This window comes from Octopus sinensis, linkage group LG4, assembly GCF_006345805.1.
Source record: "Octopus sinensis linkage group LG4, ASM634580v1, whole genome shotgun sequence".
Taxonomy (NCBI): Eukaryota; Metazoa; Mollusca; class Cephalopoda; order Octopoda; family Octopodidae; genus Octopus; species Octopus sinensis.
Window position 1 is genome coordinate 145,748,426 of NC_043000.1, and position 72,089 is coordinate 145,820,514.

At 35.5% G+C, this 72,089-nt stretch overlaps 1 long non-coding RNA gene across 1 annotated transcript; it reads right to left on the reverse strand.

Annotated features, from left to right (window-relative positions):
- Positions 1-27,764: 27,764 nt before the first annotated feature.
- On the reverse strand, positions 27,765-46,468 carry LOC118763293. The gene is made up of 3 exons (XR_004999044.1): positions 46,458-46,468; positions 30,573-30,582; positions 27,765-27,852 (listed from the first exon to the last, which is right to left on the reverse strand). It is a non-coding gene; the product is annotated as an uncharacterized LOC118763293 (long non-coding RNA).
- Between the last annotated feature and the right edge of the window lie 25,621 nt (positions 46,469-72,089).

Below are 72,089 nucleotides of genomic sequence, written 5' to 3' on the forward strand. Positions count from 1 at the left end.
TAATCCTTTTAGTCTTTCCCAGTAGCTTATATGCTGCATAAAGGCTATCTTCGTGTAGCTTCGTTGGATTGCCTCAAGCTCTACAATTAATTTTACACAGGTCGCTGACTATAGCTGGGATCAATGATCAACGTCTCTTCGGATAAGTGTGATCCAGAGAACCATCATGGTCTCCTGAGTTCTCGTTCTAAGCGTTCTAAGAATCCATCTGATCAGCCGCCTGCATTCCATTGCCAACTTAGCAACATGCACATGGAAGGATGTATCATTACTGTGTCTCTGGGATTACAATCTATCCAGGCCCAGTGTATTTAATTGGTATTGCATGCTGATAGCACAAGGCTTGAAACTTTTCAGCATTAAACTGTATGCTATTCTGCTCAGCCCACTTGTATATTTCATCCAACTCCAATACTCTTTTACTCTTTTACTTGTTTCAGTCATTTGACTGCGGCCATGCTGGAGCACCGCCTTTAGTCGAGCAAATCGACCCCGGGACTTATTCTTTGTAAGCCCAGTACTTATTCTATCGGTCTCTTTTGCCGAACAGCTAGGTGACGGGGACGTAAACACACCAGCATCGGTTGTCAAGCAATGCTAGGGGGACAAACACAGACACACAAACACACACACACACACATATATATATATATATATATATATAATATATATATATATATATATATATATACGACAGGCTTCTTTCAGTTTCCGTCTACCAAATCCACTCACAAGGCACTGGTTGGCCCGGGGCTATAGCAGAAGACACTTGCCCAAGATGCCACACAGTGGGACTGAACCCGGAACCATGTGGTCGGTTAGCAAGCTACTTACAACACAGCCACTCCTGCGTTCTGTATCATGTATATATAAAGTAGTTGTATTTAAAGCGATGTATGTAAATTTATGTATGGATCGATAAATAAACAGAGGAAGAGAATGAGAAAGACCTACAAGCAAAAGTGAGGCAATGACACTTGCACAAGGATGACCAAACTTGCGGAGATAATTTCTGTTCAACAAAGTCATTCATCAGAAAACTGAAAATAGTATTTCAAATGTAGTCGTGATATCTAACTTATTAATGGAAGCACTCCGTCGGTTACGACGATGAGGGTTCCGATTGATCCGAATCAACGGAACAGCCTGCTCGTGAAATTAACGTGTAAGTGGCTGAGCACTCCACAGACACGTGTACCCTTAACGTAGTTCTCGGGGATATTCAGCGTGACACAGAGAGTGACAAGGCCGGCCCTTTGAAATACAGGTACAACAGAAAGAGGAAGTAAGAGTGAGAGAAAGTTGTGGTGAAAGAGTACAGCAGGGATCACCACCATCCCCTGCCGGAGCCTCGTGGAGCTTTAGGTGTTTTCGCTCAATAAACACTCACAACGCCCGGTCTGGGAATCGAAACTAACTTATTAATATGCATCCTGTAATTGCTTACTCATCAGATGCTCATCAATTGTTATGAAGCTGCAAGTTCATATACTTCTAATACTTCCTTCAGCTTCTGCCAATGCACCCACACTCAGTTCATGCATGTGTGGATAGTTAAATTCTTATACTTATTCACATATGCTTGGCTCGTTTTACATTGAATTAAGACGGAGACTGGGTTTAGCTTGTTTCATATTCTTGATATTTTGCGAACTGCGTCCTCTAATATGATTACGTAATTCCAGAAACAGAGCTCAGAAACAGTTGTCGGACTTGAAATACCATACCTTCTGCTCTTATTTTTCTGTGGCTTTGTACACTGTAACAATCGGCTCTGTAAATATAAAATTATCTGTATATTTATAGATGAATGCTCATTATGTGAATATCTTCAGTCATTGTCTCGCCATATGAATATTTATGTATATTTTATATATACATATATACATATATGCATACATACATGCGTTCATATATATACATGCAGTCATATATACTTGCATACATACATACGTACATACATACATATATACATACATACACACATGCATATATATATGTATGTATATATATATATATATGTGTGTGTGTGTGTGTGTGTGTGTGAGTGTGTGCATATATGCATGTGTGTATGATTGTATGCGTATATGCATGCATGTATATCTTAGATTGAGGAAGATAGGTAAATAGTTAGATATGTTTCTTTATTAGCCACACAGGGCTGCACACAGATAGAACAAATTACAAGGTAGAGCTTTTGTTTTGAAGGTAAAAAAAAAATTTTTTTTTAAATAAAAAAAGAAAAAAAAAGAAAGGGGGATCGATCAAAAGGGATCGTAAAAAGAGAGAAAGAGGACAAAAAAGGGGGGGTTAAAAAAAGGGGAGGACACGTGAGGTTTACCCGTGGAAAGAAAAGCCTACGGAAAAGACCACGGTAACCTCGGTCAATGAAGTCACATGTTATATTTCTTTTTTTTTTTTATTTTGCAAATAAGCAACTCTCTGTATTAATTTTTACGGTTCATAGAATCATAGTCAAGGTGGCTTCGTCATTCATACGTGCCATCCGTGCTACATTCACCCATCTTTTTTTAAAACATTCACTAGACAAAACTTGCCTCTCTACTCTCACTTTTTTCTTCAAGTGATACTTGAAGAAGTTGATGAGAGATTGACCAGAGAGGAAAGTGTTTGTCTCTAATCCTTTCAGACGCGTCCACCAGATACATTCTTTCGCCATAGCCACAAGTATGATAAAAAACAGCTCTTCCTTCCCTGTTGAAGGAAGGAGGCGTGACGATATTAACGATAGACTCGGCTGATAAACCGATACGTTCCACACGTGACAGCAGTCGTTCGACATAAGCCCACAGGTGGGAAATTGCTGGACACTGCACGATTGCGTGCAGAGCGGTTTCGTCGCTCTGCCCGCATCTCGGGCAGGTCGTCCCCGTGTTTCTCGAGCCATGCCTATAGAGCTTATCCCGAACGGGTAGCGCTTCTCGGTAGCACCGCCAGGCCAGGGATCTCTGGAAGTTGTCCATAGGTCCAGGGCCGAAAGTCGTTTGAAACAGGCGGGTCAGGTATTCCTCGTCGACGCCCAGGTTTTCCCCGAGCTCGTCGTCGTACCTCCCCTCCACTAATCCCCTATAGAATGCTTTGGTTGTGTTGAAGTCACTCAAGGTCGACCCGGGACGGCAGAGTTGTTGAGAGCAAAGCGACACTCGCGGTGCCATTCGCCCTTCCCGACCTCTTTTTGATCCACGACTGTAGTTCGGTCATGGAGACGAGTTGCGGGAATGCGTGCCTCACAAACGGCGACCACACCTGTTCACCGTCGTCTACATAGAGCCGGAGATGTCGCAGTCTCAGCGCGTGTCTGCGCATCATCAACCACGGCATGCCCAGCCCTCCTTTTAACGGGTGTTGACAGCAAATGGATCGCCTGACATCGGGACGCATCCTTTCCACAAGAAGCGGAAGAGGATGCGTTCTAGTTTGGTGATGGTAGGGTCGGGACAAGTACGACGGTCAGGCGGTAGTAGATGATGGACGCGATGTACGCGTTCACCACCTCCGCCCGACTTTTAGGGACAGTTTCCTCTCGGCCCATTGCTGGGCGAGAGTGACCACCCTACTCGTTATCTCGTTCCAGTTCTTCTCCATTTGGAGGTCTGGAACGAACCAGACCCCGAGCAACTCAACCGGGCCGTCTGTCCAGCGTCCCAGACGGAGGTACTGGTGGACGGCATGGGCTTGCTTCTCAGGTGCCGAGCGCAAGCCCACTGACTTTTCCGGTTGTTTGCTCCTGTCACCGCCGACCCGCTCGATGTGCTCGTGGCTTGACACTATGACGGTGACGTCGTCCGCGTATGCAGACACGCTCGTCCCGCATCCTAATTCTCGCGGGATGCCCCTCAGAGTCGCCAGCTTCCGCGCAGTAGTGGCTCAAGTGTCAATACGTATAGAAGCGCCGAGAGGGGGGCATCCCTGACGGACCGAACGTGCAATGTCGAAGGGTCTCGATAGATGTCCATTTACGCGAATTACCGAACGGATGCCCTCTGTACAAGGCAGCTATCCAGCCGCGGAAGACGGGACCGAACCAGCCGCTCTCAGGACTGCCTCCAAGTATCGATGGTCTACCCTATCAAAGGCTTTCGATTGATCCAAGTTGATCGTTAACTACCCTGTCTATGATGTAACGCATCAGATGGAGGTTGTCATGGATGCTCCGGCCCGGCACGGCGCACGTTTGTGAGTTGTCGACCAGTTTCTCCATGACAAGCGCCAACCTCTTGGCTAACACCTTTGTCAAGGTTTTCAGGTCTGCATTGAGCAGAGTGATTGGCCTAAAGTTATCTATAATGTTTCCCTTGTTTGGATCTTTCTTCAGCAGAGTTACAGCTCCTCGACTCACAAAACCGGGTATGCTCCCGTTTTGCTGCCAGTTGCAGTATACCGCTGCCAAGACGTCTCCAAACAAGTCTGGCATACAATAGTAAAATTCGTAGGGTAGACCATCCAAACCCGGTGATTTGTCCCTCGAGCATTCTGCCATCGCTTCCCGCACTTCCGCCGCCGTGATGGCACCTTCGCAGCACCCTGCCTTTCTTGTCGAGAGTCGTGGCAGGCTATGTAGGTAGGCACTGAAGTCTACCCTACGTTCTTGCCCTCCACTCGTCCCGAACAGTCGGGCAAAATGCTGCTGAAAGGCCTCACACATTTTACTTGGCTCGAGCAATTCGCGCCCCTGTTCATCTACCAGTGACCGAATGGTGGCTTTGTTGCCCTGTTGCGCCTCTGCCACCCGGGCCTCTCTCGCGGCTCCAACACCTTCGTTCCTTAGAGCACGCATCCTAGCTCTGGACAGCACATCCTTCGTGTTTGGCGTTGAAGTGTTGGTCGAGGGCCAACCTCGCCGCCAAAACGTCGGATGCGATGCCGCTTCTAATTGCCTCTTCTAGCTTCTTAACTAGCTCACCCTCTACTCTATTTCTATCTATGGCTAGTGCTTTGCTGTACCTAATCGCTTCTGCTTTTACTGCTCTCTTGAGGGCAAACCACCATTTGTTGTTGATGATGGCTCCCGTCAAAGCCCTCTTTACTAGTGTGCTAATCCGGTCTCTGAAAACTTGTCTGGACGGGAATGATGCGTTCAGTTTCCAGTACCCAGGACCCTGTCTATGTGCCTTATCTAAGTCTAGCGTACACGTCACCAATTTGTGATCCGTGTAGCTGACTGTGTGGAATTGTGGACATCCTAAGTTATCCTTGTCTACTGTCCTACACAGTATCCTATCTAGATACGATCTCGACGACCCACTGCGGTTGCTCCATGTCCACGTTGGTGCATTTGGGTGGTCGAGTCGGGTCGTACCTGTCAGACAGTTGGAATCGTCTGAGCAGGTCTCTGAGGCATTTGCATCCCCTTCTGTTTCTGTCTATACCCACGTAGTCTACATGCGTGTCCAAGGTAGCATTCCAATCCCCCACTAAGAGTAAAGGACGAGACGTTCCCAAGAATACTTCTAGACGTCGAAAGAAATCCGCCCGACCTGTTAAGGGCGGTGCGTAGACTGATACGAGTCGAAAAGCGCACCCATTGCTGTCGCCAACATCAAGAACGATCAGTCTACCCTCCGGGTCTACGAATATCGTCTTGACTTCGAGATCCAGGCTCTTGTGAAAAAGTACGCGGTGCCACTACCGCCCATCCTCGGCAGACAGGGAGCGAAATAAATGTAAAACTGTCCGCCAAACATTGGACTTTAGGGCCCGTGGCTCGTGGAGTCTGGTCTCACTTATGGCTATGATTCCCAATCATGTGACTTGATGTCATTTAGGAGGTATCCTTGTTTCCAAGGAGACCCCAAGCCACGCGCATTCACACAACCAATCTTGACCATGATTCTATTGGGGTGTGTGCTTTAAAACACACAAATGAAAGTACAGAGAGTTACTTACTTGTGTCGAAAGTTTTGGCTTCCTCGTTCTTTGATGTGTCTTCGAGGAGGTTTTTATATAGTTTTTGGGACAGATATTTCTGGAAACCCCCTACAGCATTTGGGAGAGGGCTTTGAGTTTGTGGTGTTGTGTTTGTGTGATGTGTAGTATTTTGATGTGTTTGGGTGGTGTAGTGCGTGGATGATTGCTATTTTTAAAGTCATCTTCACAAATGTTTGTGTATCCTGTGATGTACTCCATTAGTTTGGAGTATTTTGTGTCTATCGCTGATAGCATTGTTTTGTGGTGTTGGTGCTTGTTTTGTTGTGTATGGAGTTTTCAGGGTTCATGTATCTCCCTGCTTTGGTTGCGATTTCTTGTTTGGTTTTTCTTGATCTTTTTCTTTTACCCCCTGTGGCTATTTGCCATTCTGTCGAACTTTCATCGTTAGATGAAAAGTCTGACGAATCAGCAGGGGGCAAGGGTAAAGCGTCTGGGGTGTGTTTGTGCGGTTGTAGATATTGTTGTGGTGCGCGGAGAGGGTGTTGCTGGGGGGGTTTGTTGTGGTTATTGTCTCTCCTACATCCTTGGTGCTTGTCTTCTTCGTTGTTATTTGGTGTTGGAATTGGTTTATTTGTTGTTGGTGGTGATGATTCTGTTCTTGGCGCTGGTGTTGGTGTTGTTTGGTTGGGTGGCTTGTTCTTTGTTGTTTTTCCTGCATTTCCGCATACAGCGTCTTGACTAGCTGTCCATATTGTGGTGTGGGCAATAATCCTGGCTTTTGTGATTTTTCCTGTGGCTGTTGTTGTTGTTGTAATTTTGCGGCAGATTTGCACTCCTTTTTGAGGTGTGCCTCACTGCCACATGTATAGCATCGTGGCCTTCTGCCCTCGACTACTACGTATAACTTGCGGTCATCCTCAAGATGTACGTGGGTGGGGATTTTATTTATGTCCTCTTGACTTATGTGGAAGAGGAACTCTATTCTCTTTCCCAGCCAGTCCTTGTTTTCCGAAACACCGATATCTAGGATGTTTAAGTCCTCCATTTCGGATGTTAAGGCGGATGTAATCCACAGTGTGGTAGTCACTTGGGGGACACCACTGATAATGACTTTCGTTACCTTCTGGCCGAGGTAACTCGGTGTCAACGTTAGTTCATCAGAATGAAGGGTTATCGTTGAGAAATTCTTCGCCAACTCTTCACTCTGAAAAACCACCTGTACGTGTGCGAACTTGTTCGCCCAAGTCACACAATCCTTGTATCCCCAGATGGGGCGTAAGCACTTTTCGACTTTGTCTGTGCTTGTCTTTTCTGGACTTTTAGTTTTTTTATTTGTGATTTTATATACAATTGTCTTTTTTTTCTCCTCATTCAGTATGTGTTGAGGTATGTGTAAGAGTATTTTTCCGTTTTCATTTGTAATAAGGTTTCTGCAATCTTTAATCTGTTGTGTAGTAAACGAAACTTTTGTTACCTTTTCTTTTATCGCCTCGGCGAAGTTTGTTGTTGTTTTTGTTATTGTTGTTACTGCCGGTGGTGTTGGTGTTGATGGCAGGGGTGTGGGTTGTAGGTTTGTGGTTGTGATTATGCAACTAGCAAGGGGTGGAAAATTGCCTGCGTAATTTAGTCCTGCATTAGCGCAAATTCGACATTTCGTTTGCTGTCGTCGTTATTTTTTCACTTGTTGGTGATGGAGTGAGCAGTGGTTGAAGGGAATTGTTGTTGTCGTCATCGTTGTTGTTGCTGTTGTTGTTGTTGTTATTGTCGTTCTTGGTGACGACGGTGGTGTTAGTAGTATTAGTAGCATTGACGGCACGGTCTTTGGTGGCGGTGATGGTGGTGTTGGTATTGTTATTGGTGGTGATGTCTTTAGTAGGGATAGCAGTTTTAGTAGCAGATTCTGCCATGGTGTTGTTGTCGGTGCTGGTGGTGGTGGACTCACTGATGGTGTTGACGGTGCTTGGCCTTGCGACCTTTGTTTTGTATTTGTTGCTGTTGTCGATGTTGATGGTGGTGGAGTTGTCAGGTACAGCGTATGCTAACAGAGCATCCTGTTTTTCTGCCTCTGCGTCACGCTTGACTTGCACCTCAGCCTCGTGGTGACCAGTGGCCATTTTGGAAATAAAATGGCTAAATGAAACCACGAAGGCTATGAGAATTTTTTCTTTTAAACTTTGCCCACAAGGGGCAAAATTTTGTGTAGATATTTATCAAAGGTTTACAGTGGATGTTGTTGCACAACTTTTAAACTCAAAATATTTGTCAATATACACTTTTGAACGTACAAAAATACCAACTTACGTGGAGCCCATTTGACTTGCGTCTGTCTGTCCAGATAGATAGATAGCTAGATAGATAGATGATAGATAGATAGATAGATAGATATAGATAGATAGATAGATAGATAGATAGATAGATAGATAGATAGATAGATAGAAAGAAAGAAAGAAGAAAGATAGATAGATAGATAGATAGATCGATAGATAGATAGATAAGATAGATAGATAGATAGATAGATAGATAGATAGATAGATAGATAGAGATAGATAGATAGATACGGAGGTTGATATCCCTCTATGGGGAGACACAATGCGTTTGCGTTATTACCTGGGTGAATGCTAAGATTCTGAACAGATATATGCACGACGGCAATTTTAAATATCGTTCCTTGTCCTATCCCTTAAATTGTTTGATATTCTATAGGAAAATGTATAATGTCTCTGAATCAGCGGCACACGAATATATTGAGATAGAGAAAGGCTTCATGTTACCATTATCTTAACGGTATCACTATACGTACGCATGAAATTGTTTTTGTATTCATACATGATGCATGCTGTCACAAGGACAAAATCGGTGTCAGTATCGGCAAAAATATGTTTTCTTCGAATTTAAAGAGATAAACTTCAAAAAGGAAATGAAAAATCGGTCTGCATGATTGCGAGTTCTCTGGAGACATGTATAATCGTTTGCAAGAATCTTTGAGTGTGTATTTACAATAGCACCATAGGCATCCCTTCATTCACTCATACGAAGAAACAGAGAAGTCACCAATCCACACACTTTTCTTCATAGCGGTAATACTCGTACTTCATTTGTACTTGGTTAATTGGAAATGTTCTACAAGTTTTCAAAGCTTATGTTAAGTTAATTCTATTGCAGAAGTAAATTAAGTTTCTTTATTAGCCACACAGGGCTGCACACAGATGGGGCAAATTAGAAGGTAGAGCTTTTCTTTTGGGGGAGGAAAAAAATAAACGTGGCGTAGGTTTTCGATCAAAAGGGATCGTAAAAGGGAAAAAAGGAAAAGAAACAAAAGAAAAGAAAAAATAAAAAAGAAGAAAAAGAGGAAAAAAGGGGGAGAGTAAATAAGAAACGATCAATAGGGATCGTGTATCACAGTGTCATGATGTACGGTGTAAAGGGGAAGCAGAAGTAAATTAATGTCTGCTAGATTGTTTGCACACGCTTAGTAGACTGCAATATCTTCCAGAAACACAAAGAAGTTTATTCTTCTTCTCAAAGGAATATACTTTGTATGCATTTCATCTGGTGTGGTTTCGTCATCGCTGGTTAAATTTTCTTTTTCAATCTAACACTTGTCACTTTTCAGACTAACATTGCTCTTCTTACTTCCTGAAGAGATATATTCTGTTAATAATTGATCATTGCATAATAATCTGTGATTACACATTGCAATTTCGATTAACAAATTTTAATAAAACAAATTTTCACATATGTCATGAATCAAATTTTTAGATGTATAGATTGTCGTTTTGCATAAATATCGAGAACTCCTGAATAACTTTGCCGAATGAACTTTGCCAAATTGTATAGTGAGCTCTTACATTGTATTGTTTTCAATATTCTCTTTTAATCATCAAATGTATGAAGGTGTTACATTTTTGTTACAGGAATGATACATACTTTTCTAAGTACGTATTATACTTGTATAAAATACAGAAGATCTATTATGCAACAATCTCTCCTAACCAAGCAGTTTTGGGAAAAAGAAAATATATCCTGAATTTTGCAAACACTAAATCTCCTGTTTTTCTAAGAGTCAATTGTTAAGAATATATAATTAAAGCTTCAGGATATATCACGTGTGTTTCTAATTCTTTGCAGGAATTGGATTCAATGGAAGATGGTATGCAATGTGTATGAATAAATTTATAATTTTATGCAATGAGATTTATGCATCTGTAAACACAAATTCCGTTTCAGGTCCACCATATATGTGAGTGGTTTTGTGTGAGACTATGCTTGTGTACTACGAGTTGTAGTAGTAGTAGTAGTAGTAGTAGTAGTAAAATTATGAAGAAGAAGAGGGGAGAAGGAAGAGGAGGAGAGTGATGAAAGGTAATTAGAGAAGGAGGAGGAGGAATTGGAGGAGAAGGAGTAGCAGCATTTATAGTAGTAGTAGTAGTAGTAGTAGTAGTAGTAGTAGTAGTAGAGTAGTAGTAGTAGTAGTAGTAGTAGTAGTAACAATTATCTAGTAAGTTATAACTGAGAATTTGAACATTTATTGTGAATTTGTGGTGTTACAACTTACTATATGTTGTTAGATAAAATTCGTTGGCAAAGATTTCAGTGTTGAGGCTGGTTGAGCAGAAATGACAGGTGACGAGTGTATTTTTTGGAAGTTTATATCTCGTAAATGTTCAGTAAATCTGTTGGTCAGACGGTGGTCAGAATGATCAACGTATAATGCGTCGCAAAGGGTATATCTAAGAAGCGATATAGCCAGCATTCCAACAACACTCTGACCATCTGGATGTTGGCATCTACAATGCCGAAGAGGTCCACTTGCTTGACCCACGAATTCTGCTATAAAAGAGGTACGAGAAATACGTTAGGAATCACGGGGTAGCCTCCGTGACTACGTTTGTAGCTGAGTAGGCCTGTCTTTGAGAAGCAGAAATGATCACGATGGTGGGACCACATAGACTGTTTCGTGTCCTTCACCAGGGAGAGAATTCACATCCTCTATATATTTTCCAGCACGTTTCAATACATTATCTACAACCCAGTTGATCTCGAATATTTCAATACCAATAGCAATCAGAATCTTTCGCTTCTCCCGTTCTGATACAACAACATCCCAAGTTTTAGTGTTTCAGCATTGATCTTTCTGCAATGTATCTAGAGTGTTTTATGGCCTACATTTGGGACGTGTTCTTTGCTACAGCACTTCTTTTCGCATACAAGTGTCCTCGAAACTAAGAAGATGACCAAAACTTTTAAGGTGGTCTTTGACAATCATGGGCTTGATTGAACTAGCTTCATTTGCACAAGCTGCATTACTCTCGTATCAGGTACATGAGATTTCTAGATCTTTAGAATTCTATGCATACATTGCTGATACACACACACACATTGCTTATTTGGTTTAACATTATAAATTTCGTATTACACATTGCATTTCTGTGTATTCTTGATATGCTTGTCATTGCGAAGCATGTATTTTAATAACCTTTTAATAAACATGCATGTATGTATGTAAGTATTAGTTGTAAGAGGGATTAAAATTTCCAGGTAAATTATATTTTTTTACAACTAGATTTTGATACTTTAAGTAAAAGTAATTCCGACTGTGATAATACCGTTAAAATAACACATATTAATAATATTAATAAAATAGTGATAATAATCCTGCCTGAACACCTAATCCTGAGAAGAGAATTAGTACAAATTCTTTTAACCATGGATACCTCATACAAATGAATACGTGCCTTTGTCATTTCATAAACAAAATTATCTGTCCTTTAGGATAAGGATGTTTAAGGAAGAATACAGGGTTTCAATGTAAGTTCATAAGAAGGGATCCTACATATTATTGCATAGGTTCGACTAATACAATTTGGAAATTTAGATTCCATAATCATTCATATTCATTTAAATATACAATAAAATGTAATTCAACGAACCTTAGTAAATTCATTTGCGATTTAAAAGATAGGAATATTATGTACGATTTAAAGTGATCCAATATTAGTTACCCATCATCATACAATATTAGTAACTTTAAATGTGATTTTTCCTTGAGGAAATGTGTTACATTCCTACTTCTAAATTAATATTATTGAATTGTAAAGATAATTTTATATTGAAATGTTCTCACAAACATAGAAAAGCATTTAAACATTTCAATTTTAATTGATGTATTAATTGCAATTGCTTTTCTTATAATATAATATGCATAGGTTTCCTGAAAATCTTAAGCATATTCAATTCCCTGGTGGAGAAGTTCCATGTTTCTAATTGTTGTAATGTAGAATTCCTGTTTATTTTTTATTCTTTCGTTATGTAATGAAGTTATCAAAATTTAAGTACTAAAATGATCTTTCTTAGAATATTATATTACTTCTTTTTGAATGCGCTCATTCGGTACAGTTATTTTTTTTACTTTACTTTGAATTTAACTAGTTTTGAATTGCCTTGATAACGTTATGTTAATATATATTTTCAGGTATTTAAATTTGACTGGTATATTCTGTATCTAAACCAGCTGGCACAACAAAAAAGCTCATCGGTATTGTATTATGTAATCACCAATTAAAGGTGTGATCTTCTCCATTCTTTTCCTTGTTGTTATATATGTGTGTGCCTGTGTCTGTGTGCGCGAGCGTGTGTGTGTTTTATGTGGCTGTGTGTTTGTATGATTATATTTAAATTTACATCTAAATATGTTTATGCATACCTATATAAGTATATATGCATAAAACACACATGTATACACATATCCATCAACTTAGATCTCTTGTTAATGTACATAATATGCTTCGCTGCAGATGTATAACAATACCGATATCGGGCCTAACTTGCCACTTTACTAACAAAGATCTGTACGTTCGTTTAATTGTATGCACAGATTTTCTTGTTCATTTATTTTATTTGAATTAAAAGTTACTGCTGTCTCTTCCATCTTCTTCGGTTTTACTCCTTAGGTGAATGTAATTTAAATTATTATACATTTCATGGTTCATTATATGTTCAGAGACTTGATTATGCATATGCTGTAGGAAGAGCATATGTCTTTTTCATATGAAGTAAAAAGTTATTCGATCTCTTACAGTTTTTGAGAATTTCCAGGCACATTTCGTAATATTTTATTATGCTGCGTTTTAACGCAGTATATTTTTCTTTCCCTATTCCGTATGCGATGATACTATTGTTAATCTTTTTCTCAAGTTTGGTTACTGATTTATCGTCCACGTTACTACTCATAAACACTTCAGTTCACCTATAAGTATTGGTAATATAAACTTTACGTATAAAAATAGTCCTAATAAAAATGAGAAAATATATGCGTTTTTACGCTCTCTAATAGAGTATCATATATGTAACGCAATTATAATGATCTTCAAAACTTAATTCCAAAACGATTATGAAAGGGATGCTAATATCTTCGATACCCGTGCATTCTCATAGATCTAGAAAGAATATTGACCATGAAAATAAGTAATTAACCATCTGAGTTCATTTATATATATTGGCATGGTATATCTTCTCTCGGTTTCATCTTCCTCAATCACAACACATCGTTCTTCGATATTTGCATGTTGTGCGTTATACACCGCAGTACATTTTTCCTCTTGTCATTGTTATCTACTATCATTCATACATATACAACGCTGTCGAATGCCTCTTGCATAGAAATACAATCGCCGCAAACAAAATTATTTCCTTCATTGTTTTATCCAGATGTCAACCTGCAGGTTGAGCATCAAATGCCACATCTGCAGATTTGGCTTCTTTTAAAGGTTATCAGTATTAACCTTCAGCATAAATCGCAAAAATCAATAATTGTTTACCCAATTTTCTATGTTCCTAAGAATTTTTTTTTTTAATCAGGGTCATTTCCTTGTTAAGTCAAATATATATCCTACGTTGATTTAGGATTTAGTTTGGCATAGGCATTTTCCTATTCTCGGCAAGCAGATGGTTTTAATAAAATTATAGGCTTTCGGCAAAATGAAGAAATGCCGTGTCAGTAGGAATAGCCTACTGAAGGTCGCATTTGAGAATAATACACGCACGCACGCACAGACACACACACAGATATATATATAGCCTACTGACGGTCGCATTTGACAATAACACACACACGCACGCACAGACACACACATACACACACACACACACAGATATATATATATGTGTGTGTGTGTGTGTGTATGTGTGTGTATGTGCGTGCGTGTGTGTGTTATTGTCAAATGCGACCGTCAGTAGGCTGTTCCTACTGACACGGCATTTCTTCATTTTGCCGAAAGCCTATAATATATATATATGAAAGCCTATATATATATATATATATATATATATATAATATATATATATATATTATATATATATATATATATATGAATTTTTTGCGTAACGAGATAAAAAAAACCAAGGCTGTATGGATATTAGAGCATTTATAGTTAGACCTTCTATCTACAAATGCTCTAATATCCATACAACCTTGGTTTTTTATCTCATTACGCAAAAACTTCATATATACATACACTGATATAGAACCAACGTTGAACCCTTTATTTGCAATATTACCGAATCTGGAACTTAACTATGGTCTGTCTATAGCACTTATTCAGCATTACCTGACACATTTGGGTCTCAATGACACATTATCTCTCATTACCTCAACTATATATATATATATATATATATATATATATATATATATATATATATATATAATATATATATATATAGGTAAAATTATGAGAGGTTACAAAATTGGCAGAGGGTACAGACATGCACCGCTTTTGCTAAAACTAAAAGTTAAAACAACTCAAAAGTCACAAAAGCACCCTCTTAATGACTGACAATATATATATTTGATCCGTACAATATATACATAAAAGGAATATAAAATAATGCATACTTCGCTGAAATAACTTAAAATAAAAATTTCTTGTCGATTATACCTCAATTATTCTACTAGTTTATGTGCTTTATTTCCTTGCTTATATACCACACGTTTTAAAACATATCCGCGACGTATATATATATTTCCCGAAATTCGCATTTAGAGTTTGTTGAAGAAATTTAGGCAAATTAATGGGAAATAAATATTAACTTTCAACAAATATCCGCTATCTAGCTTATATTCATAACATTTTCAGAGGCCACTTAGATTGAGAACATTGATATAGAGGGAAGAATGGATACATATTTGTAATGTTTCCAGAGAATGTCTTTCAAATATTTGTGTAGACGAACTAGGAAAATTAGGGCTGAATGAAAATTTCCATTACAAGCTTATCCTATCGCATTAAATTACTTTTTACGGAATCTTCCACATAGAATATATAACGTTAAAACTCCTATGAACTAAGAATATCTTACTTTCATATTTCATGCTTTTGGAAAATAGAATTTAGTTTCTCAGCTTCCATAGTTAGATTGTAATATATATGGATGTCTGATATATTCAGAACTGATACTGGAATATCATTCAATTTTGCTGAAAACTATGTCACTGTTATCTATATTTCCTACATGTACAGTGTAATATTTCTTTATACACTACATTAGTTTCATTTCAATGAAACTTAAAATAAAAAATTATCCATCATATTTAATATGACATTGACTTAGACAATAAACATATAATCAAATTAAACTGGTTTTATCATAATTAATGAAGCAGGCCTCAAGCATCATACCTGAAATATTTATGCAGGGATGAGAACACAGCGATAGCACAATGGCCATTATTAACACGGTCTTTTGCACAGCTATCTCAATCTGAACATGTTTTAAGAATTTAAAACAAAAAACGTTAACTTGCGGATTTTGTTGCTGAAAATGTAGGTATACACTAACATAATATACAGCAAGCAAAGATCTTTTGAAATTGTTAGTACTGGCAAAATAACATTCATTCCTTTTGAATTAGATATGTACGATATTGGCGAGTGAAGCCTCATAAATACAGCATGTATCAGCATATTTGAAAAAATACATAAGAACTGCCTACTGAAAATAATATCTCAGCAAAATTTATTTTGTTGAATTCATTTTTTATTTCCCTAAATATAATGAAAATTTATTGCTAATTGAAAATAAGTGAGGAATATTCAGAGATTATTACGTCAGGTCAACACGTAAAATAAACCAGGAGTAGAAAACAATGTTTGGTTCAATAGTTCCTCCGAAGTGATTAATTGAAAAGACATGTTAATTTCGATTAAATTAGAGCTTTGAATGAATCATTTATTTTACAAATCCGACTAAGTGTAATATCGTTAGAAACGGTTATATAAAGCTATTTATCTACATAAATGTAATGTTTGCTCTAAATCCAAGAATTGTTTAAAATGCTGCACAATTCTAAAGTAACACAGAAAACGATTTTACATTGGTGAATAATTCTATTACAAGTAATTTTATACCTAATTATATATGATTATGGGTATCGAAAATAATAACATCTCCGGAAATTTTGATTTTGTCAACCGCAATATATTATAAATAACTGTTTGACGGATTTGAGAGAGAAAACGAGAAAATGCAAAACAACATAAGCTACAAGAACCTGATCATTCCCCCGATAAAATCAGAGCTTCTGGGTACCAATTGAACTAGCAATGCATAGAGAATATGCAGAAGTATCTGTGATGAACTTAATAAACGATAGTGGAGAGAATTTCTTTATTTGTGTATTAAGGCTACCATTGCTTGCATGTTAAGAAAAATATTTTAATATCTTAACAATTTTACAAGCTGATCACACAGAGGAATAGTGTTCGTCTCTATTTTGTATATATATATATATATATATATACGATGTGGTATAAAATGTTCCAGGAATAGTTATATTTAATGAAAAATAATTTATTTACTTAGGTTTTAACATCATCTCCTTCGAAATAGTCACCCTGCGCAGCAATACACAGGTACCAGCGTCCCTGCCACCTTTAGAATCCGGTCTGGAAGACGTTTTCCGTAAGAGAGTCATGGACCTTCTGCAATTCGCTCTACATCTCGACAACGGTGTTAAAACGGTGACCATCGGGCTGTATTTTCATCTTAGGGAAGAGATTGGAGTTCGCAGGTGCTACATCTGGTGAAGAGAGCGGACGCAGAAACGATATCATGTTGCTTATGTTGAGAAACTCACGTGTGAGGAGGGCTAGGTGAAGAATTCAAATCTTCGCGGTCTACAGATACGATCCTTTTCACTGAATGTCCTCCCTCAAACGCTTGAAAACTTCACACTAGAACTCTCGATTGACGGTCAGTCAATGGAGGACGAATTCTCAATCCACAGTGCCACATATCTGGGAACGACGCTCGAAGCAGTTCTTCCAAATCGTTCATCGTCTTCCAGGGAAGTTCTTCTCTTTTTGAAACACCCAGGACCCTAGAAACAGTGCTTATGACAAGTGTCTTGTCACCTTAAGCTTCCCGAAACATTCTCAATAGCTCTGTAGCTCACTTCACAACTTTATCGCAAAATTCTACGTTGGCTTTCTGTTCCTGTCTACGAAAAAATTGCAGACAACAGGATACACGCAATCACAAAGATACAAATTTTACAGCTTGCGAAGTAAAGGCAGCGATGTCACGTGACAAACTTATTCATGAATGTCACCGCACTGCGCACGCAATCATGTGGTGCTGTCTTTTGGCACGCTACAGGATTAGTCCGTGAACTATTTCATACCAACTCGTGTATATATATATATATATATATATATATGCATATACACACACATACACACATATATATATATAATATATATATGTATGTATATATATGTATATATATATATATATATATATATATATATATATATATATATATATATATATATATATATATATTATATATATATATATATATATATATATATGTATGTATATATATGTATATATATATATATATATGTGTGTGTGTGTGTAGCCGCAACGTGTTAACGCGGGATCTCCTAACGACGATATAAACTTCATATAATCAATTCATGGTATCCCTTCGTTTGGATAATTTACTACTTGTGAGGTTCTGCTGGATATGAAACAGATGTGGCTTGGATTATATCTAATTTTAGGATGTTTGTTCGCATATAGTAAAACTCTTGTTGCTAACGTTTCACTATATAATTAATGTTTTTGAGATGTTCGTACTTTCATATGGAAAAAATTCACAACCTTCTGCGCCAACAATCCATTATTGTTCTTGAAAATTGTTTTTTTATAAATTCTGTGGAATGCTTGAAGCTCACATTAAAATCCTACTCCTTCATCCTTGGAACTTATCCTTGTGTGTGTGTTTGTGTATGTGTGTATATATATATATATATAATATATATATATATATATTATATATATATATATATGTGTGTGTGTGATGAACTCTGCCGTCGCTGGATGTCGTATGAAGGTTCGGCAGTTTCTTGCTAAATAACCACACAGATGCTTTGATTATTTGTGTGCACATTTGCTCACTCTCTCCTCCAAATCGTGAATACCTGTACAGGTGCAACGTGTGCCACATGTCAGATGACGAACTGATAGCAGAGCAACGTAAAATGAAGTGCTTTGCTCAAGAACACAATGTAACGCCAGGTCCAGGAATCGAAGTACGATCTCGCAATCGTGAGTGCATCACCTTAACCACTAACCCATGCTTTATCATGTGTGTGTGTGTGTGTAATCTTTTCTACTCTATGCACATGGTCCGTAGTTTTTGGTAGGGACCAGTCGATTTGATCGACCACAGTACACAACTGGTACTTAAATTGTGGTACTCAAATCATGCCCGGAAATATTAGCACACCGGCAGCGACTCCACCAGCAACAACAACTTCATTAGTCCCGGTGTAAACGAAAGATACATCAGCGTTGGTAGCGCATCCAATACACAGATTCGAAAATATGTCTTATTTTGGGATATCAGACAGGTGCAACATTACGTCGCTGTCTAACCACGTACGATGCTTAAAAGAGGTAGGAACCTCCTATATAATTAAATAGCAGCTCATTGCATTACTGGGGGTAAGCTCTCCTTGGCAGAGTGGACAGGTATCTAAAATATACTTGCTTGAACGGGGACTTTTTCAATTCCAGGAAAGAAGTATTGAGTGAATGCCCACATCTAAAGCGTTTTCTACTACAAACTTGGAATTCCACAAGCAGGTTTCACTCTAAATGAAATTAATTCGAAGCGACCAACTCAGCATTGCCTCTATATTTCTTATCTTGATTATACAGGTAGTGTCTAACACAGAAGCCAGTAGCTGAGGGCTACGCATGGTTTGGTAGCATTATATTTCTTCAGTAATCTGCAAAGATGATTGAGTAGACGTCTGTCATGAAGATACATGCCATACGTTGATTGAGGCATCCACAAATTATGGCTCACGAGATGTTTTGAATTCCACGTCTAACGAAAATTGATCTTCGATTTTTTGTTTTAGTAGGTCTTCCCTGGTGATAATCTATATATCTCCCGCTTCTCGAAAATGTTGCGCACATGCCTATGTTAATTAGTTCTAACAATAGCACACAGCTCAAGAAGCTTAGTGACTTCCTCTACCCTCAGTCGTATTTTGTCGAGACTGCGAAAGGCTTAATGTATCGCAACTGGCAATCTGACAGTACCTTCAAAATATCGCTCAGCAAAGTATTCCAAAGTCAACCATTGTGGCCTTCATCTTATACGAGGGGAGCATTAAAAAAAAGAACTTAAATAGTTTCTTGAATTTAAACAGTTTCTTACATACACTAGGTAATCTCATGTGTGATATATGTTCAAAACGTTTTATTTTTACGAAGATCAGAATTATAGATAACAAAGCAACGTGATGAAACACATCTTAGTGGCTCAGGTGAGTCAAATTCCAGTATATGTGGGTGAGTTTTGTATGTGTGAGTGTGGACATGAATATGCATCTGCGTAGAAAGTTATATAGATAGATACATTCATATATGTATACTACATACATACATACATACATACATACATACATACATACATACATACTCACATACATACATACACAGTTCTGCTTCTTCGGCAACCTTTTGCTTTTAGTTATAGTTCAGCTGTATTAAGATTATAATTTGAGAAGTTGTTAAGCCTCATTAATCACTTTACTATTCAAAGAGCAATGTACGCGCGCGCAACTACACACACACATCTACATACACACACTCTTATGTATGCATAAAATCCATATTGTCCTTTATTTGTCTGTTTCGTTCTTTGGCATCTCGTAATGGGAATATATTTCAATGCATTAAACGTGGCGTTTTGTTTCCACGAAGGAGATATAGACAGAACAAATTGTAGTGAAAAGACCAAAAAAATACCACCATTCTTTTTGAAGCAGACGTTCCATCTTTCAAGCACCAGCAAATTAATTCAAAGAGAAAATGAAAATCTCTAAAATAGCTGGAATTCACTGATTTTATGGTGTTTTTGAAAATAGTTTTAGATGTTTGCTGTGTTTTTTTATGCATATTTGTTTATAACAAAACATCAAAAGGAATTTTAATGGCCCTTCTTTTTTCACAAAAATTATTATTTGTTGTCTGATTAAAAAGAATGCAATTGCGCATAACTTAACCTTCCGTTTTCGTAACATTTCTTTTTTTTTTCTTCTGCTGTTGTAATCTTTTCTTAATGTTTCATCACCTTCTTGTAAAACTGTAATTTTCATTATTTGTTTTATGCAGCAATTGTGAACTTTATGTGCCTGTTTTCAAGATGCAAATTGAAGCATATGTGTAGATATTATCGGCACGTTTTATTCATATGTTTTGAGTATGACATAATATTTTTATCCCATTAATTATATAAAAGCAAACGTCAGTGACAAACGAAATTACATTACAACTTAAAGAATTACGAGCTCTTATTCATGTATGAGCTCTTATTGTTTCCTTTAAAGCAGACTTTTCGGTATATCTACTCAGCAACCACATCTCAAGAATGATCACCTGCCCAAGTTGTTTGTATCATTAGCATTACCCCCTGAGAATACGGTTATCTGTATCTTTATAATTATCGTCAAAATACATCTACTTGTATCAAATATATGGGGAAATATTCCAACGGGGGGGGGGCATGTACAAATTGCTATATTTGGCCACTATAGGATGAAATGATTTCATCATGACATTCGCGAAATAATTTGCTTTGTTTCTTCTATATTGCTTCTTTTTCATACCTAGATAACTCAGAGAATATACTTTCATTTACAAAATACTTGCTTGTTGATTTAGATATTTCTAAAAGAATATAACATGGTCGGAGATGACAATCTGCATAGCGTGCTGTATAAACGAACAATTTCATCAGATCAACTAGTGTGTAAAGGCTTAAATTTCAATTAATTTACGAAATAGGAGTTCAAGTTTTTAAGATCATATAAAAATATAAAGTCACTGCGCATTTTTAACTTCTTTACTTCCACACCTCAAACGTAAGATCTCTTATCTGAAGACAGAGTATCGTCTCATCCTCTGATGTAATCAACGTACAAACATTATTTTGGGACACCGAGCCCCACAAAACAGCTGTTGGATTTGTGATACATTTCTTCAAACCCTTTGATCCTCTACTTCATTTGTATTGTGTCAGTTGGACGTTTTTTTTTTATGTAAACATATATACCTTTCCTTTATGCATTTCTAGTATCTCATATATTAATAGAGTAAAACTTTCTATACTGATCCGCTTAACTTACTTATCCCTATATGTCTCTGTCTGTCTGTCTCTCTCTCCCTCTCCTTCTCTCTCTCTCTCTCTCTCTCTCTCTCTCTCTCTCTCTCTGTATATATATAAGATTCAGTTGAATTAGGTACTAAAGTTGAGGCACCTCATTAAGTCGAATAATACACACTCACCAATATTATGTAAATATCAACTTTGGCACAGGAGTACCGGCAGAACGATATTCCTGTAGAGCATGCAGATAGTTTGCAACAGGTGAGTATATAATCCGCTCTTGAGCTACTCAAACATGTACATTTTATTTAATATACAGTCCATAATATACAACGGACGTTTCTAACAACCCCTTTAATTGACTAATAGGTACATTATATCAATTATAAAGAAACCGTTTTCCTCGGATGACTATAAGAAATTTATAGTCAAGGACATTCTAAGTGATTTAACATATTTTAAATCTACCAAACAAAATATTTTCGCTGATTCTGCTACTATTTTAGTTGACAAACCAAATTTACAACAATAATGTTCCTTTAATCAGATCAGAAAAATGTAGAGGTTTGTAGGTTTTCTACTTGCCGGAATGAATAGGCGGCCTCCAGTGACCCAATTACTCCCACTTCTAATAACAGAGATAGCAGTGGCACCGTTTATGTGGGATATATCTGGGATATATCTGTCAAAGAAAGAGTTGTTTATTGTCTACTTGAAAGTTGTAAGAGAATGATTAGTGGTCAGTTCAACCTACTGAATTATCAAGGTCATTTGTGATGGAACTCATTCACAAGCTTTATCTCTACAACTAGACAATTAAGAGAGAAGTAATAGGATACCGGGAGAAAGGGGCGGAGAGGATAAAGGCAAAAAGGAAGTAAACCAACACAACCGTACCTAATTCTCGTAATTCAAAGGGAGAACAAACTTTGAATGATAATGGAATAAAGTTATGGGTGCAAAACCCTAAATCATGACTTTGAGAATCATTGAAAGGAAATAAAAATAAAACCTACTCGAAGATAGCAGAACCATCGTATTAAAATTTTACTAACCCTGCCCCCTCTATCTTTACCCTTCACGTAGGCTCTATCACTACATACCTAACACTCCTTTATTATTTACACTCTCATCTTTTTACACTCTCATATCTTTCTCTCTTTATCACCCTCACCCCTATTCCTTCTAACTAACACTCCTTTACTCTTTACACTCTTATCTCTTTACACTCTCATATCTTTCTCTATCACCCTCACCTCCACATTCCTTCAATCAATTTATCGTGAATGACCACTAACCAGTACACTTTCCCTCTCTTCATTTCTCTATTATCTCTCTCCTTGCCTTTCCTTTTTCTTTTTCCTTTTTCCTTTCTTTCTGTCTTTGATGTGACCTTACAAACACATTTCAAACTTTTAAGTCACTTCAAAAATAAGAAAACACCTCGATTCAATAACACCTTTACAAACGCTATGCTTGGAATGACCAATTTTAAATACAATTAGAACTTAATCGCAAGGTACAGGAATATTATATCTATACCATTCTGCCTAAATAATGGAACTGAATATACAATATCCATGCATATCCCACGTCTATTTTCATTCCTCCAATTTATTCTTTATTTCATATCTTACCTAGAATAACTATTGCTTAATCATCTTCTCACACTCTCCGATGAAGGGATATATAACATATCCCTGAAATAGCTGTAAGACATTCTATTTCTAAATGTCCTGAAATTTTTCACAGCCTTGGATTTTTATCTCATTCTGATAATTTTTTTTATATATACACATGCTAATATATTACCTACGCTGGACTCCTCATTCGCATTATGACCGAACCTGGAGCTTAACTATAGTCTGTCCATAGCACTTACTCAGCATAACCTGACGCCATTGGGTCTTATTGACACCATTACCTCTCATAATATATATATATATATGTATGTGTGTGTGTGTGTGTGTGTATGTATATACACACAGTGTGACATTATTTAGCTAGCTACCGACATCATAATTCCCAAAATATCGTTACGATATTGCTTTCGACATGGCAGCTTACGTACATGTGGGCACTCATACACACACACACACTCCCATAGACAAATGCAGGAACACACACACATACAAACACATAATTGTGTATTGTGTGTAAGTGTGTGTACGTGATTGCTTGCAGGCATGTGTACGCGTGTGTAGATGAATCTGTGTGTTTGTGAGTGTGCGTTGCTGTATAAATGGCTGATGAACACAACTGAGTCTAAATGAGCCTCGCCTTTCCATAAGGAAGAACCTGTTCCCATGGAGTCTCAAATTTATGTAGATTCGAAATGACAAAGAAATCTTTCACTCGTTGCTTTTTCACACATAGCGAGGTAACATTTATACTGTATACATTTGTATGGCTAGACAGCGGGATGTGGTCATGAACAGACAGATAAAATATAGTTGAAAAAGTAGATAGATAGAAATCTATATTATGTATATCAATAGTTGACTTGGACCTGGCGTAAATTTGAACTCAGAATATTATAATACGCATTATAATAAAAAAATATATATCAGTGCAATTGTGTACCACATTAATAAATAGGTTATCCGCCACCAAATTGCTAATAACTTTTGAAAAGATTGCAAGGCACTAGCAACAATAAATGAAAAAGCATATAAATGCCTAATAAAGGAACATGAATATACCTACTTTAAATGAAGACGAATTCCATGAACTTTGTATCGATTTACAATTACTAATTTGGTGCAATCCACAATTTTATTACTCACTATTAATGACCGCAAGAAATATTCATGTCCATTGTTGCATAAGAAGGAAAAATATAACTTTCTTTATGGATGAATATGGAAGTTACGATTTGGTGACTATACTCAACAATAAGTCAAAATCTTTTGTAATGTTCATAGAAATTGAATATTATAAATGTAGGACAATATGGAGTCATATATTATTTGTAAAATATTTATATCTTGCTATATATATATATATATATATATATATATGTATGTATGTATGTATCTATGTATGTATTATGGTTTTATGTATGTATATATACCAGCCGTGCGTTCGTACGCGCATACATAAGTATACAAATATGCACATATAAACATTCAAACTCACGAACTCACACACACATACATACATACATACACACATACACACACACAGCACACTATATATGCTTATATACATACAAACACCGAAGTAGAAAGAAGTAGATATATAAGTGGAAGAGTGTTCTTACTGTTGGAGTGACATGTATCTGTGTCACCGTAGGTGTTTAATATATGCGTATATATGTACATGAATACATAGATTCATATATATATACGTGTGGGTATGTGGGTGTATGTGTGTGTGCTTTCGTGCGCACGCGTGTGTGCGTGTGGGTGTATGTGTATGAATATACATATGTTTGTATATATATATATATATATATATATATATATATATACGTACGTATATATGTACATACATACACATATATGCATATTCACATGCAAACATATTTGAACTCACATATGAACATCATGTTTTTTGGTATTCATTACTAATGATGTAGGTGGAATAATAATTGCTCAATTGAGCTATAGGCTAGAACATTTTACATGAGAACATCAAAGCGTAATGTAAATGGCTTGTATAAACTATAAACCTGGAGTCATGTCCCAGAATAAATGTGACTTGTTGCCATAGTTCTATCATGTATCGGCATATATTTTATTTACCAAATGAATTAGCTAAACGAAACTAGCATAAAGTAAATTATGCAAATAACAAATGGAGGACAATAAATGGTGGTGCTGACATCAGGTAAATACGAGATAACATGGAAGAATACACAGTCGTAAATTATCAAACGTACGGTAGAATATTTATGATTGCATTTTATGCTGACCAAGATACAATGTCAGTATAATCAGAATATGATCTTCCTTCGCGCATATCTATTTGTCACTGCTGGCAATTCCCATCTAGAATTCAGGCAATCTTGTTGTCAATTTCATTTGTAGTACTAGCCCCCCGTACATTTGGAAATTGTGATAACACCATTGTAATATTTCTCGGATATGAGTCGTTTCTTTGGCATCAAACACGCAATATGTGCGTGTAGATGAATATATACGTGTTAACATATGGTAAGTTTCAACGCAAATGCGTAAAAGTCTATGATTATTTTCTTCTTTAAGCTACTTCACTTGAGATGCGGTTCACCACACCATGCCACGGAACTCTGTATCACTTTATGATTCGTAGGTTCAAAATTTAATTTTTGTGTTCCTTCCATGAACATTAATATAGTTGAGTTGTTTCCGTCCTGTATTTAGGTGTTGAAGTCTCCAAAATTTAAAATCACCTATAGCATGGTGTTTCACATCATAACAGTGAGCATGAAAACCTGTCATTTGTTAAGTAAGAATAATAGAGATGGATTTAATGCGTTCACTAATGATCTCTTGCAAATTTGATGTCATAATTTTCATCATTCAGGTCACAGTCGTCTCTGGTTGAAATTGTTAGTATCATATTTTCCCCTGTTTCCGCTTATTTCTATAGTATGTATATGTTTATGAATAATCTCGCGCACACACCTAGCCATACACTAACTAGACATGTACTTCATGTATTTTGTGGTTATTCGGCAAATTATTAGTAAAATGCTTTATTTCCAGCTTGACTTATGTTTCCGTCAGTAAAATCACAGAATAAATTTCAATATCTTTTACGTTTTTATTCTCCATTTTTCCTGACGTTGAAAAAGATAATTCCAAAACATTAAAAAGTTCTCAAAATTTTTACTCGACAAATTATGGATTAACCCACTTTCATCTCAAGTCTCATCAATCCAATGCTGATTTTTTTGAAAGTTATTTCAGGGAATACCTATCTGCAACTCCTCAATGTTGACTAAAATTTTGCGATAATATCTACGATGGCGACGAAGACAACAACAACGACGTCGATGAGGATGATGATAAGCACGGGGGTCGAGCATCATTATATATACAGTGGTTATAATGAGGTTGATTGGAAAGACGATGGTGATACATAGCTATTTGTATGTTTTATATTATCGTCTGCCTTCCTTTCAATTGCGGACTGTTGCTGATGAAAGACCTTGACGTTGTTAGACAGCAGAATCTGTGGATATCACGACAATATACTTCAATTCACGCCCACTGAATCGATTTATCTTTCACGTTTAACTGATCAAATAGTAGGGGCACCAATTTGTTGTATTTTGCCAGATACAGCTATCATTATTGTTACACTTCCACAAATTGATTTCGCTGCTTTGGATTATGTATGGACTTTGTGTATTGACGGAAGCAATTTGTAAAAAAAATATTATGGAAATACTGATTGGTATACCTAAATAACAAATACCAATTTATCGGGATCAGTAACTTTAATTATCTTGGGCAATAATTCGTTAAGCCTCACCAAGGAGAGATTCTGACATACACACGCTAGTATACTTCAAATTATGAGAATAAAATTTGCAAACGTTCGTGAAAATTATCACCACGTGGTCCAGAATCAACGCATTAATTAAAATCTGTAGTGTTCGGCCTGAGAGACACGAATAAATTTTCAAACACCCACTCTCACATTCAGTGTCTCTCTTTCTCTCTTTCTTTTATCTATCAATCTATCTATATATTCTCCACTCTCACTCACCCTCCTCTCTCTCTCTCTGTATATATACATATATATCTATATCTATCTATCTATCTATCTATATATATATATATATATATATATATATATATACATACACACACACACATATATATATATATATATATATATGTATATGTGTATGTATATGTATATATATGTATATAATATATATAAGCATATATTTAATATATGTATATATATATGTATATATATATATATATATATATATATATACATGTATGTATGTATATGTATATATATATGTTTGTGTGTGTTTGTATGTACATATGCGTATGTTTACATGGGTTGATTTATAACTGTATTGGTTCGTAAATCCACACAAAGATTATACCCATAAGAAACCGGAATTATCCAATATAATTTTATTCACTTAATTTTTAAATGATTTCACTTTCATCGCCTACAAATGTTCTCCAATTGAAGCAATGCGTCACTCCTGAAACGTCTTCCATTATTCGAAGCAACACAGGAACTCTTGCAAAGTGATGCCTTTTAACGCCTCCGACATTTTTTCTTCACCTATTCCATATCTGCAATTTCTGTATCACCAGCTTTCGTCACCAGTGATGATCTTCGTACAGTTGGCCGGATCAACTGATCTTCCATATCAGTGCATGTGTTAAGTCGTGACTTGTTTTTTTTTTATTTTCCGTGAGCAAACGTGGTACACATCTTGCTGCAACTCTTTTCATTCGCAATTCCTCGCTGAAAATTCGTTGGTAGGAGTTCCACGACACACCAGTCATATCAGCAAGTTCGTCAATTATTCGGTGACGGTCTTTCAAGTTTAGTTTATGAATTTTAAAGATTTTTTCATTCGATCGGGAGGTCTACGGTTATCCTGAACGAAATTGATCCTCAAGCGACTAGTGACAATTCCGAAACCGTGGAAACCCTAGTTAACTTGTATTTTGCTCAAAGCAGCGTCCTTCTGAGCTGTTTGAAGCAGGACAACTGTTTCGGCCGCATTTTTCCCCAACAGAAAAGAGAATTTTACGGAAGCACGCTGATCTTTTTTTCCAGCCATCGCAAAATTCGACGAACAAGAGAGAAGCACCGCAAAACATAGACTCACCACGTGGAAGTACGACCACAGTCGACGACGCCGATCTGCAGAATGATGCCTGAGGATCGCATCAAGTGGCTTCTAACGGCGGAAAAGAACACTTCCATTCATTTTTCGTCACCCCCTCATATATACACATAATTGTGTATGTGTGTGTTTGTATGCAAATATATTCATACAGCTAGATACTTTATTTTTACGGGTCTACCAAGACATCTATAGTTACATTTTAAATTTATGATTTATATTTCAGAATGCCTTAATAAATAGATGATATATAGCATTCGACCTTTATCTTCCCTAAAGATTCCACCAAGCTTCCAATGATACGCGTTAATTTTCCGCTGTCAAATAAGATTTAAAAACAATAGAATTATTTAAAGTTTCAGTGCCCTGTATGCTACTGTATCACCTTCTAATTTCAATTTTGAGTGTGTTTTCATGCCAGTCATTCAGCGAGCAGTGACTCTCAAACCTACCATTATAAACACAACTTTGAGCTCTTTATCATTTTGTCAGTTAACCCGTCATGTCGTGGATAGTTTTATTTTGATTGACAAATGAAAATCTTCTACGTTCAATAATTTTGACACGAGAATGAAGAAAGGTTGCATATGAATTAGAAACTTGAAATGTATATTTATTCAGGGCAATAACGATACAAAAGAATACACGCCTATGAAAATGTCAAGCATGTGACTAATGTTGACTGCCTTCGAGCATGCATAGAATTTGTGATTAAATAAGTAGCCTAAAAACATATTTGGTTTTCGAGGAGAATGGGATGCAGTCCAAATAAATTTTGGCTCTCGCCGATAAAGATAAGCGGTACAAGCTGAATCGACAACGTATATGTCTAGAGAGACATGTACTGATATATCGGCATGGTAAAACTGTTCATAAATCGTTGAATACATCATGATGAGGATGACGATGATGATGATGATGATAATGATGATGATGATACTGATGATGATGATGATGATAAGGATGATGACAGCAACGATGTTGATGGGTGTGATGGAGGTAGTGCTGGTGTTGGTGCTGGTAGTGTCGGCTGCGGCGACGAAATTGATGAAAACAACGACGACGGTCAAGGTAATGATGATGATCATGATGACGAGGGCAAGGACGGTAGCGATTATGGTGACGGAGACGGTGATGGTAACGTGTAGGGGGAGGAGTTGAGGTTAATTGGGATTACAAAGTGTTATATTTATACTCTAATGCTTTATTTTGAATTTCAAATAATATTTTTGTATTCACCGTCTTCCATCTTGTCAACCTGCCAGCTCATCCCTATATTTTCTGAAAACACTACATTAAAATGCAACTAATTATATATCTATTGAAGAAAATCTAATATTAGAATCCATAAACTGAACCGAAATAATGTTTTATCATTTGAAAGTATTTTACCACCCGAATCCTACCATGACGTGTAGATAATAAAACCACCGTGATGGGCAAGAAGTGGGTGAGGAGAATGTGGAAATGAAGGATAGGAGGTAATAAAAAGAAAAATAGATGAATTTCACAGATTGGAGTAGTGGGAAGAGTGTTATAAATATTGAAAAAGGTGAAAGATTTTTAAAAATAGATTGAAATAACAAATTCAGATAAGCTTAATCTAAAGAAAAGGGTAAGGGATCAAAGATTTTAAATTAAACGCATAAATGAGAGAAGAGAGCGATAAGAGAGTTTACTATGAGAAATCAAGGTTTATTTTTACTTCTGTTGCTTTCAATACAATCAATAAGACGCTTCTAAAATATCTAGAATAAATGCATAGTAATGTGTAATTAATTTCCTATATCCGTAAATATTTTTCTAAAATTTTCACAGAAAGTAAAATAGAAATAAAAGATAACTATTATTATACGTTAAAACGAGGAAAATACCTTAAATGCAATAAATGAGCAAGAATACGCCTGGTCATTTGGAAAAATGTAAATTATGTGATGGAGGTCACTTAGAATGTATGCAAATATATATATTTATCAATCTGTATACGTGTATGTCTTCATACCTCAAATTCAGGTTTATAAAGATCGGGATATTATATGTTAATCATCATGGGTTTCTATTTAAGGCAAGTACACTTAATCACAGGCGTTACAACATGTGATATATTATAAAGCAATATTACATGCAAAGCAGAATGAAGAATTAAATTTAAAATGCTGTTATATTGATTGAAAGAACAATGGAATTCCTAAATATCATGAGAAGGCTCAATATAGTATTCACATATGTTAAGTCATTGGAGATTCATTCTAAACTAAATGAGTGGATGCGCATCTCTAAACCCATAAACGCCAACTTCGCAGAACAAGTTTATTTAAGGGAAGGACTTACATAGGCTCACACAAATATATGTGTGTGTATGTATATATGTTTATATACCTATATGCAAGTATATATAATATATATGTCTATGTACATATATATATATATATATATATATATATATATATATATATATATTATATATATATATTGGCCTGCTCGCTTAGCCAGCGGGGTGGCGTCATTCGAAGGCTAAAACAATGCGAACGCATAGTGACCAGCGATGTGTAACAACATCTGATGGTCTGGTCGGTCACGTAAATATATATATATATATACATTAGAAAAAAGCACCTTTTATCCATTCAAAATGAAAAATTAATTTACACCATCTAGAAAATTACATATAATGGAAATATTAAATATAAGATAAAAAATAATATACCGATGATTAAGTAATGTGCAAAATGATAAATAAAACGTATATATTTTGTATATATATATATATATATATATATATATATATATATATATATATATATATATATATATTATATATATATATATATAGTGGCTGCCCCCTCGTTATCGAGTACGGTCATTGCGCGAAGCTTAATCAATGTTGTTATTGTGCAATGCCAGTGCAAGAAGATTTTTTTAAGTGAGGAAAGGCTGTGCACTGAGTCAATCCCACTCACTAAGCAACAGCAACCATAATCCGAAAAGAAGAACAAGTCACCATCATCGGTAACCACTGAGCCGCAGGTTTTATGTAGGAGTTATCCCAGTTACCTGAGTTACGTTCTCCTAGAAGGATGCCCTAACAAAGACTAGGATTCCTTCACTACCAATGGTTTAACCGTGCGATCGGGTATTCAGTCCGATTATTTCTATGTCCCTACGCATGATACAGCCATAAGACATTTATTGGATGGCCGTTGATTCTCAAGAGTTCCTCCGCCCTTTGACGGGTTTTGTTTTTCAAAAGTGCGGCATTCGAACTCACAACCTCGTGACTCTAACCTCGACGCTCTAACCAGTCAGCCATGCGTCTTCTCTCTCTCTCTCTCTCTCTCTCCCTCTCTCTCTCTCTCTCTCTCTCCTCTCTCTCTCTCTCTATATATATATATATATATATATATATTATATATATATATATATATATATATATCTATATATATATATATATATATACATATATATATACTAGCAGAGATACCCGGCGTTTCCCGGTTACATTCAGTTGAAGAATTAGACTTTTCTGTTATATTTTTTGTAATGAACTGGAATATCTGTTTCGAATTTCATCAAAATTCAGATGAGGGTTATTTCCCTCTTTACACACCCTAAAAAATTTATAATCGTGCCACATGTATCCCATACTACTAATTTTTATGCTCATATTCCAAAATTCCACTGTTATTGAACCTGTTAAAAAGATTTTGCTCCTAAAAATTTTAGAGCTCCATGACCTGAAGGTGGTAAGCAGTCAGTTACCCTACCATAGTTGTTACTTGAAGTACCTGTTCAAGAACTATGTTATATATATATATACATATATGTGTGAGTGTGTGTGCGTATACGTATATGTATATATATATATATATATATATATATACACACATACACAAACACACACACACAAAGATAAATTTATAGAAACAACTGAGTGGGCAAACAAAAATATGAGACACTTCGAAGTGCTTTTTTATATTTTGATAAGCCTGGTACTTATTCTATCAGTTTCTTCTTGTGAAACCAGTAAGTTATGGGGATGTAAATAAACGAACTCCGGTTGTGAAGCAGTGGTGAGGAAGAAACACGAAGACACACACACATAGACTTACATATATACATACATATACATAAAATTGATTTCTTTCAGTTTTTGTCTACAAAATCCATTGACCAGGCTTTGGTTGGTCTGAGGCTATAGCAGAAGACACATGCCAAGTTACCACACATTGGGACTGAACTGAGGACCATGTGTTTTGGAACCAAGTTTGTTACCACACAGCCACACCTGCACTTATGTATGTGTGTGTGTATGTGTGCATGGGTGTATATGTGTATGCATATATATGTGTATACATATGTGTACATGTTACCTGTACATCTATATATATATAAGGACACAGGATAAAATGTGTCGAAGCTGTCAGGAGGCGTTCGATGCCTCCTAGGGCTATATATAACGGTGGTGTACCCCCTACTGTCACGTTCTTGTTAGATTGACAGTATATCGCTCCACCACCGTACAGCTCTCTCAAAAATTTTTTTACTCAAAAATTTTCACCAAAAATTTTACCCAAAAATTTTCACCAAAAATTTTACGAAAATTTTCACCGAAAATTTTACACAAAAATTTTCACCAAAAATTTTTTGAAAATTTTCACCCAAAACTTTACCCAAAAATTTTCACCAAAAATTTTACACAAAGATTTTCATCAAAAATTTTTCGAAAATTTTCACCGAAAACTTTACCCAAAAATTTTCACCAAAAATTTTTGGAAAATTTTGACCGAAAACTTTACCCAAAAATTTTACGAAAATTTTCACCGAAAACTTTACCCAAAAGTTTTTCGAAAATTTCACCCAAATATATTTCGAAAATTTTCCCCAAGAATTTTTCGAAAATTTTCACCAACAACTTTTCGAAAGTTTTCACCCAAAACTTTACCCAAAAATTTTCACCAAAGATTTTACCAAAAAATTTTCACCAAAATTTTTTGGAAAATTTTGACCGAAAACTTTACCCAAAAGTTATTCGAAACTTTTAACCAAAAATTTTTCGAAAACTTTACCCAAAAATTTTTCGAAAATTTTCACCAAAAATTTTACCCAAAAATTTTTCGAAAATTTTCACCAACAACTTTTCGAAAGTTTTCACCAAGACTTTACCCAAAAATTTTCACCAAAAACTTTACCCAAAAATTTTCCGAAAATTTTACTCAAAAATTTTCACCAAAAATTTTACCCAAAAATTTTCACCAAAAATTTTACGAAAATTTTCACCGAAAATTTTACCCAAAAATTTTCACCGAAAATTTTACCCAAAAATTTTCACCAAAAATTTTTTGAAAATTTTCACCGAAAACTTTACCCAAACACTTCCACCAAAAATTTTACACAAAAATTTTCACCTAAAATTTTTCGAAAATTTTCACCGAAAACTTTACCCAAAAATTTTCACCAAAAATTTTCCGAAAATTTTCACCAAAAATTTTTGGAAAATTTTCACCGAAAACTTTCCCCAAAAATTTTTCGAAAATTTTCCCCAAAAATTTTTCGAAAACTTTACCCAAAAAATTTTACGAAAATTTTCACCGAAAACTTTACCCAAAAGTTTTTCGAAAATTTCACTCAAATTTTTCGAAAATTTTCCCCAACAATTTTTCGAAAATTTTCACCAACTTTTCGAAAGTTTTCACCCAAGACTTTACCCAAAAATTTTCCGAAAATTTTACTCAAAAATTTTCACCAAAAATTTTACCCAAAAATTTTCACCAAAAATTTTACTGAAAAATTTTCGGAAAATTTTCACCGAAAATTTTACCAAAAAATTTTCACCAAAAATTTTTTGGAAAATTTTCACCGAAAATTTTTACCGAAAATTTTACCAAAAAATTTTACGAAAATTTTCACCGAAAACTTTACCAAAAATTTTCCGAAAATTTTACTCAAAAATTTTCACCAAAAATTTTACCCAAAAATTTTCACCAAAAATTTTACGAAAATTTTCACCGAAAACTTTACCCAAACACTTCCACCAAAAAATTTACACAAAAATTTTCACCAAAAATTTTTCGAAAATTTTCACCGAAAACTTTACCAAAAAATTTTCACCAAAAATTTTGCGAAAATTTTCACCGAAAACTTTACCCAAAAGTTTTTCGAAAATTTTCCCCAAAAATTTTCCCCAAAAATTTTCACCAAAAATTTTCCCCAAAAATTTTCACCAAAAACTTTACTGAAAAATTTTCGGAAAATTTTCACCGAAAACTTTACCCAAAAATTTTCACAGAAAATTTTACCCAAAAATTTTTCGAAAATTTTTACCGAAAATTTTACCAAATATTTTTTGAAAATGTTCACTGAAAATTTTCAACAGAGACTTTACCAAAAAATTTTCAGAAAATTTTACCCAAAAATCTTTTGAAAATTTTTCCGCAAAAATTTTTCAAAACTTTTCAACAAAAACGTTACCCAAATATTTTTGGAAAATTTTCACCGAAAATTTTCACCAAAAATTTTACCAAAAAATTTTCTGAAAATTTCACAGAAAATTTTACCCAAAAATTTTTCGAAAATTTTCCCCAAGAATTTTTTTAAAACTTTCACCGAAAACTTTACCGAAAAGTAAAGTTAGGCTGGATTGTAGCCACACTTCTATACAAGAGTCAGGACAAGATACAATTGATCGAAATTACAAGAGACGGGCTAGCAATTCCAGTCTGTTATATATTTTGAGTATTGCTATCACTAGCGAAATCAAGATATAACTTTGGATTTTGTATTTTATGTGTAAATGTATATATATAGATGTAGATGTAATATGTACACATATATATACACATATATACATGCACTATCACTATGACCCGGCAAAGACGGGTCTTTAATGCTAGTATATATATATATATAATAATAATAATACATCTAGACATACATGTATATACATACATGTACATCTATAGAAATACATTTATACATATACAGCTATACATATACATGTATACATATACAGCTATATATATATACATGTATATATATATATATGTATATATATATTTATTTATTTATATACATATATACATCCATATACATATAATAGAGAGATGTTTTTGTTTCACTTTTAACACGTAAGACTGAAATAGTGGAGAAGGTATGATATTGCTGTGGGCTCGCCCTAGGCAAGAAGTTAGAATTTTTTGCCCATGACAATACATGGACCCTAAGTAAAGCACGTGTAAAATTTGAATGAAATTTGCTGAGTAGTTCTCAAGTTTTAGGAAAACACACAGACAGATAGGCAGACACATTCTCAGTTTTGTATATATATATATAGGCGCAGGAGACGCTGTATGGTAAGTAGCTTGTTTACCAACCACATGGTTCCGAGTTCAGTCCAACTGCGTGGCACCTTGGGAAAGTGTCTTCTACTATAGCCTCGGGCCAACCAAAGCCTTGTGAGTGGATTTGGTAGACGGAAACTGAAAGAAGCCCGTCGTATATATGTATATATATATATATATATATATATATATATATATATATATATATATATATATATATATATGCGTGTGTGTGTTTGTGTGTCTGTGTTTGTCCCCCTAACATTGCTTGACAACCGATGCCGGTGTATTTATGTCCTTGTTACTTAGCGGTTCGGCAAAAGAGACCGATAGAATAAGTCCCGGCGTCGATTTGCTCGATTAAAGGCGGTGCTCCAGCATGGCCGCAGTCAAATGACTGAAACAACTAAATGAGAAAGAGAAAGATATATATATATATTATATATATATATATATATATATATATACATATATGCATACACACACATACATATATATTTGGAATTTACAAAAGAAACGAACAAAAGACGAAGACGGGTGTGTAAACAGCAAACAGGTTTATTAAAAATAGATATAGGGGACACAAGAATTTATTTATTCGCCCCCATATAAAAATATTCCACGATATTAGCATCATACATTAACCACCTCATAGATTCTAACATTGAGTATAATTAACGATGATTGATAATTACTGAATCAACACCATAGAACACATATACTAAATTGTATACTATACGCTAATAATAGAAATAAAGACGTTTTCTTTATTAGGCACTCAGGCCACTAACACAGACGGGACACTACAAGGATAGATACAACACCACAATGGGGACAAAAAACACAAAATGAATGAGTATGAATATTATATACTAATGAAAGATGAATGACTGCATGGGCCCCACTCCTCATGCAGTACAATTTGAACACTTGTACACACAGTCACAATCTATTGTTTTTTCTTTCTTTAATTATGTTTTTTTCCAAAACATTTTCCTTTCTTTTTTCCTTTTTTTTGACAAAAAAATACAATTAATTTTACTTTTATTCCTCTTTAACGCCTCATGCTGGTGGCAGCTCATTGAACTCCACCAGTGCTCCGGCTGGGTCAATTTTACTTCCGCACATGTCTCCCAGTTTATAATAGGTTTTTCTATCGACCACGACGGCGTTCACACTCTCTAGATACACGTCGTTTGGTAACTTTACCCTTATAACGTGCTTAAACTTTACGATTTTTTTCTCCACCTCCTCGTTCTTGAAATAGGTCACGAAATTCCATTTGTAACTCCCTCCGCTCGGCTTTCTCTTTTCGTCCTTCACTACCCTTCCTATTATAGATTCCTCTATACTCTTCTCTGAGTCTAGGACCTTCTCTTTCTCCGTCTCTACTGTAACCAGTTTCTCCGTTTCGTCCTCTTGTAGTTGAATTCCTGAGTCTTCCGTCAATTTACCTATCATCTTCATATTTGTTTCCTCCTCCTCTGACTCTTTTTCACACATCTTCTCAATTATTTTTTCCCTTTCCTTTCCCGTCTCACTTTTATCATCTTTCTTTCTCGTTACCTCTTTCTTTTCCATCTCTTCTTTCTTCTTTTTCTGATTAGTCGGTGGTGGGCTTACCCTGCCGCTCCTCCTTCTTTTTCTTTCCACTAGTGTGAATTCTTCTACCGCTGTTGTCTCATTATTCTCACCTGTTCGACATTTTCTGTAGTCTCTCTCTGTTCTTTTCTTGGGCATTTCACCTTCATGTGTCCTTTTTCGCCACATTCGTAACACACAGGTGGTTTTCCCACCACCTTCATTCTTAGTGCAAAACCGTCAGTTATCACTATATCCTCTGTTATTCTATTCAAGTCTTCCACTGTTGCCTGGATTGTTAGCTCCAACCCATTGCCCCAGTAGTCCAACATGTTCGATCTGGTGGCCTTCAGTATTCTGGCCTCGTCTTCCATGTTGTACATAATGGCTATCATTAGTCATGCTTCCTCAAACTCAGAGGGCACTTGGCCTACCCGAACTCTCACCACACGTTTGCCGCAAATGGATGGCAGAGGAATCCACTCTTCTGAGTGGATTGCCTCCGTCGCATGCCTCACCGCTTCATCTTCCGATGTGAAACGCACATCTACAGTGGCATATTTTCTGCCTCTTGCTCGGAATGTTATTACGTTTTTCATATTTTCCAGCACGTTCTCAATCTCCTCCACAGTTGCTATCTCGATTCACCCTGTGGTAACCTTCATGGTCTTGTAGGTCACCGCCTTCTTCTTAACGTTGTCCATTAGTTCCTCTGGTGGCGTCAATTTTATCTTTCCTTCTTACTTTTTCAGCAGCTTCTCACAAGTCTTCATCTTCCTGGGCTCTACCTTTATTTCAAAGGTCTCTAATGATTCCTTCGCTGTTCCTCTTCCAGTTGCGACTGCATAGCTGTGGCCGCCCTCTGGCGCTTCTCCATTTTCCTCAACGAGAAAGTTTAACAACACAAAAGTTAACGGTATAATAAACGATATTAACAACGGTTTTAACAACAGCAGTAATCAGCAATAAATTCTACTCACAAATACAACTCAACTTCAATAACTCAACTTATTAAATAAAATTATAGACATTTTAGTATGTTGTAAGCATAAATATTTAGCGTCTTATAATTTTCTTAAAGTTTGAAATTTGATTTTTTAGAATATAAAATTTTATAGCTTTTTGAAAATACGATCCAATTAGATCATTAGATCCAATGAACACTTATGCACAAACCTGTAATCAGTTTCTTTTTATAGTAGTATACAGAGTGGACTATTCCCATTGGCTATTATTTGCATGATTAACTAAAGTTAATCTTTCAATGATTTTCATTTCTTATTTAAACGTGGTAATCCTCTTGAAAAAACTTTAGGACCTCAAATAATGCTGTCACTTATTCATCGATACTCAAAAACTGAACTTTCACCAACTGAATGCTCACCATGTAGTGCCTTACTGCTTTTTGGTGGATTTTACCTCGAGAAAGGAACCCTGAGGAAGGAGGGCTGAATTTCGATTACTTCGTACAACCACTTTTCTGAAACGGCTGCAGGTTAGGAAAAGAATTTTAATTGCCTCTTTCAATTCAGGTTTTTATTTTTCATGTTTATATTCGTATTTCATTGTTATGTTTATATTGGGTTGTCCGGAAAGGTCGTTCCGATTTTTAAAGGAAAGAAAATGGCCAATAAATACTTGCCATTACATTTTTGATGAACCAAATCTGAACCATTTCGTTGCACAATACGTCTCCATCTTTCCTTTGCCTTGTAAATACCCGCTTCCCAGAATTGAGGTGGTTTCAAGGCAAATAATTCATCAAGGTATCTTTTTACGTCATCTAAGGAATTGAAATTTTCATCATTAAGACTATTCTGAAGAGACCTGAATAAGTGGAAATCCGAAGGAGCAATATCTAGGAAATAGGGAGGGTGGAGTAACACATCCCAGCCGAGCTGCAGCAATTTTTGTCTGGTTCCCAAAGCATCAAGTGCCGAAAATGAACTTTCTCATATTTTATTTTAAAGAGTTACAGAATTAACACAGGTTATAGGAACATAAACCTTCTTCCACGAAAAGATAGCTTAAACTGTGCTCTAAATGGAGGTGTAGTCAAATCCTACTTTATGGACTCAAACATGTTCTAAAATAAGTCGAAAGTTAAGCTACTATAAATCGGCACGAACTTTCCGGACAAACCAGTATTTCTATATTTTTATCATAAAGTTCTTAATATAAATATGTGAATATTCGTATGGAATAATACCTCATGTGCTACATCTGAATTTTCTTGTCTGAATGTTTTAAGACAAATATCCGAAATTTTTATGGTATACCAAATTTTATTAATACTTAGCTCATATACGGAGACAGACATGTTGTACTATATACTGCAGGTTATCTCCATTAAAATTCTCGTATTATATACATTATATATATATATATATATATAATATATATATATATATATATATATATAATATATATATATATATATATAATATACACACTGGCGAAAATAAATTTAAGATCGATGATAAAAGTTCTATTTCTTACAAAATATTCTGTTACTAGTCCTTTGCCGATATTTATATTGATCGGTCTCCGAGTATAACTTCCACGCTTGCACGCAAGCCGGTTCACTGCACTTTAGTTGCTTGCTGATGTTCGAAAAGGAAACTTTTTGCTGTAATATACGATTTTTGCTCTCGTGACTGGACTAAGGCTACGTTGTTTTCCCATTATTAATAAATTGTATAATAACATTAAATTATAACTTTATATGGTGCATTTAGGCTCGTTATGTGACCATCCATTTTGGCCAAAACAATTGCATACATATTACATGGTCTTAAACTAACTTTGCCGTTAAATTTGAAACGTTTATATTTAGCATTAGAATTCTTCAAGTTGTATAAAAATAGTTATTGTCTGCATCATTCGAATGAGAAATAAATTTTGCATAAGGTGTAAACGATAAAAATAATTTGTATGGTATAGTAACAAAATATTTTGTAAGAAATAGAACTTTTATCGTCGGTCTTAAATATATTTTCGCCAGTGTATATATCTCAGGTCATCCCATAAGTCCTGTCCAAATTTTGGATAAAGAATACAAGTGATCAAATGTTATATTTAATTCAAAGTTAATCATCAATGTACTTTCCCTGATTATCTATGACTTACTTCCATCTATTTACAAGCTTTTTAATTCCATCAATCTAAAACTCTTTTGGATCCAAAGCGAAGAACTCTGAAATGTCAGGTTCAACCTTCTCCTGGCTTGCGAAAGTTATGTCCCCGTAATAATTCTGTAAACTATGAAACAAATGGTATCCTGAAGGAGTAAGGTCGGGAGAATAAGTTGGATGAAAAACTTTTTCCAGGCCGACCTCTTCGATCTTCTGTGATGTGATCTTTGCAGTGTGGGGTTGCGCATTGTCCTGATGAAACATCACTCGTTTTCGACTCACTAAAGCGGCTCTTTTTTCCTTCAAAGCTTGGTTCAAACGCTCTAATTGCTGACAGTAGACTTGAGCATTGATTGTTGCATTAGGTGGTGACAATGTAAAGTGAATTACGCCTTTGCAATCGCACCAGATAGAGAGAAGAACTTTTTTCCCATAAAGTTCCCTTCTCGGTTGTGGTTGAGCATTTTCCCTTTTAACAAACCACTGTTTACGACGTTTAATATTTTGATAGAAAATCCATTTTTCGTCACATGTCTATCGAAAAAGGATGAAATGAGTTTGCGAGAATGGAGGGAAGAGCAGATGTCAACTCGGGATTTGCGGTTGCTTTCGGACAATACATGAGGCACCTATTTTCCAAGTTTAGGAATCTTTCCACGTTGTTGAAGATGACGATGAACTGTCGTATGGTTTGAAGTAAGCTTTAATGCCAATTCTTCAACTGATAATGACGGATCTTCTTCAAGGAAGGCCTCAAGGAGCTTATCATCAAACTCAACTGGACGTCCTGTTCGATATTCATCTTCAATTTTGCAAACGATCTCCTGCACGTTCTTTCACTCAAGCACTTTCCCATAAACTGAGTAATGTTTCGAGTCACTTCGGCTGCAGAGTTACCTTTATTAATGAAATTGGTTGTGTAGTTCCCAAGTTTTAGGGATTCACACAGACAGACAGACACACACACATTCTCAGTTTTATATAGATATAGGGATATATATATGAATAGCAATTTCTGTCTATCTGTCAATTTTACCATCTTGCTGCTGAAACGAGGGAACCAATATTTTTCACCAAACTTTGTATACACGTTGAACTAACATCCATTTCAATTATAAGCTGATTGGATTTCAATAAAAATCGATAATGGAACGACTACGGGGTTGCACTATTATATAATAAAATGATACCTGTGCAAAAGTGGTGGTTTCAGGGAAATGTGTCACAATGAGGGTGCCTGATATCTGGGAAGGGGAGGAAATACGAACAGATACACACTGTGAATATGAGTGAATATGAGTGACAAGGACACTTCCATATATATATATATATATATATATATATATATATATATATATATATATATATATAAGGCAGTTTGTGCGTGTGTGTTTGTGTGGGGGTAGTGTGGTTTGTGTGCGTATCTTCTTTTGCATTCGAAAACTTTACCCAAAAATTTTCCGAAAATTTTCACCGAAAATTTTACCCAAAATTTTTCGAAAATTTTGACCTAAAACTTTACCCAAAAATTTTCCTTCCTTTTGCATTCGAAAACAGATTTGCCGATTCTGACGTATGGAGTATAGAATAAATTTTATTTTATTTTAGATATTTGCATTAAAAAAAAATTAACACTACAATGTTTTCTATAAGCCAACTCTCGTAAGCATTTTATACCACGAATATATAACGACGACGACGACGTCACATTTTCTATATGAATGTGTACCACAAAACACATCTACGTATCTTCCTTTTGCATTCGAAAACTGATTTGCCGATTTTGACGTATGGAGTATAGAATAAATTTTATTTTCTTTTAGATATTTGCATTAAAAGAAATTAACTCTATAATCTTTTCTATAAGCCAACTCTCGTAAGCATCTTATACCACGAATATATAACGATGACGATGACGTCACATTTTCTATATGAATGTGTACCACAAAACACATCTATTTCTCTACTTCTTATGAGGAAATACAGTCACTTTCACACACACACACATGCACTCTCGCACGCACACATATATACAAAAAGCATGTATTATATCTATTTATGTATATGTATATGAAATATGTGCGTGTGTGAGACAGAGAGACCGAATGAAGGCCACTTACACATATGTGATAACACATGCATACACTCATTCACTGTATCTCTCCTCTCTCTCTATCTCTCTCTCTCTCGCTCACTATCTCTCTCTCTCTCTCTCTCTCTCTCACGCACATGCACACACACCCGTTTGATATACACTTACATACACCGTTCACTTTCACCTCCGTTTCACTTTCTGCTCTCTCCTCAAAGCAAATGTCACGTTTTCACTTTCTCTTCTCTTTCAATTTCTGCTTTCTGTAAAGCATATAGAAATTTTAAAAAATTACGGAAATGAACGAATACATTCGAAAATTGCGTTGCCGATTTTGACGTATTAGGTATCAAAAGATTCAGTAATTTTTCGGCTAACAAATAAACGTTATTTTTCATTTAAACATTTGCATTACAAATATTTAACATTATAATCTTTCTATAATTCAACTATCCTAAATGACATTTTACAACACAACAACGACGACGTCTCATTTTCTACATGAGTGTTTACCTTAAAATGCATCCATTTCCCTATCTCCATATGTTATGAGGAAATACAGACACTCACTTTCTCTCTCACATGCACACGCACACATACATACAAAAGTATGTATATATACATGTATTTATCTGCATGTATGTGAAAGATAATGTGTGCGTGTGTGAGAGAGAGACAGAGAGATTGAATGCCACTTACACATACATGCAAAATATACACACATGACAACACACACCTTCACTCACTCACTCACTCAGTCTCTCTCTCTCTCTCTCTCTCACACACACACACACACTCACATCTATTTCATATACACGTACATACAGCTTTCACTTTCTGCTCACACTTCAAAGCAAATGTCACCTTTTCACTTTCTCATCTCTTTCAATTTCTGCTTCCTTCAAAGCATAAAGAAGCAGAAATTAAGGAACAATCAAATGTGCCGCTGATTGACCATATGATCAAGTTGGCAACTTCCCTGCTTCAAACAAAAGAATGCATGAAATAACTTCCTTTGGCGCACACACACACACACACAAACACGCACACAAACACACACATACAGACACAATAGGTAAAACGTCTGTATAAATTATATAATATTTTTTGCTATGTACATGCACAAATTTACAACTCAAATCCAATTGAAATCACCTTTTCTTTTCTGTTTGTGAAGAGTGTATTTAAAAAACTGATCTGCGATATAAATTTAAAAGTTCTCCCAGAAATCCTGCCCTTTACCTGTTGTTCCTAGCCTGTCCAAGATAACATTTGCGCCCCCCCCCAACTTTATTCCTAAATTTCTTCCGGTTCCTATATTTTCAATGCTGGAGATTAGGATTTCGTCCCCAAAACATATTCTCAATATTTTAATTTTCTCCCTCCGCATCATAATTTTTTACTTTGTTCGAACTTTTTTCTTGGTAATCCACGGAGAAAAAAAAACTGAGCGTATGAATCTTCAACAGATTTAAGCGGGGTGGTTGAACACTGCCTTGCTTTTTCTTCTGTTGGGAACATCACCTACAAAGAGGCGAACTTCATTCCGCGTGTGATATATGTTATTTTTCCCACAATTGTTGAAGGCACTATATTCTTGTTTTTTTATACAGTAAAAAACACCGTGCTCCTCAGAGTGGTGTGCGTGACGTCTCCTGGTGGAATTACTTTCACATTGTTCCCCTGTCTCTGGAGGAGGCCATTGTACTTATGCAGTTCATTTTTTCCGATAGGCACATCTTTTGTTACTCTAGAAACTGCAGCAAAGTTTTAACTTTTGTTAATCCTTTTTGCTTCCTTGTTCGATTCTTAGTTTCCAGGGTTCATTCCTTTTTTTCAACAGGGCGTCAGTAGTTTCTTCTTCATCAGAAGAGCGTAAACTTTTTTAAAAAGTAGCCAGCTTTAAAGGGTTCCACTTTCAAGTAAGCGCAGCAGAAGAAAACCGAAAGATGTGTATATATATATATATCTATAAGACTGCCATATTAATGTATATTTGACACACAAACTGTGTCCATTATAACCTTCGAACAAGGGAGGTCAGCCGCTTCACACTGCCAGTCAGACAGCTACAGACGCGTTTCAGGGTATTTGCCCTTTGTCAATGTAGCGTAATCGACCCAGCAGGTGTCGCTACTGATCGTCTCTGTTCGAAGGTTTTATTTACCTAATTTCGGTGGAATACATCCACTTGTTTTCAATAATAGAAATATTAAAATTACTAAATCTCTCTAAAAGAGATTACGGCAGCGTTACTGGAAATCAATTGTTATCGCCATATTAATATGGCAGTCTTATAGATATATATATGTATGTATGTATATATACTTTATAATTAGGGTTCAGCAAAAATTTGCTTTACCACATACCGAAGTTTAGAACTAGCAGCCCAAAAACCTTAGCTATTTCTTCTACTTTAAAAAGGGACTCCCAGAAAAAAACCAAAATACTTGAAACACACACACACACACATACACACACACATATATATATATATATATGCATGTATGTACATTTATTGTATCCTTTTGACATATTGTGATAAATGTGTGAGCATATCTATATATATAATGAGGATGATGATGATGATGATGATACCGCGTACACCAAATGGGAATCTCTACATGTCACACCTTCTGTATTCTTAAGTAACGAGGAAATGGATTTGCTATTAATCTTCGTACAAAATAAAGATTAATACAAAATCCATCTTCTCATTACTTAAGAATTGTTAATTACCATCCTAACACTGCGGAATTCCTGAAGTAGATCCAACGGAAATATACTCCGACTGTGGGGTAGCCCCAAAGTGTGCCGGTGCTATTCTCACTAATCTACATTTACCCATTAGTCCAAATATATTAAAGAGATATATTTATGTGTATGTGTTTCCATGTATGTGTGTATGTATGTATGCATGCATAACGTAATGTTTATAACAACATTAATGCCACATTCTAAGCTAAAGAATATATATTTATGATAATTATAAGTAGTTCTCTGAACTATTAGCAATATATGTCTTCTTTTAAAGCAGCAGATGGTAAGATACGAAGCGATTAGAGGAATGAATTTCACTTACTACGTGAATGATATTTAGTGTATGTTTATAATATTAACACAAAGGCGAAGTAGCAGATGGGTTTACGAATTATATATTCAATCCATTTGATAACACACAAAGTATTTATTTCTAGGTTTGGTGAAGTTTGCTATTAACATATCCAAGATATAGCAGCTGTCGTGATATTACTATTCCTTACCCCAGTAACAAATGTTTCAACACGTGTTGAAACATCTGAACACCGTGCATTTTTAATATGCGCTAGCTAAAAATTGATTTAGTTTGAGAATAAAATTCCCTGCCTGATTGCATCACGTTGCTTTTACTCTTATCTTTTGGGAATACGATATACATATTTCTTGTGTAGATAATTTGCGCATGATTATTTTTAATAACTCAGTCTATTATAATATACACAACCGTTTCGGAAATTCTTTCATGTAAAAGAGATGGTATGCAAAAGAAAACAGAATTTTTCAATGTTTTATTCCCTTTGTTCTACATGATTATACTTTTATCGCCTTCAAAGTATAATCCATCTGAAGCAACGCATCGGTCTAGACGCGTTTTCCACTGTTGGAACTCTTACAAAGTGATACCTTTTAATGCCTTTGTTGGTATTTTTTCTTCTTCACAAACTCCACATCTACAATTCCGTAGCACCAGCTTTCGACACAAGTGATGACCGTTCAAAAGAGATCCGCATCAACTTCTATGTATATAGTCACACAAATCCATATACATAGACACACTCAAACACGCACACTCAGTGTGACAGAGGTGCACACACGCACACACATACACACACGCACACACACATATATATATATATGTATGTATATATGTATGTATAACTGTAGATTTATTGTATCCTTTTGACATATTGTGATAAATGTGTCTGTATATGTATATATATATATATATATATAATGATGATGATGGTGATGCACACACACACATGAATATGCAGAATACATACATACATACAAACATACACACATGCATATATATATAAATACAAACATTTATATGTATATATATATATAAATACATGCATAAATACAAACATACATATTTATTTACATATGCAAGCTGACGCACACACACAGCGCACAAACAAGAAGATAAGGGACAGAGTCAACAACTATTGAAAAGGTTGCTAGAACCAACGAAAATTTAAGGGGAAATATAAATAAATAAAAAAGTAAATGACTGTATTTTGGGGGAAATCAACTATCTTCGACCAAATTTACTGTACGATCACTCCATTCCGTCCAACTGAGTCCTAAAGTAGGAATGGCTATTGCAGTCAATACAAGATGTCGTACTTGGAGTACCTTACCTTACCTTACTTCTTCCCAGGAGAATAGGTTCCTTTAACCTGTATTGCTAAAATAACGGAACACTGAGTAATTAATATCTGGCTAGTCGGATTTCGTTTCGAGATAATAAGGTTCCGATCTTTTGATTAAGTGACATTTCGTTCATGGCCACATTCTTACGAGTGGTCTGTGTCATCCGTATTTTTTGGATTGATATTGTTATTACTGTTATTTCGTCCATGGAGAACCAGCGTTCTATTTATTGTTATCAGACAGTGTCCTATAAGGCATTCCAGTTTCCATTTTCTCTTACTTCAGGGCAATTACACGCAGACCAAGGTTATTGTGCGTATTAGAACAATGCTCTTCTCAAATCTCAGTTTCCTGGTGAAATTTCCTACCAGTCTCATGGCCAGCAAATCTATGTGGGTTATCATGAAATTAGCTTCTGCAGCTAACATGGGACAAAGCATCAATGCATTTTCAATAAGCTGGTTCTTCACATTCGAGCGTTACGTTTTGTTCTTTGCTTCCTTAATAATCTGGCTGATTATTTCGTACACAGTATAACCAAAGAACTTTGGGTTTCCTCCTCTTAAGATGCTACTGAAGAGTAAATTTGCGGTTAATTCTTGGCTGTTGTAAGGCGTTGACCTGGCTGAATTGTTACTACACCGGTCAAAATACTTAACGGCATTTCGTCCGCTTTTACAGATGTCGACTGAGCCTCTTATCCTTCCACGCTCGATAAAGTAAGAACCAATTGCACAATTGGGCAATGGAATTGACTCACCCGCTCCTCGAACTTGATGGCCTTGTACTAAAATTTGAAATCAATAGTTGGCAATTGTGGCCAGAATATATTATCGTCAGCATCTCTCCTAACTGGTTTAATTCTTGATGACCTATGTACATTGAGGACAAAAATCACTCCCCGCACATGATTCTCCCGCCAGTATTACTCATTATTTTTACAGAGTGTACGAAACTGTATCAGCAGCCACTTCTGTAACAGTGGGCAGGCTTTTGTAGTGAAGTAAATTTGTTACGTAGTAATTCCTGTCCAGACTTTTGCATTCACTGCCATTTTCCCCTCGCAAATTAAGTCTGCTATGTGGAAGGACGTGTGTAACATGAGCGTCACTAGTTGGAATGACAACCTCGCAATATAATACCTATTTCTTTACTACCCACAAGGGGCTAAACACAGAGGGGACAAACAAGGACAGACAAAGGGATTAAGTCGATTACATCGACCCCAGTGCGTAACTGGTACTTAATTTATCGACCCCGAAAGGATGAAAGGCAAAGTCGACCTCGGCGGAATTTGAACTCAGAACAATATAATACCTGTATCGGGTAAGCATACACTGCTGCCTCTTTGCCTTCCTTAGAAAAAGTCACTTCTCTGTTTCTAGCTTTCCGTGGTTAGCAGTGTAACCGAAGGGAGTATTAAAAAGATCCTCATATGCATACGTCTTTCTCTCTCTCTCTCTCTCTCTCTCTCTCTCTCAATCTCTCTCTCACCCTTATTATTTCTATCTCCCCCCTCTCTCTCTTTCTCTCACCTTCTCTGTTATAATTTCTAGATGTTTCTGGCTTGCCCGCAAAGCTACCGAAGATTTTTCCACACCTCTAATATCAGGTAAGTTAAGCACGTTTTACTTTCATCCCGTGATTTCCCTCCACTTTTCATCAATCGTAGTTCTTACTTTAGTTCTGTGATCTGGTGCCTTGCCTGGATCATGTGCCTTGCCGGGCATAAAACCTAATGTGGATTTATCGTCCTGGTTGTATCTCTGTTTTTATATTACCCAATATCACAACCAAATCCTCATCCATTTACGTCCATTTTGATTAGCTGGAGGTGGCAAGTTCAAGCGTAATTTCCTCCCTAAATCCTTCTAAGTTTCAGGAAATTACTGAACATTCTAGTTTATTCCCTGGCCCCAGTTCCTCAGTATATAAAGGCCAATTATTTTTATCGTTACTAAAATATTCATAAAACGTTGCTTTCGCTGCGTATTTGTACGAGTAAATGCGTTTCCCAGGAAAGGTTTAATTTTACCAAATATACGCGATGTATTCTTTAAATTACACTTCACCACCTAAGCTTTTCAGACTAATACCACTTTGGAGTGTGCATGTATTATTTATTTATTTATTTATACGATAGAATTTTATTTAATTTTGCTTGTTGGGTAGAGTTGCTAGACGTTAACTCATTTCATATTCAAAGGTTTTTATTTTGTTTTTACTCTCATACAATCCATTAAAGTTTAAAGCTACACCATCAATTTTCAGTTATTTTCATGCTTGAATGCATCAAATATTTCAAAGGCTAGGAAGCAATAACAATACCTGTGAGATTCTTTTTTTTTTTTTTGTTATATATATATAATATTCTATTTCGATTCTTTCATGGTCGCTTTCATACGTTTTTCTTTTAACTTTTTATTCTACACTGTTGTCATTTCATTGTTTTTTTTTTTTTCAGATTTTCCTTCTTGTCCGTTAAGTTTATAGAGTTTTGCTCTGCCTTAAACAATATATATAAAAACATACACTCATATATATATATATATATATATATATATATATAATATATATATATATAATTATATATATATATAATATATATATATATATGTGTGTGTGTGTGTGTATGCATGTATGTATGTATGTACATATGAATATATATATATACATAAACACATGCACACACACACACACATATATATATATATATATATATATATATATATATATATATGCATATATACATACATATATATATGTGTGTGTACTAAGCTGTATATTATTACGTATATGTATAAAGGACACTAAAAATGTATGTATGGCTGAATGCATGTAATTTGCCTCAAATTTCTCACAACATTAATATTTATTTATGCTCCAGAATTACTATCCTTGTGAGACCGAACAGGGGGATACAAATATTTTTGTTTTGTTTTTAATGTAACCTTTTCCCTTTAAGTGTCTTTTTTAAATATCGTATTTCATGTTTTTAAACAGTTTAGTTATTCAGTTATTCATATATTCAGATTTTTTTTAAGCAATGCTCGCTGGATTCTCTTTATTACGTTACGTTTAAGGGTTATATATTTACGCAAATAACAACCTATAATTTTCCTATTTTCATGGTCATCATTGGGAATATGATGCTGACAGTAACGACGACTCACAGCGGCGATAATGATGAAGATGATAAGGATAAAGATAAGGGCAAAGATGGTAAGGACGATGATTGTGGTGATAATAAGCTGCTTTTAGAAGCAAGTTCAGAAAGGATTGTGACTGGGTAGAAAGTGTGCTGGTATAGAATTGAATTAGAATTGCGTTGATTGAATTTGAATTGTATTGCGCAAAATGTGTTTCCTGACTAGTATACATGCAAGATAGATTATTTGTGAAGTTTTTTACAGTATGTATGTTTTAGTTTTTTTTTTTTTTGTTGTTTTAACGTTCAGTGTACCAAATGTTATCGGCTTCGTGTTTAGTCTCACCACATCAAATGCGGCCTCATTACATTTGGAAGTTGTTTTACTTCATTAGTTTTCGTTATTTTGTTCGGAAGGTATCAGCACATTTATCAGAGCGCACATCTTTTCGATTTTCTATTTGACAACGATATCTGTTGAGCTGACTTTAATGTGCTTGTCACTAGATCAGCATGTGTGATTTTGTCGTAACCATACAAATGTAACATGTCGCATTTGATGCAGGCTTATACTGTTTATTGTCAGTTTTGATATGGAATTCGCAGCATATTGCACAATTTATAGTAATACTTACCACTTGATCTTTCTGAATATATTCAGACGAAATGACGTTGTTGGCTGCTGAGTCGATGGTATAGTCTACTGAATTTGATGGAAACATTTTCCTTTATTAATTTAGCTTTCTATTTGTTTTTATGGATCGATTTTTATCTTGTCTAAATAAAATCAAACGTTCTGTGCATGCATGCAATCTTTTATATTAGCTGGAATTTCCAATCTAACAGAACGGCATACTTACTATAGAGGAGAATATATCTCTTTTTCTCGAATTGCTTCTTCTAGTGTTTTGGAATTTGAACTATTTTATGTATGCATGTATCTTTTACATTTAATTCATAGTCTGTTATAAAAAAATATGCTCGAATTTATTTCCTGTTCTCCTTTTGTTGCGGTAATCTATATAGCATTTTCTTCCAATGTTCTACTGTTCAGATAATATATAGACTCATATTAATTTACATTTTAATTAAAGTAAATTAATAAACACTATTATCTTACTAAAATTCAGTGAGCTGGCTGAAACATCACAACGTGGAGCAAATGCATAGCAACATTTCGGCTCTTTACTTTCTATGTACAAATTCCGCGGAAGTGAATTTTGCTCAAACATTCGGTGTCATTAAAATATGCACCAGTTATGTAATAGGCTATCTCCCGCTCATCGACATTGCATGCCTAATGCCAAAGTTTAGAATTATTTTCTAAATACTAATAGTAGTAATTATGACAGTCAAAGAATCGCCTAACAGTTCTGTCAATGCATTCCGGCTGCGTTGTAATTTCAAATGCTGTCAATTTCAACATGACCGTTCACAATTTGGGTCCAACATTAAAATATCACCCAGTAGTGAAGTCGATTTCTCAGTTTCTCTGTTTTGCATCTGTCTCCCTTTTTCAAGATTGAAATCAGAATCAAGTGTCCAGTAAGTTACGACAACGGCACTGCTTGTATGTGGATCACATTACTGCTAAACGTAATTTTCAGGAGCACGCCTTAATTTTACCAGGCAACGGTATACTGGCCTTAGAGAAAAAGAATAAAAAAATCGACATCAAAGAAGGGAGACTGGTGGAATTGCAACCATGATGGTCTGAATATATTACATTATTTGTTACATATTAGAGATTTTTTCTATTTCACTGCGACTTTTCAATTTCTTCAATTCCTGTTCAATTGATTTCATATTAGGTGTAATTATGTAACTTTGTATGGTAATCATTGATATGCAATTCATTTTCACCATATATCAAATAAATATAAATTCAACAGCAGGAGTGGAGCAGGAGTGGCTGTGTGGTAAGTAGCTTGCTAACCAACCATATGGTTCCGAGCTCAGTCCCACTGCGTGGCATCTTGGGCAAGTGTCTTCTGCTATAGCCCCGGGCCGACCAATGCCTTGTGAGTGGATTTGGTAGACGGAAACTGAAAGAAGCCTGTCGTATATATGTATATATGTATATATATATATATGTATGTGTGAGTGTTTGTGTGTCTGTGTTTGTTCCCCTAGCATTGCTTGATAACCGATGCTGGTGTGTTTACGTTCCCGTCACTTAGCGGATCGGCAAAAAGAGACCGATAGAATAAGTACTGGGCTTACAAAAAAGAATAAGTCCCGGGGTCGAGTTGCTCGACTAAAGGCGGTGCTCCAGCATGGCCGCAGTCAAATGACTGAAACAAGTAAAGAGTAAAAGAGTAAAGTTTTCAAATTTTGGGTAATTTTAGCTAATCGTAAGCCACAGACACATTCATGCCTGTTTCCATGACAACAAGCACAGCTGTTACCAAACTGCTTACTTACGCTGTCGTTTTTCGCTTAAGTTCCGCACCATTTTTGAGGGTGTGTGAACAATCGCATGAATTACTGTACGTAGAATACAAATTTGCTAACAGTCTATGAAAATTCTAAAATAAAATAAAAGTTATGAGGGGTTATATAGCGTGAGTAAAATAGAATTTTGGCAACATTTCATTTGTCTACAGGTGACACAACGTGTTGTCACGTACGAAATGACAGCTTCCAAATCCTTTCAACCTGGGTAAAAATGACCAAATTTAAACCACTGTACTTTTTTTTTCTTATTCTTAATTTTCTGGGAAAACTAAATATACCCCGAGATTCAACTTGGAAAATTACATCAATACACCGAATTTTAAAATTTTCACTAAATTTTCTAATTGCAAAACTCTGATAATGATCCCATATTACATTATATTGTGACCTTTAGCTTGATTTTGGGGGTTTTCAAGTCATACAAAGATTAAATTTGCTTTTCATTCTTTCGGGTTTTACAACACAGTGTACCAAACATATATTAGTGTTGATGTGACAACGTCAGAAATCATTACTATCATCGTAAGTGGCAACAGCAGAAGCAGCAGCAGCAGCAGCAGTAGTAGTAGTAGTAGTAGTAGTAGTAGTAGTAGTAGTAGTAGTAGTAGTGGTAGTGGTAGTGGTAGTAGTGGTAGTGGTAGTGGTAGTAGTGGTAGTGGTAGTGGTAGTAGTGGTAGTGGTAGTAGTAGTAGTATAGTAGTAGTAGTAGTAGTAGTAGTAGTAGTGGTAGTGGTAGTGGTAGTAGTAGTAGTGGTAGTAGTAGTAGTAGTAGTAGTAGTAGTAGTAGTAGTAGTAGCAGTGAATTTTTGGTGTAGCATAATTATAAATAATTTTCTCATGAGGAAATGCAGAGAATGGCTTCCTTACCGGTTCAAATATTTTCCATGCGTATTTGAACATATAACAAGTTTGTGTTTAACATCACTGCGTAACGCTTCTGCTCTGCATGTATAAATTAATAGCATACAAATGGCGTCTAAGGTAGCTACAGCTCTTTCGATACTGTTTACGACTACACTGAACAGCTATTAGTAATTTGGACGCCATTTTGTGTTACTATACTTACATACGGGCATACATACCTACAAATATACATACATAAAATAAATGATAAATGCACCCTTTTAAAGTCTAGCCAGGCTCATGAGCCCGGTTTCCCAGGTTTCAATGGCGTATGTGTTCCCCAGCTGGACGGGACGGCAGTCCATCGCAGCGTTACTCATTTTTGTCAGCTGAGTGAACTGGAGCAACGTCAAATGAAGTGTTTTGCTGAAGAGCACAACGCGTCGCCCGGTCCAGGAATCGAAACCACAATCTTACGGTCATGAAGCTGACACCCTCACCACTAAGCCACGCGCCTCCACTAAATGTTCCCTTTTAAAGCCTAGCCAGGCTCATGGACCCGGTTTCCCGGTTTTAATGGCGTATGTGTTCCCCAGCCGGTCGGGACGCCAGTCCATCGCAGCGTTACTCATTTTTGCCAGCTGAGTGGACTGGAGCAACGTGAAATTAAGTGTTTTGCTCAAGAATACAATGCGTCGCCCGGTCCAGGAATCGAAACCACAATCTTACGATCATGAAGCTGACACACTAACCACTAAGACACGCGCCTCCACTAAATGTGCCCTTTTAAAGCCTAGCAAGACTCATGGACCCGGTTTCCCGGTTTTAATGGCGTATGTGTTCCTTGGCTGGACGGGACGCCAGTCCATCGCAGCGTTACTCGTTTTTGTCAGCTGAGTGGACTGGAGCAACGTGAAATGAAGTGTTTTGCTCAAGAATACAACGCGTCGCCCAGTCCAGGAATCGAAACCACAATCTTACGATCACGATACTGACACACTAACCACTAAGCCACGCGCCTCCGCACATACAAACATACATGCATATCTATTAGCTGCTTTCTTGTATAAGAGAAAAGCCATTGCTAGAAAGAATCATTGAAATGAATCAATGTTGATGTGAGCCCCGTGTATGAGCCCCTTGTATGACTCTTGAACCCGACGAAAGCTTTGCCCATTCTATTATATAAAGCACAGCCGTGCTGGCTGGCAGAAGAAACAAGTGCTACAGTATGAACTCTTTTGACATGCCTTTTCATTCCTCCAACTGAGAGGCACACCTTTCTACATGTTGCACATATTCTGTTGTGAACAATAGCCATGTCACTACTTACCATGAGTCGATTTCTGTGAGTTCTTTGGTGGCTGACCAGTCCCGCACGACTCAAGCACCTGCTCGCACAAACCACACACACAAAAAGCAACACTCCCTCATTCTCGACAGGTTCACTCTTTCTACGCTTTCTCCTAATATTCTCCTGCTTCATACATACATACATACATACATACATACATACATACATACATACATACATACATACATAAATACATACATACGCACATACATGTACGAGGGGGTGCTGAAAAGTTTTAGCTTTGGATAAAAGAAAATACAGGATGATCAGTTAATTATTATTTTACTCAACATATTCCCCTCCCATATTCACATACTTCAGTAAATTCTTCGGGTTTTCTAAATTCTGTAAAATATCTCGGAAGGCTGCGTCATCAACCGGACCTTTCGCGATACCCCTGAGGTACTTTTCAGCAGCCTCCGTATGTATATCTGTAACGTTTACTTGTGAGAAATAAACAGTTTCGACCCAGTCATCTACGAGACTGATATATCCTAATCTGTCGAAGATAGCGTGACGATTTCAAGCTCTAGAAATATATTGTTATATAGGAAAACGAATAATATTTTGTCCTATATAATTTCCTAAATCACTTATAATTTAGTTCAGGCCAGAATCCTAAACTACTACACGTACATTAGTACACACATACAAACAAACACCAATTCATATTTATAGACACTCACACACACACACACAAACGCACACACACACACACGCATATACATATATATATGCACAGGTTTTAAGATAAATGCATATTAACTCACATATTTTTGCGTGTATGTTTGTGTGCGTGTGTGTGTGTATGTGTGTGTGTGTGCGCGTGTAGTCAACTAAGTTAAAGGCTTCGCTAAATGCAAGATAAATAAACTTTAAAATATCATCAAAGTGACTTAAACGCCCTCAGCTAGTCTCTGCCTGGACGAAGGCCATACCGTTTTAATTTAAGAGGCTGTTATCTTCAAGGAAGCCAGTAAGTCTTCATCTCAACATCCTAAGACACGTTTCTTAATAGTTAGCGATAATCAATCAACTAGTTCTAGAACATCAACGTCTCAAAAGACCAATTTAAGTTTCATGTTTTGAGTCGTAGTCACAACAGGTAACCATACTGAAGGAGTTTTAGCTTTGTTATTCGCGGGTCATTCTTTCATTAAATATATGGATTGATACTGTAATAGGTTAACTCTTAAAATTCTACCAACAAATCAAGTATAATATATCTTCATGGATCTTCAAACCATACCATAATCTGTATCTCGTTCGATTATTTATGTTACTGGTATACGATGAGATTTAAAGAATATGGAAAATCGCTATTACCATGGTAACATTAAAATAAGGTACCTGAAATTTATATTGAACGTCAGTTACATGTTTCTAACATTGTGATGAACTGAAAGTAAGACTTTACATGTTTATGAAACTCAGAACTGAAGGTAAATCCGAAAACAAAGTGCTTCTGTGCGTATTTTCTTAAATACCGTAGTATTTCTTTATTTGGTTGCACATACAGTTCTATATAAATGTTACACTGTAAGCGGCAAAACACTCATCTATACAGATAGTCGATCTGATCGTACATAGTTATACCTACGGCTGTGCATGATGCCTTGAAAAATACATACATAATTTAACATCATGGATATTAGATACGAGTCTTAAATAATTTCGTTTATGATTCTCAGATAGGAATATATATCAGATAAATCGATTCTGTACTTTTATCTATATGTGTTAAACATCTGTTGAATTTCGTTGGTGTATAATCGCGTTAAGTTAAAACCTGTTCCCGTCTGCCCATTTTATTCCTTTTCACTGTAAATACAGAGTATTTCAACATTGTATCTACGACGTGAGTCGTACCTTTTATCTAAACATTATTCTTTTCGATTAACATCTGTATTTGCAGTTTTGGTCATGAAATGTTTTTCCATGTTACCATTTACTGACATCACATGCGTACTACAAAATCTGCTTGAAAATAATTCATGTGAGAATTACAGTTTTAACAAATGTTAACTTTTACTCTTTTACTCTTTTACTTGTTTCAGTCATTTGACTGCGGCCATGCTGGAGCACCGCCTTTAATCGACCAACTCGACCCCGGGACGTATTCTTTTTGTAAGCCCAGTACTTATTCAATCGGTCTCTTTTGCCGAACCGCTAAGTAACGGGGACATAAACACACCAGCATCGGTTGTCAAGCAATGCTAGGGGAACAAACACAGACACACAAACACACACATGTATATATATATATACATATATACGATAGGCTTCTTTCAGTTTCCGTCTACGAAATCCACTCACAAGGCTTTAGTCGGCCCGAGGCTATAGTAGAAGACACTTGCTCAAGGTGCCACGTAGTGGGACTGAACCCGGAACCATGTGGTTGGTAAACAAGCTACTTACCACACAGCCACTCCTGCGCCTATTATAACTGTTGGTATTTTGCAACTCCGTATCTGAAAACCACCATCGCAATTTGTCAAAATGTATTATGAAGCCTGCACGATGTTTTGTCATACGATCTGAAAACGATGGAATATTATATTGTTGTTGTCGAGATTACCGTTGGATATTATCAAGCTTCATTAGAGTGCAGTGGTAATGAAATGAAACGTAACGCTATTGAAAACTATATATTTTTTACATCATGACCATTATAAAAAAGATATCTATGGATAGTAAATGAACATGTGCAGAATATACATGTCGATGGATTCCCATTAGAGTCTATATTTTAACGTTGATCTTACTAACTGCGATAGGAAAACATAAATGTCTGTCAGCGAAGAAGGGCAATAAAAATTGTGAATCGTTTCCTCAATTACTATACCCTTCATCGAATGTTTACAGTCTGTAGAATTTGATTAGCTTTATGAATCATTCAAACGTTGACCTTTTCAGAGCGACGGAGCTTGAGAACTGGTCACCGAAATTGAAAGATTGTGCAGTTTTATTTCAGTTGCCCTGCATGCAATATTAAAATGTAAGTAAATGCCATTGCTTTACCACAGAATGCTATTATTAAGCATATCAAATTAATATATAAGACTTTTCCTTGTGTTAGCAGCATATTTTGATCATTCTTAGAAAACATTGTATCTACAAGCATGTTTGGAGACCAAATTTCTTAAAATATTTTGCATGATTCCGTTTTTCTAAGAAAACTGTGTTTCAAACAAGAAATCTCCTTATATCAGCTTGATCAGGAGCCATATTTCCATAATATTCTTTAGTATAGTAGGACATACAAAACATGTATGGTCATGAATCAGATAAATATTATTTAGTTTCTTCCGTTATATCTGCTTTTTTGATATTGCATTAATATTCCATCTTCGTTTCGTTTCCATTTGTTTATTATACTTATGAAATAATCATTCAGTATGTATAAATGACAAACAAATATACAAATATAGAATACAAAGAACAAAAACAACCGAATGTTGATGTTGGAAATTGGTTTGAGTTGGATATAAATATTGAGAAAAAGAACACCTTTAGGCATCGCACTAAAACATTTGATTTCAAGTGATGAAGAAGGGGGAGGATTTTGAAAAGCTGTTTCCATATTGATTCGTCTGGAAACTCCTACGAATAGATTGCCGTTGCTTTGGGGATTGAACGAAATATAATAATCAAACCAAAAAAAAAAAAGATAAATAAAATAAAATCATAAAATAAATATTCAAATACAACAACTGAACACATGTAAAACAAAATGATTTGTTCGTTATATTCAACGTAATTGTTATGCGTTGTTTGTAATCAAGTAATTTGTTCACAGAGACCAGACCTACAGAAATAAACGCCTTCAGGGGAGATTTCTGCTAGAATCAAGTAAATTACTTGCTTCTGCTTTTAATTAAGCCTGGTCTATGAGACTATTCAATCAGTCATAACATTCATAGGGATCAAACGTCTAGTTCAAATAATAAATTTGTATATTAGTTTCCGTTGAGGTTTTCACGTTTATGTTTGATGTTTGACATTATGTCTACGTTCTTTTGTTTTTATTTTTGTTTTGTATTCTTATATTTATTGTCCATTCATTTGGTGCGATCAATAATCAAATGCTTTGTTGCATAAAATTACATATACTCTCCCCATTTACCCCATCCTTTGCAGTACTCTCGCTTTCTCATCGTTACACATCATCCTCCAACACATTCACTTTTATACCGCAATTAATATATCACTCACTGTATCTAATTCTTGGTCTATTCTTTTTCATTTTCATTCTCCCAGTTTTTTCTTGATTATTAATATTCTCAATGTTTACTTCCATTGTGTCACTCCCCACCAAATCTTCCTTTCCCTAAATGAAGTTTATTTTATAAATGCTTTTGTTCCAATTTTATTAATTAAATTTTATTCATCAACGTGATGTACCAGCTTGTTTGTGTGCATATGTAGACGATATAAAACAACAGTGTTGGAGTAAAGTGTTCAAAACTTATCACAGATATTACAGTGCATAAGGCATTAGTGTTAATATTTATGTCATTCTGGTTTACACTGTATTATTCTCCACTAATTCCTACTTGTTGTTCAAATTTTCAATTCTATACAGTTTATCTGAGAATATAAACCTCGTTAGGAATATAAGAACTTCAGAACACGGATTAAATCTAAGATCATGAACTGATACCTGCAATTAAGGGAGTAAAAATACAGAGCAGATTCGTTAAATCAGTATTCAGTAGATTACTGGCATTCAAGAAAAAAAAACGTGCTAATAACAACAGCAATAACCTCTAAGAAACACGACGGAATTGTGAAACTGAAGTCCTCTTGTTCCGTATAACATGCTTCGAAGTGCAGTGAAACAACTGTGCTACAGACATACAGAAGACAGATTGTAGCACCAGTGATTGTCTAGAACATTCGGTCGAGTATAATAAAAAATGAGATATTCAGATACGTTGGGTTAAATCATATCAGAATTAGATTCCTTCAACTCGCCTACATGATTAAACATCTGGAGTAATTACAGATAAAGTATATGTTCAGAACTAAAGGCAGAACTGTGCCAACTCTGCCAAGAGAGAATACTAACGCAAAAACAACTATATCAATGCCACCAGTAACGTGACATATTATTATCAAATATTTTCAACAGCAACGACTGTATAACCTCGACATTAAAAAGGAAGCAAAAATTACAAGACTATGTAATTATAGTTTTAAAAATATATATTGAATTAATCTGAACGTACAATAATAGTTTTATCATATTGACACAAATAATTCAGTGACTAATTAGTAATACTAAAACTCAAACACGGAAATGTATAGAATTCCATATGTATGTGCGTTTATTCATATACATATATGTATATGGGTATATATGTGTGTGCGCGTGAGCGCGTGTGCGCGCGAGCGTGTTGCCTGAATGTACATATATACGCACATACACGCATTCATATACATATGATATATATATATGTATATATGATATATATTTATAAATAAAGATAATATCGATATTATCAAGTGGCCAGTATGGTATGGTATGTACATATATACGCACATACACGCATTCATATACATATGATATATATATATATATATATATGATATATATATTATATATATATATAATATATAATATATATATATATTATAATATGTATATGAATGCGTGTATGTGCGTTATATGTACATACCATACCATACTGGCCACTTGATAATATGGTGGAAAGGGGAGAACAGAGATTCTTCGCTTGCTTATTTTGAATTGTTGGCACTGTTAGTTGGGAGCAGATCTTCGAAAGGGTATGTTCTTATTTTCAGTGTTTCCAAATCCAAACCAAGGAATTTCCGAGCCGATGATAGAAATGTTGTTTTGACTAATCTTGAAACGTACGTTCTCGAATAACCTTAGCATTTGATTTTTCGATGTCCTTACCCCCAAACTTTTGTGAGTTGAATTATGCAAACACTATATATGAGAGAGATTTTCTTTAAGTATTAGAAATAGCCTTAAAAAAGTTTTTTAGCTGCTATTTCTAATGAGTTCAGTATGCGGCAAAGTAATTTATTTTACTAAGCCCTTTTATATAATGTAATAATTTGAATTCGCCTTGAATGGTCCCTTTGCATACTGAACACTTGGTGAAATTGATTAATAATTAATTAATTTTGCCCTCAATTGTTGAAATTATAATTAATCTCCCTCTGATTAATACTTCGGATTTTACCGAAATAAGCATAGAGTTTGATGATTTTAACCCACGCTGGTGGAAAGGGGAGAACAGAGATTCTTCGCTTGCTTATTTTGAATTTGTTGGCACTGTTAGTTGGGAGCAGATCTTCGAAAGGGTATGTTCTTATTTTCAGTGTTTCCAAATCCAAACCAAGGAATTTCCGAGCCGATGATAGAAAAGTGTTTTTGACTAATCTTGAAACGTACGTTCTCGAATAACCTTAGCATTTGATTTTTCGATGTCCTTACCCCCAAACTTTTGTGAGTTGAATTATGCAAACACTATATATGAGAGAGATTTTCTTTAAGTATTAGAAATAGCCTTAAAAAAGTTTTTTAGCTGCTATTTCTAATGAGTTCAGTATGCGGCAAAGTAATTTATTTTACTAAGCCCTTTTATATATGTAATAATTTGAATTCGCCTTGAATGGTCCCTTGCATACTGAACACTTGGTGAAATTGATTAATAATTAATTAATTTGGCCCTCAATTGTTGAAATTAAATTAATCTCCCTCTGATTAATACTTCGGATTTTACCGAATAAGCATAGAGTTTGATGATTTTAACCCACGCTGGTGGAAAGGGGAGAACAGAGATTCTTCGCTTGCTTATTTTGAATTTGTTGGCACTGTTAGTTGGGAGCAGATCTTCGAAAGGGATGTTCTTATTTTCAGTGTTCCAAATCCAAACCAAGGAATTTCCGAGCCGATGATAGAAATGTTGTTTTGACTAATCTTGAAACGTACGTTCTCGAATAACCTTAGCATTTGATTTTTCGATGTCCTTACCCCCAAACTTTTGTGAGTTGAATTATGCAAACACTATATATGAGAGAGATTTTCTTTAAGTATTAGAAATAGCCTTAAAAAAGTTTTTTAGCTGCTATTTCTAATGAGTTCAGTATGCGGCAAAGTATTTATTTTACTAAGCCCTTTTATATAATGTAATAATTTGAATTCGCCTTGAATGGTCCCTTTGCATACTGAACACTTGGTGAAATTGATTAATAATTAATTAATTTTGCCCTCAATTGTTGAAATTATATATATATATATATATATATATATATATATATATATATATATATATATATTTATAAATAAGGATAATATCGATATTTAAATATTGATATTATCAAGTGCCACATGGTATGGTATATATGATATATATATGTGATATATATATATATATATATATATATATATATATATATATGGCTGTGTGGTAAGTAGCTTGCTAACCAACCACATGGTTCTGGGTTCAGTCCCACTGCGTGGCACCTTGGGCAAGTGTCTTCTGCTATAGCCCCGGGCCGACCAATGCCTTGTGAGTGGATTTGGTAGACGGAAACTGAAAGAAGCCTGTCGTATATATGTATATATATATGTGTGTGTATATGTTTGTGTGTGTGTGTTTGTCCCCCTAGCATTGCTTGACAACCGATGCTGGTGTGTTTACGTCCCCGTCACTTAGTGGTTCGGCAAAAGGGACCGATAGAATAAGTACTGGGCTTACGAAGAATAAGTCCCGGGGTCGATTTGCTCGACTAAAGGCGGTGCTCCAGCATGGCCGCATTCAAATGACTGAAACAAGTAAAAGAGTAATATATATATATAGTCCCTTGCAGGTGCTAGACGCAATTTTACTTCATTCTCTCTCAGTTTTTTGGTTCGAATGCGCTTTATTGTTAATTTTTGTGCAGCTGATGTTTCACCAAGTGTTCCCCATAGGTTGTTCGATCGAATTTAGTTCGGGACGTTGCGCTGGCCATTCCATGTGAACAATATTCTGTGCCTCAAACTATTAACTAATATTCTTTGCTGCATGACATGGAGCGTTGTCCTGTTAAAAGATAACACTATTTTTCGACACTCCTGGATGCAATTTAGCAACTGTTGGCTCTAGAACACCCGATAACATAGAAATATAGGTAACTGAATTCACCCTTCCCTGACATAAAATCCTTCCTCCGGGCCCTGTGGCAGACATGCAGGCCCACACCATGATAGAACAACCCTCATGTTTTACGGTTGATACTAGACATCATGTCTTAAATACTTCCTCAGCTCTGCGACACACGAAAGTTGCACCAGATGTACCGAAAACCTGAGTTAAAGCAAGAAAAATAATATAGCTTTATGCTCGATACTTTTTTTAATATATTTTGGGTAACAAACCAGTTACATTCAGTTTATATGTTGATCGAATACATGTTCTATCATACCTCATAGTTACTATTATCAAACCATATGGCTTTCGACCATTGCTCACTGGTACAATTTGGCCCATTGAAGACGTTTTTCCATATTCGCTTCAGAAACCCATGACTTCTTCCTGGTTTTACAGCTTTTCATACCGTAATCTACAAGCCTTCTTCTAACAGTTTTGGTTGATATTTGTGAAGTACTTGCCTCGTTGAAATCCGCACAGAGCTCCGACAATGTTTTTCTCCTGTTTCTGAGCGACCGACGGATGATGGACCTATCATCACCGAGGTGATGTAACCTTTTTTCTACATGTTTTCTGTATCGTCTTCACATCTTATGTCTCTCTGAATCGCTTGAGAGTAGTTTGAACCGCACATCGAGAGCAGTTCATCTTCTGAGCAATTTGCCATTGAGAAATTCCATCTTCACGATGAGCTACGATTGACCTCGCTAACACTCACTCAACTCCCTTGTTTTAGACATTTTACTGTTTATTACCTGTATCTACAACGTATTTAAGCATAAAGCTCTGAAATAATCAAGGAAACAAAAGTTAATTTTGGACGTTGGTCTTACTCGTAATTTGTTGTATATGTAAAGTACAGTATAAAAGCGTTAATTGATGCGAAAGGAGGGTCAACCAGGTATTAAAACTAATGTACATTGTGAAATATACCATAATCTACCATGTGCACGAATTTCATTCATATTGAGATAGAAGAACCCTAAAACATTGGGGTGGCCTTATACTTTTGGCCAAGAGTGTATGGGCGTGTGTGTGTGTGTGTGTGTGTGTGTGTGTGTGTGTGTGTGAGTGTGTGTGTGTGTATGTGTGTGTGCGTGCGTGCGTGTGTATTATATACACAGTGTGTAAGATATTTGAGGACAGATTTGTTTATAATGAAAACACATATAATAACTGATAATAACGTTATTTATCAAAAACTACTATGGGGATAAAAATAACCCTTCTTTCCTATAATGTTATTCAATAAAGCAATCTTCAGCTTCAATAATTGCTTCTATACGAGATCTAAATCATCTACATGCTCGAATCAAGTGGTCCTGGTTCATTTTCGACATTATTATGACTGTGTCAGCTTTCAAGGAATCTTTGGTGTTATGGGCAAGTTCATTGACCTCTCTCTCTCTCTCAACAACACTCCACATGTAATAGCCCAATGGACTGAGATCTGGGCAATTAGGAGGCCAAATGTTAGGGGATATGTGATAATGAAAATTTTCATCATTCTATTCTTGTGTTACTAGTGCCCTGTGTGATAGTGCAGAGTCTTACTGAAACATATATGGCTTTCCATTGCATACACTGTCTATCCAGGGCTTAACAAATCTTTCCAGGAACTCAATGTAGGTGGCAGAGCTAACTCTGAGGCCTTGTAAAAGAAAGTAAGAAGGCATCACATGTCCTTCAATGCTAAAACCCCCTAAAACCATGACAGTTGCTTAACAAATCTTTCCAGGAACTCAATGTAGGTGGCAGAGCTAACTCTGAGGCCTTGTAAAAGAAAGTAAGAAGGCATCACATGTCCTTCAATGCTAAAACCCCCTAAAACCATGACAGTTGCAGGAAATGTTGTATGCATAACATGTGGAACTTCAGAACAGTCTGCATATAACCACCTGTCATTTTTTTGTTAACTTTTCGATCTTCGTCGAAGTGTTTCTCGCTTGAGAAAAAACAAATCAAATCTTGTTCTGTTGGATTTTTCAGTTTGTTTAAGAGCTTTTTAGATCTGATTTTCTTTTCCTTTTTTTCTTTTGATTAATGATTTTATTTTGTTTTTTTGTGACATAAATTGCTCATTACTCATCTTATAAGACTTATATCAGATGTCTTCGTGGACAACCTCTCTGACCCTTACTTTTGACACATAGTAATTTTTTGCAGTTGACTTAAAGACTTCCAGTTGATTTGTAACCAATGGCCTGTTGAACTTATTAGATAAATTCAGGTGTTCTGAAGATTTCAGAGCGTTTTTAGGATGCTTTTTTATGCTTTGATAATGGTGATACATTTCCATCTTCAATCATTAACTCCTTACACACTTTGTAGACGAAAGATCTGGCAACTTTTAAAAATCAAGATATCTCTAAATCAGTATACTCAGCCTTTATAACCACAATAACAACATGCTTCTTCATTTCCTGAATAAGCTGTTATCATTTTCTGAAACAGAGATAATACAGAGTTAGCAAAACATGCTGCAATAACCAAAAAGAGGTATGTCATATGCACCCTGTATATATGTATGTATGTTTGTGTGTATATATGCATAATATATTTGCCTTTCGATATTATTAATCAAAATAAGATAGAGAGCGGACAGAAACGTTACTGCGTCATAAAAAAAACATGCTTAGCTGCTTTTCTTCTGTTCTCTACATTTTAAGTTCAAATGCCGGGGTTGTTGACTTTAGATTTCATTCTTTTAAGCTCGATAAATAAGTACTAGTTTCGCACTGGGGTCGATCTAATCAACTCGCATTTGCCGCACAATTTGCTGACCCATTGCCGAAATTGAAACCGATATTAGCTTGACAGTTGTACAGTTGATACAGCTGAAAATGTAGAAGTTTGGATTCATCAAACAATAGAGGCTTCTTTATTTGCCCCTGGTTGTCAGTTTGTTATGAATGGAATTTTAATAATGCAAATCTTTGCATTACTTGTCGACTCTGTGTGTGTATGTGAATATGGCTATATATGGTGTTTAATTGTGTTAATGATACAACAATTGATATTGTATACAATCAACAACTTGTATATTGAATCAGTATATAACTGATAAACGTGCCTTATTGAAATACGCACTGGTGCCGATATATTCGAAAAATATCTCTTGAACATAGTAGCTTAGCATGACCAAATTTTAATGTCTGAAACTCCAAAACTAGTTACATGCCTGATTATGTGCGTATCATCTGCAAAGATGTATGTACTCTCTCTCTCTCTCTCTCTCTCTCTCTCTCTCTCTCTCTCTCTCTCTATTTTACTCTTTACTCTTTTACTTGTTTCAGTCATTTGACTGCGGCCATGCTGGAGCACCGCCTTTAATCGAGCAACTCGACCCCGGGACTTATTCTCTGTAAGCCCAGTACTTATTCTATCGGTCTCTCTTTTGCCGAACCGCTAAGTGACGGGGACATAAACACACCAGCATCGGTTGTCAAGCAACGCTAGGGGGACAAACACAAACACACAAACACACACACATACACATACATATATACGACGGGCTTCTTTCAGTTTCCGTCTACCAAATCCACTCACAAGGCTTTGGTCGGCCCGAGGCTATAGTAGAAGACACTTGCCCAAGGTGCCACGCAGTGGGACTGAACCCGGAACCATGGGGTTGGTAAACAAGCTACTTACCACACAGCCACTCCTGCGCTGTATGTTCTTACTTTTATATGAGAGCAGGCGTATGTGCGTATGCATCTATTTTACGTAGATATTTGCTGTTCAGTAGATTGTCAGTTAACGTCCCATTAAGAGCAATTTGCAGAGAAGTATTTTAAACATCTAGCCATTACCTTATTTCTTTACTAACAAGAAAAATTGTAAAAACAATATCGGTTGACTAGTCAATAATCGAATAACATCTAATTGCATATCTTCGAAAAGATATTATCATAATGATGTATTCTGTACCTATTATTTTTTCTTTAATATTTTAAAGAAGAATGTATGTTAAAAAAAATGAAACATTCAACAAAAGCAATAAGATATATATACGTAAGTGCTGTTAAGAGAGGATTTCAGGAATAGAGAGATTAGAGAGAAATGAATTTGTAAAGGATCAAAAATTAATGACGTGAAAATGAGGACACAGAAAGAAAACCGAAAAGTCATATAATCGAGGTAATATGAAGGCGAAAATACACCGGCTGTGGATACGGATCAGAACAAGGTTCGACAAGAGTCCAAAAGTATTTTCAATTGTAAGTCAGAGTGAATTACATGTATATATATATATATATATATTATATATTATATATTATATATATATATATATACATGCATATGTATATATATAAGTATACATATTTATATACATGCTCACATAAACCCACACACATATTCTTATGTGTATGTGCATGTATATCCATATATTTATATATATACATGTATATATGTATATGCATATGTATTTATATATATATATATGTGTGTGTGTGTGTGTATGTATATTTCTATATATACATATCTAATATATATACCTATATAAATATATACATATATATAATATATATATTTGTATATATATATATATATATAATATATATATATATATATACATATTTATTATACATACATATATACATATGTACATCATGTGAGAGAGAGAGAGATAGAAAGAGAGTGTTGGTGCGTACGGATTGGAGAGTGGGAGGCGAAGGAGCAGAGCAGAGTCATAGAGAGGTAATTATCACAATTGTGAGGAAGGCAAAAATTCGGGGAGAGTTTAAAAAATACTAAGGATCACAAAAGAAGGAAATGATAGGTTACGTGTTCAATGAAAAATTGTTTAAAGTAATACAGCAGATATATTAAAGTTTGACAGGGAGATATCGAAAAGTACATATTTAGAGTCATAGCAAAATTAGTAAATGCGGAGAGGCCTACCAATTACGATACAGATAATCAATAAATGAATCTATATATTTGTACTCTTCTTATTTGTTCCATTGTTTCTTTTGCCAATAATTTGTCACAAATTGTTAAGAGCCACTAATCAAGAATATGGAGCGCATTAACAGATATAAACATACACAAACCAGTCGATATTGTGCAGTTAATTAAAATCCAAGCCAGTGATACGTTTACTGTTTCTCTTGTTACTAAAGTGGTAGTCATGTTGTTGATCATCCTTCAACATGTCTTGTTATTTATTCATAATGTTGTCATGGGTGTAACACTTGCTGAAGCCGATATTGTGTTAATGAGGTTGCATCTATTGGCTGAGATGTTGGTGGAAGAGGAGTTTTTCTTTATTTGTTTTATTATGCGTGTTGCATTGTTTCCCTTCTTTCATTAATCATCAGATATTTTCTGAGAAAAATGTACGCAAATTTAAAGTGTCCAAACAACGACAATCATGGCAGACACCGACGCCTATTCTCTACGCTGTTACACTTTGATCTTTGATTAAAGCTACTATTGTGTAAGTGCGTATGTGTGTGAGAGAGGAAGTGAATGTATGTATGAAGTTATTTGTAAATATGTGTATATACATTTAATTGCATATAAATGCTCATATATACATATGTATATATATATATATAGAGAGAGAGAGAGAAAGAGATAGATAGATAGATAGATAGATATCATACATACACATGCACACATACACACAAACATGTATACATACATACATATATATATAAATATAGATAGATAGATAGATACAGATATACATATATGTATACTTATATATATATGTATATATATAGAGAGATAGACATATATAGATACAGATATACATATATGTATACTTATATATGTGTATATATATATATATATATAATATTAATTTATCTCCCTCAATTTTTAATATTTAAATAAATACGTTCCCTAGTAGTAAGCTTTACCCGCAGTGAATTATTCACTGCAGCCCTTCGCTTCAGGAGTCTCTTAGCGCGCCGGAACCAAGACATTTGAAATTTTATTCCCGATGTAATCAGTAAGACTAAGCACGTGTCTGTCTTGACACAGAGAGCTGGGGTTAGTCTTTCAGTTTGCATCTCGAGGACCGAATGTACTGAAGAAGTCACGGACACTTGAATTATGCAAGTAATTCTTTTGTTAAGACCGAAACCGAGGTATGCATTTAAGTCTGTTTTTATATTAATTTTTCATATGTCTGCCCGCCAAATTTGGTTCTGGTGTTCGCTGAATTCTTCCTCTAGAGAATTCCGTTGTAGTTGATCGTTGATGATCTATTCTAGCATTCTGGCCGGCTACCTAGCAGGCCAGCCCTGCCAATATACACATATTTGAATTTTCTCTGACTCCTCAGATTTTTGAATGCTGGACTACTGGTTTTAAATTGATATTAAAATTAATATTAATTTATCTCCCTCAATTTTTAAATATTTAAATAAATACGTTCCCTAGTAGTAGGCTTTACCCGCAGTGAATTATTCACTGCAGCCCTTCGCTTCAGGAGTCTCTTAGCGCGCCGGAACCAAGACATTTGAAATTTTATTCCCGATGTAATCAGTAAGACCAAGCACGTGTCTGTCTTGACACAGAGAGCTGGGGTTAGTCTTGCGGTTTGCATCTCGAGGACCGAATGTACTGAAGAAGTCACGGACAATTGAATTATGCAAGTAATTCTTTTGTTAAGACCGAAACCGAGGTATGCATTTAAGTCTGTCTTTTATTTAATTTTTCATATGTCCTGCCCGCCAAATTTGGTTCTGGTGTTCGCTGAATTTGATCGTTGATGATCTATTTCTAGCATTCTGGCCGGCTACCTAGCAGGCCAGCCCTGCCAATATACACATATATTTGAATTTTCTCTGACTCCTCAGATTTTTTGAATGCTGGACTACTGGTTTTAATTGATATTAAAATTAATATTAATTTATCTCCTCAATTTTTAAATATTTAAATAAATACGTTCCCTAGTAGTAAGCTTTACCCGCAGTGAATTATTCACTGCAGCCCTTCGCTTCAGGAGTCTCTTAGCGCGCCGGAACCAAGACATTTGAAATTTTATTCCCGATGTAATCAGTAAGACCAAGCACGTGTCTGTCTTGACACAGAGAGCTGGGGTTAGTCTTGCGGTTTGCATCTCGAGGACCGAATGTACTGAAGAAGTCACGGACAATTGAATTATGCAAGTAATTCTTTTGTTAAGACCGAAACCGAGGTATGCATTTAAGTCTGTCTTTTATTTAATTTTTCATATGTCCTGCCGCCAAATTGGTTCTGGTGTTCGCTGAATTGATCGTTGATGATCTATTTCTAGCATTCTGGCCGGCTACCTAGCAGGCCAGCCCTGCCAATATACACATATATTTGAATTTTCTCTGACTCCTCAGATTTTTTGAATGCTGGACTACTGGTTTTAAATTGATATTAAAATTAATATTAATTTATCTCCCTCAATTTTTTTTTTATATATATATATATATATAATTATCTTCGTGTGCATATATGTGTGTCGGTGTTTGTGTGTGTGTGAGTGTCTGTGTGTATGTGTGTGTGTATTGTACCAAACTTTGGCACTGAGACGCCACTGCAGACTGCCAAGAATCCCTGTATCTCCATCAAAATACAGGATCAGATACTGCAACAGCTTGGGTTTCAAGCGCCTCCAGTTATTCAATATCCTTCCAAAATACCTGCGGGACCTGCATGGTGTGGATCTAGGTGTCTTCAAATCAAAACTCGTTCTCTTCCTGTCAAGGATTCCAGATGAGCCTGCCTCATGGGAGAAAACCAGATGAGGGTGGCGGCATCTTTAATCATTTGTCTTCCTATGCCCATATATATATGTATATATATATATATATATATCTACATATATATAAGTACAAGAACACCATTCTCAGAATAAAACAAATAATGCAAAATAATGCAAAGAAATTAACAACAAGAAAAGATAAAAACAATTACTCAAAAGACAAAACCAAGGGAGAAAGACATCCAAAAGACGCCAGTCAAGAGTAAAGTCCCTTGATTCATTGATTCATTGAATTCATTATTAATGCGAATTTACTAGAAATCCCGCAAACGAAGACAGAATGTTTTCTAAAAAATAGAGGCGAACATCTTTCTCCATATTATCAACTTGAAAAATGTTTGAGACACTAGAATATTTTCCTACTTTTCTCAACATGAAACTAATGGCCGCCTTAATTTACAGATACAGAAGTTATATATCCATTTACTTATATATATATATATATATTATATATATATATATCTACATATATATAAGTACAAGAACACCATTCTCAGAATAAAACAAATAATGCAAAATAATGCAAAGAAATTAACAACAAGAAAAGATAAAAACAATTACTCAAAAGACAAAACCAAGGGAGAAAGACATCCAAAAGACGCCAGTCAAGAGTAAAGTCCCTTGATTCATTGATTCATTGAATTCATTATTAATGCGAATTTACTAGAAATCCCGCAAACGAAGACAGAATGTTTTCTAAAAAATAGAGGCGAACATCTTTCTCCATATTATCAACTTGAAAAATGTTTGAGACACTAGAATATTTTCCTACTTTTCTCAACATGAAACTAATGGCCGCCTTAATTTACAGATACAGAAGTTATATATCCATTTACTTATATATATATATATATATATATATATATATACACACACATATATATATAATTTAGAGGAATGACCACTAATAGTGGAAAGCCTGTATGCTAGAAAAAGATGTCAAATTCGCCATTTGCCACGAAGAATGTGTTCTCAAGAAAAATTTCAGGAAAAACCAAAGTGTAAAAATAAGCAAGACAAATGAAAATATACGAAATAAAAAAACGATTACCCATGTAATAATTAGTTTCACTTGTTAATATTTACGTATATGGATACACAAACATCTGCAAGATCGTCAGCATAGTCTGTCGTTTAAGAAATAAAATTTCTAGAACTAGATACAGGGCGCTCGACCGAAATCCAGCATGTATAAAGCTCCACAAATTATATTTATGTGTATCTTTCAAATGCCTTCACTTTAGCGCACTAAGATCGGAAATTACTCTGCAGTTAATAAACTACAGCAGTTAATTTACCGGCTAGAGAACATTTTTTATTTAAAATTAAATAAGGGTAGAAATTGCTATTAATCAATTAAAACCAGTGGCCTAGCATATTTTAAAAAAATCTGAAGATTACAAATT